At 38.6% G+C, this 72089-nt stretch overlaps 4 protein-coding genes across 4 annotated transcripts; 3 read left to right on the forward strand and 1 right to left on the reverse strand.

Annotated features, from left to right (window-relative positions):
- The first annotated feature begins 7835 nt into the window (after positions 1 to 7835).
- Positions 7836 to 11180, forward strand: lbx1b (ladybird homeobox 1b). Its single transcript, XM_084715966.1, has 2 exons — positions 7836 to 9197; positions 9709 to 11180. The coding sequence occupies exons 1-2, from the start codon at positions 8870 to 8872 to the stop codon at positions 10194 to 10196; spliced, it is 816 nt and encodes a 271-aa protein (XP_084572092.1). The 5' UTR covers positions 7836 to 8869; the 3' UTR covers positions 10197 to 11180.
- Positions 11181 to 19512: 8332 nt separating this feature from the next.
- Positions 19513 to 29397, forward strand: cenpk (centromere protein K). Its single transcript, XM_084713943.1, has 10 exons — positions 19513 to 19609; positions 21792 to 21887; positions 21989 to 22045; positions 24232 to 24295; positions 24616 to 24662; positions 24775 to 24857; positions 25960 to 26058; positions 26243 to 26372; positions 26485 to 26538; positions 28986 to 29397. The coding sequence occupies exons 1-10, from the start codon at positions 19607 to 19609 to the stop codon at positions 29136 to 29138; spliced, it is 786 nt and encodes a 261-aa protein (XP_084570069.1). The 5' UTR covers positions 19513 to 19606; the 3' UTR covers positions 29139 to 29397.
- Positions 29398 to 30980: 1583 nt separating this feature from the next.
- LOC146330425 (stromal membrane-associated protein 1-like) lies at positions 30981 to 42165 on the forward strand. The gene is made up of 10 exons (XM_084715967.1): positions 30981 to 31267; positions 31736 to 31869; positions 33485 to 33570; positions 33690 to 33765; positions 33907 to 33969; positions 34102 to 34177; positions 37385 to 37512; positions 38491 to 38707; positions 39629 to 39966; positions 41496 to 42165. Exons 1-10 carry the CDS (start codon positions 31150 to 31152, stop codon positions 41628 to 41630), a joined length of 1371 nt encoding a protein of 456 aa, XP_084572093.1. The 5' UTR covers positions 30981 to 31149; the 3' UTR covers positions 41631 to 42165.
- Positions 42166 to 49678: 7513 nt separating this feature from the next.
- On the reverse strand, positions 49679 to 53275 carry LOC146330426 (keratin, type I cytoskeletal 19-like). The gene is made up of 8 exons (XM_084715968.1): positions 52767 to 53275; positions 52269 to 52351; positions 52013 to 52169; positions 51689 to 51850; positions 51398 to 51523; positions 50226 to 50446; positions 50082 to 50095; positions 49679 to 49979 (listed from the first exon to the last, which is right to left on the reverse strand). The coding sequence occupies exons 1-8, from the start codon at positions 53181 to 53183 to the stop codon at positions 49930 to 49932; spliced, it is 1230 nt and encodes a 409-aa protein (XP_084572094.1). The 5' UTR covers positions 53184 to 53275; the 3' UTR covers positions 49679 to 49929.
- Positions 53276 to 72089: the final 18814 nt, after the last annotated feature.

Consider the following 72089-nt stretch of genomic DNA (forward strand, 5'->3'; position numbering starts at 1 on the left):
ACAGTATCTTTTATTAGACCTTTATCAGATATTTTTAGAGGGTAATTAGGGACACGTTACATCAAAACTGTACTGTAAACTACAGTGAAATCACATATCTGATACTTTTCCATTTAAAAACAATATATGAACCAAATTTACCAAGAAAAGGACAAAGTTATGTAGGTAGAGGAATATTTTGCCTATGGGCGATAGCACAGATTTATTGTAATATTATAGGCAGATAATGTGATTTGATCAAAGAAAATGGTTGTCGGTTCTTGGCTGCTTCAATTGCCCCTAATTACCCTCTAATAGAGTCTAATAAGGGCTTATAAGTGGAAAATAATACACTTTAGTTTACAGTACAGTTCTGTTGTACTGAATTCCTAATTACACTCTAATAAAGTGTAATATAGGTCTACTTGAGCGTCAACTTCCATCTAATAAAGAACATATTATTTCTAGTTTTCATCTAATTTGACCCAAAGTTTGGCTCGTTACATCTTATTACTACTGTGAGGTGCATAATGTCTAATTAGGGTCTAAATATTGTCCAGTAAAGAGCATATTATTTCTGTCTAATTTAATACTAAGTACAGATTGTTACATCTTATTAGTGTACTGTAAAATAAAGTGCAATCAATTCCAGTCTAATCTATAATTTTACATGTAAGTAATCAAAAGAAGTCAGTATTTACATTTCTGAATGTGACTAATTGAATTTTCTGTTGTTTTTCACCTCAAGGTCTCTTTATCCTCCTTTGCAAGTCTTTGCATCAAGTAAGAAAAATGAAAAATAAAAAACAGCCTCTGCAAATGAAAACTAAAGGATTGCTGTCATAATTCTCCACAGTTCTCCTCTGGCAGTTTTTATTACCGAAGGCGGTGAATAATCTTTTCCACCCCGGCCATCCCAAATAACACAATCCTTCAGCATCACTGCTTACTGTGTTTTATGGTGAAGTGGAGATGAGAAAGGAAGAACATTCAAATGAAGCACTATCTAGTGCTGCGCTCCAGCATCCATCGCACCGAGGAGGGATTCATCAGCAGCCTGTGAATATACAGAGGAGCAAAGATAAAGTGGACACTGAGAGCAGGCAGGACACCAAGGTCATGTCCTCAGTGTTGTCTCTAGGAAGTCAGGGGATTTTAAAGCCTAAATAATTGTGTATATCGTACAATTACACACAAACTATAGATAGTGTCTTTTAAAGGCTCATTCTGGTGTTTATTTTAGACTCACTATCATTCAATTTGACATTCTTACACTGCAAAAAATATATATTTCTATTGAGTCATTTTTGTTTTGAGTCCTGTTTCCTTAAAACATGAAAAACTATTAGTTTAATAGGAATATTCAAGCCTGTTTCCAATAAAAATCAACTAGTTTCAAGTATTTTTCTTGAGTCTAGCACAACTTGTTTTATTCTCTCTTTCTTTAAGATGACGACACAAATTTTGGGAAAATTCTTGAGAAACGTTTATTTCTACAGGAAACAGGAAAAAAATTACAACCAAGAGTAATTTTTTTGCTTTTCTTCCAAGAAAAAGTTGCTTTTACAGCTCAAATTAGAAATGTATTTTTGCAGTGTAAACAAAAATAGAATTTTTAAACAAGAGATCAAAATAAAAACAAGTATTTTAATTAGTTTTTTTGTTTGTTTGTTTTTTACAGAAAATATAACTAAAAGACAGTTAATTTAGTTAATAAATATGAAAGAATTCATAATGAACAGAAATAGAAAGTTTTGATTCTTTTTTGATTAAAAAAATGTGAATTTGGGATTCTGACCTCAGTATATCTAAAATCTTGGCTACAGCCCTGAAAGCATGTGGAAGTAGCTGTTGCATAATGGTTAAGCTGGTTGCTTTTTAAATGAAGAGAGCAGATTGTGAAACAAAAAACGAGGTGAAACATGTTTTCAGAGAAGGGCTAATGGTCAAAATTGGCGTGGCGCGGGCTCATATCTGATGGCCACATATGCGCCGTTTCAAAGTGTGCTTTCTGTAAATTAGGAATGCTTATGTTCAAGCTGCGCCAACAACAAGTGTACAGGCCCCAAACCACACCAGTATGATCAGGGGCGTGCAGCCAGTCTGTTACTGGCTGGCAGGAGAGTGTGAGAGGAGCAACTGCTCCACCAGGTAAGACAGAAAACACATCTGACAGGGCTCAGGTTCAGTTTTTATTGACATCATAAGGAAAAAATACAATGTTGGCACACTCTTAGCATTAAAACAGTGGTGTCAAACTATTTATTGAGTGAATGATTCTGCGCAGAGTCCACAGCAGTCAGTGTGTTTTATATTACTTCAGCCAGAGACCCATGAAAAGGTTTCTTTAAGGAGAGAGTGGCTCTGTATTATACACTCCCCATGGGGTAACTTCAGCACTTCTTGTGTTTCTTGGGAGACGGTGCACCTGTTTTTGCTTCTCCTTGCATGAGGATAAAGTCATGACTGGTTAATTTATTGACGGTTGTGTTCGACTCCATTTTTATGTTTCTTTTTATTTATTTTGCAGTTTTATGAAGAGGGTTCAGAAGCACTGAGCAGTGCTTTTTATTTTATTTTATTTTATTTTATTTATGAAAAACAGCCATTTCTTTTTAGTTTGCTGACAGGTAGAGTGGAGATAATCTTTCATTTTGTATTTATTTTTTTTTTGAAATGACAAAAACTAAGTACATTTAGTCATTCTTAAGTACACTTTTGAGGTACTTATTACTTCAATACATTTATCTTACAGCTATAGTTACCAGTTACTTTGTAGATTAAGATAACAAAAAACATATTATATAAAATATAAAGCTTTTAAGGAAAAACTGCCCAACAAAATAGTTAAAATCAGCTCCACTTCATCTTGCTACAAAATTAAAATGCTCCTTTCATTTTAATGAAGTACAGAGTAGTTTTAACACTTAAAAGGACCAGTATGTAGGATTTAGAATCATATAAACATTATAAACCTTATACCTTATAAACATCCATTCTAAGGTGAGAAAAACTCAACAATTCTTATTTTCAGGTGATTATACACTAATGAAAACATACTTATGAATATTATATTGAATTTCTGACATATTCTGCCCATAAATCCCCCTAAAACTTACACACCATACCTTGAAGTATATGTTTTGATAATACTATTTCAGTTAAGTAAAATTTGAACTGCAAGACTTAAGCTTGTAGTAGATTACATTATGGCTTTAATACTTGCACTTAAGTAATAGAAGTGAACACTTCCAGCACTCATATTTTCATACACACACAGCAGATAGTTTGAGTTTATCCTTTGAGATGGTCTCAGAAATTTCTGCTTCTTACTCAGTACAGTGGATATGAATTTAATTTTGTTTGTGGTGCTCAAAAATTGAGTGTATATTATTGTGTATAATATTGTGAGTATTTCTTTGGTAGAAAGCTGATCCACAATAATAGACAGATGTCTTAGCCAAAAGTACTATTCAAACTTTCATCTTTCAGCTAATTTAACTCAAAAATCATGTTCTGCCTTTGTTAAAGTGAGTGTAACTTTTAATAAACAGTGACCACGGGTACATGTTATGTTAAAGATACATGTTAAAATGTTGTGTAACAGCAGCACAAGATGAGAAAAGTCTGCAAACTGACTTTGTGATATCACTGCTGATCAGGCCAGACCACATGAGGCTTCAGCAGCAAAACCCTCAAGTGTACTGAACTGATCAGGGCTGAACCGCTTTTGAGTTAAATCGGTGGTGTCAAACAGACGTTCCTGAGGACAGAACCGACCCACCAAAAGGTCCAATCCGGCCCACAGGATGACTTGAACATAAGTGTAAAAATATTGCAGAGCAGTCATTATTTCCAGACCAATATCGAACATTATGTAAAACATTGTCAATCGACAGATTCAGTACAAAACAATCTGTCAGAAGATAACTTCACCTTCTTCCTTCTCCTTCCAGCATTATTACGCAGGAGTGAAAATGTGTGTAAAATTAATTTCTAGATCAAGAACAAGTATTTTCAATCATAAAGAATTAAAATACTTTATTGTTGTTCCTTTTCAAAACACAAACACTGTTTTGTGCTTTTGTAGATCGACTGGGGCGTCTCAGGCTGCTCACCATTTATTTTGTGAATAGATGGTTCATTAATTGTAAACATTTTCAGAATGCACTTCTTTACACTAAAAAGTAAATATTTGGAGCTGATATTATTATTGATCCGTTATTATGCAGTGGTTTTACTGGTCTGACCCACTTGAGATTTAACTGGGCTGTTTGTCGCCCATGAACTAAAATGAGTTTGACATCTCTGAGTCAAACTTCTCATTGGTAAGACTAAGAATGGGTTATTTCTCCTTTCAAAAGTGGCATAGTCTTGCTTTAAAGTATTTTTTGCTGCATTTAATTTTTTCTGGGTGCCATTATTTTGTCATTATTGTAGTCTGACTGATTGCATGGATGGATATCGCTGGATTTAAATGCGAGACTTGTTTTTTTTGTGATTTGGTTGAACTAACCCTTTAACAGGACCCTTGTTGAAGTCAACCCTGCAGAGAACAGTGTGCTGAGCGCAGTGCTCAGTGCAGTCCACGTGGATCGCAGTGATAATGGTGCTGCTTATGATCCTCTGCTCCAGCAGCACTGGCACTGCACTGCAAGGCAGGAGAAGCCGGGCCGTCAGGGATTTGTCAGAGGCCTGTTATTACATCTCTAGTCACATAAAATATGGCCGCCTCTCCAGAGATCCAACTGCTAGATAAATCCACTCTCCTCCAACCAGACTGGCCCCCGCGAAGAAAACCATCCAATGGTGTAGCTCAGCCAGTGACCTCTGGTAATGACGTGTGATTTATACAGTACATGTTTTAAACTGAGGGACACATCCGAGACATTTCCCCCCTCTCTTCCTCTATCTCTGTGTGTATCTATATCTGGTGTCATGTGAGATAACAGGGAGGCCTTTGGGAGAGGGGAGACATGACACCCATCTTTGGGGTCTCACAAAATGGCTACAGTGTGGATAGTTTCCCCTGCAGCTGTCTAATCGCGGTCTAAGCCTGCAGTGAGCGCCGTGTCTCCTCCTGCATGAGGTCACTAACACACATATTGCAGGATGGCACTTTAAGCTAACAGACCGCAGTGTGGAAGGCCTAAATCAACACCTGGTTGGGAAGAAAAAAAAAAGGTGCTCAAGTGGCAGATTACAGCAATATTGTAAACTAACACTACACTGTAAAAAATGTTTTAGAGCTACTACCGGGGGTTTTAACTGCTCGTGAACTAGAGTCAATTTATTACTGATGCCTCTACATGACCTATGTAAGCAAACCACACCATCCATGAAAAGACTGCCACCGGGTCAGATCCTCCTTGAAATCAGATCATTTTTCCAGAAACAGTTACACTGAAAATTAAAGTAGCAAACTCAAAAAGATGAGATTTTTAATTTGATAATTTTGTTCTTTATATTACTTTACATTTTGTGGTTGTAGCTGGTGAAACACTACCACGTTTGTCCACAGGAGCCTCCAAAATCATCATATTAAAGTTCCTTGTAGTAGCTTTAACTTCAAAAAGTCAAGTGTCTGGGCTGCCTTAAAATTTGAGGTTGATTGAATTTGAACAGAAAAGTAGAGGTAATTTTGCAATGATTCAAAGCAAATAAACTTTGCTTATTAATTAAACTTGATATTAATTTAGTTGCACTTGAGAAAACATGCTCAGTAAGCTTAACAGCTAATATGCCACTCTTGTTCCTTTAAAAACTTAATTTAACGAGTTGATTGAACCCTGTACAGTACATTCATTCAATTCATCATTTTAAGTGAAAATCTTAAAGTTAGACTAATTTGTGTTTATAAGTTCTTAAAAATTCTGAAAATAAATACCAGAAATTTAAAGTTAAATTAGCCCAAATAAATTTAACTTTTCTATTTGTGTTAAATGAATGACAAAAGATTAGTTGATTCCACTAAAGTCCTGTATTATTATTATTATTATTATTATTATTATTATTATTATTATTATTATCGTTTTACAGTGTACTTAATTATGATTAATTGGAGCTTTTGGGCGTTTGTTACAAATATAAATCCAACACCAGTCCATCAAAATGACAAAATGAGCATACCAAAAACAAACTAGATACCATTAGTAAGTGAGTGAATAGAGTGTGAGAGGGAGTCCTTTTCCAGCAGACAGTCAGTGATGTGGTCTGTACTGTCCCCTGCCAGGGAACGTCCCCTGCACAGTCTAGTAGCTTAAGAGATTAAGTTGTGTGGCTAAAGGAGAGCTGAGAGGCAGGCCGTGTCGTTGACCTTGGCAAGCGAGACACAGAGATGATGACACACCACTACAAATATCTGTCTTTAATAAACAGGCACTGAACACCATGACCCAACGCAGCCCCGCTGGCTGCAAACACACACGTTTAATACACAAGTTAAAACATTTAGAATTTTTATAATATTTTTTTTCACCATATATCAACTTGCGCGCCATATAATGCATTTTAGAATATTTTCCATATTATAATGTAATGTTATATAATGATCTGTCGTTTGTTTTAATTGTGTTATAAATGTGTTAAGTAGTGGATGATGAAACATACTGCCTGTTTAGACGCCTATTGAGTTAGGTGGTCTTCAATACTAGTTATTTAATACAATAATTGTTTTTAATAATTTCATCGTTTTTGTTTTTCATTTAGCTAAATTTTGTTTGCCTTCATAAATCTTGCTGCATGCATTCATTAAACTCTTTTTTTCAAAGGATCTACATTATTTCTATTGTTGTTTTTCTCTGTCTGTCTTTTTTATATTTAAACCCTGCTGTCTTTTTAAAGACTGGTGTTGTGAAAATAATTGGGAAGCTAAAAGAAACTCTTGGCTAATGTGAGAGAAACGTGTTCAAAAGTTGGTCACATTTCAACATAACGTCCAAAGAGCAGTTACCTCTGAAATCAGATCTGACTCCCCACCAGCAGCAAATATAAACCGCTTGGCTTTGTCCCCCGCTTCATAACCTAATAAACTTCAAATGGACCTTTTACAAACTGACAGCCAAAGATCTCTTTCCTCTCCTTTTTCATGTAAAAACGAAACGGAAAAAATGTGTTATTTGGGGTGAAATCAAGGCGTCAATCTGCCTGTTTTAACAGGAATGTGATATAAAATATAAAGTATTAGATAAATATTAAATAAAAATAAAATGTTCCTCTTTTTTCGTTGCTTTCAGTCCTGTCTCATATAAGACACTTAATTCTACACAGTGTAACGTGACATCAATAGACTTTGCTTGATTAAATATAGTCATCTGATTTTTAATAAAAGAATAAAAGAAATCAATAGAATAGAATAGAATAGAATAGAATGGGAAACATTTAAACTTAACTAGGCTAAATACAAATAGTAAATACCATGCATCATCATGTTCATCATCATCGTCATCATCATCGTCATCTTCATCACTCTGTTGATGTTTTATTTTTACTGATGCGTCCATCAGTGTCGTGAAGCTAATCTTTACAATACTGACTTAAAGCATGCTGGACATTCATTCATTCTTAAGGTAAACAGACAATATAAGATAACAGCATTTTTATATCAACATCGAAAACAACAAAAAACATCAATGTGCAAATACTAATAATCATAATCATAAATTGTTGGTAGTAAAAATTTCCCCTTTCCGCCGTAAAATTATGAGTAACTCAGTTAATACAAGGATACAATTAAAACTTCAATGTTGTGAAATTAAAAAATTACAATTTCCTTTCTTTTGGTCGGCATTTAAAAAAATACATATATTTTTTCATAAAATAATCATGATTTGGGGGTAAAAAAAAAAAAAATCTGATATTTTGTCGTAAATTCGTTTTCCCTAGTCAAATACCCTGTCGCCAATAATTTTCCCTACCTGCACCAAAATAAACTTATCATGTCAAACCTGCAGGACGCGGGTAAATTTGAGAGGAGATGAAATATTTCTCGGATGATATAAAAGGAGCCCTTTCGTCTGAGTTATGGCCCGGATTTGGCGTTGCTGAGAGGGACGCATGCTGCTCCTTCTCTCCCGCCCCAGAGGAGGTATCATCAGAGCTGATATATGGCTCAGCTCTACATTACCTTTACAAAACAAAGGATCATCCACGCTTTGGGTCGAGGAAAATATCCTTCTGACTATCTGCGACATCTTAAGACAACACCTGAGTCGACTTGTCTTTTTACGGCACCATCCGGATAATCCAAATACTTTTAAATACAAGAACTCCTGCTGAACTAAAACTAAAAGTTTGACGCATAAAAACGCTTAAATAGGCTACGGATTGTGATCTCTCTCCCCCTCATCTCCCTCTCTCCCTCTCTGCTTCCCCTCATTTACCCCATATACCTATTCTGGTATCTCACCACACGACTAAATTAGACCAAAGATGATAAGAGCACAAAGCATTATAATTCCGCCGGGCTCCTCCTCCTTCCAGCCATGCGTCCTAATTAATGGGACACCCCCAGTCGCAAAAAGCCCCGCACTGGACTGCAACATAGTCAAAGAGTGAAAGGGAAGAGGGCGAAAGTGCCACTGGAGATAATTGATTACCTACCAATCAATGATAACTTGTTAGTAATCGTCAACTCTTTGGACCTCGCCATTTTCAGGGAGGCATCTCACTCCTGCGGACTTGCTGCTCCCGAGGATCGACACTTTGAAGACAGACATCCCATTTTGGAATAAGATTTTTCTTTTCTTCAATCTTCTCTCCTCCGTGTCTTTTTAATCTCTTAACTGTTATGTGACTTTTTTTTTTTTTCTCCCCAAAAGCCTCGCTCGTTTTTTTTTTAACCGCTGAATATTTCAAACATAAACTCGCATAAACTCTCTGCGCACAACCAATGATGACATCCAAAGAAGTGGCCAAATGTGATGCAGTGGAAACCAGGAGGCGAAGTCCGCTGGACCACTTGCCGCCTCCTGCCAACTCAAACAAGCCGCTGACCCCCTTCAGCATCGAGGACATCCTCAACAAACCGTCCGTGAAACGAAGTTACACAATTTGCGGCACCGCTCATCTAATTTCGTCCTCCGAGAAGCACCGTCCGTCCAGCATCCCTCTATCCAGCCGGGCTCTCCTCACCCAGACCTCCCCGCTCTGCGCGCTGGAGGAGCTGGCCAGCAAAACCTTCAAGGGGCTGGAAGTCAGCGTTTTACAGGCTGCGGAAGGTACGTGTCCAACATAAAAAATACAATCTAACACAAACATTTTTAGCTGTTATTATAGGCGTTTTCTCAGATTTTTTCTTTTCTTATTCAGTGGCCTGCACCAGACAGAAAACGACCCTTTAGTTGCACCTTGTATTTTGCACAATAGATGAAATAAATGTGCTTGTTTAATAGTCAGAGAAAACACTTCTTCTCTGTGCATTAATGCATATTTTTCGTCTAAAAATGTCTCATCGAACAAAGACGTCTCAATATTCTGGGCTCTTCTCCAACCAAATAATAAATCGCCAAAGCTTTTCTTTAATATTAGAGTCCCGTGTGTGTGGTGCTCAGTATTTCCCAGTGGTGTCTGGGTAATATCCTTGTAATTACCTGCTCCCTCACAAGCTGAAGGTTTCACATAGGGTCATTTTGATTGTTATTTTTGCGTTAGGAACACTTTTATGCGCAGCAGAAGCGCTGCACCTGCAGGATTCACTGATTCTCACTCGGCCTCTGTCTCTCCTCACAGGCCGGGACGGGATGACTCTGTTCGGCCAAAGAAGCACTCCGAAGAAGCGTCGGAAGTCTCGGACGGCGTTCACCAACCACCAGATCTACGAGCTGGAGAAGCGCTTCCTCTACCAGAAGTACCTGTCCCCGGCCGACCGGGACCAGATCGCGCAGCAGCTGGGCCTGACGAACGCGCAGGTCATCACGTGGTTTCAGAACCGGAGGGCCAAGCTAAAACGGGACCTGGAGGAGATGAAGGCTGACGTGGAGTCGGCCAAGGCCATCGGCCAGGTCCCCTTGGACAAGCTCGCCAAGCTGGCGGACCTGGAGAAATGCGCCAACGGCACGCTGGGCCACCCGCGAGGCGAGTCCCCCGCGCGGGGCGGCCAGCAGGAACACGAGCTCGCGCAGAAAGTGCGGATGTCGCCGCTGTCTCCGTTCTCAGACCACACAACGAGTAAAGAGTGCTCGGAGGACGAGGACGTGGAGATTGATGTGGATGACTGATGGCGCAGCGTGCGGCTGGACGGTCGACAAACACACAAAAAAGACGATTTAAGAGAAAAATCCCTCCGAGGACTTGTAACTTACTGCTTATATTGTATACCATATCTCAGAACATGTACCAAAATGTATGACTTCTTTTATATCGGCACAGATAGACCTATTCATAGTGAAGCATGAACACAGAACAAGAAATATGCAGTGGTATTTTACAATGTATTCATTAGCAAACTCTTACTTCTTGCAATCAAAGCAATATGGTCTAAAATGACATGAGTAACTTATTATTTTTTTACACTATAGGTCAACACACACACACACACACACACACACACACACACACACACACACACCTGTTTCATCGCTGTAAGACCTACCCTCACACACACGCGCACACACACACATACACACACACACACACACACACCACGATGAAAGTGCTCCAGTTTTTCGCATTTTTTGCATGTAAATGCATGATTTTGATTTGTGATCATTATCTATTTATTTCTACTTTTTTTTTTATTTAATTGTTTTTGTGTTTTGTTTTTTCTGCGAGCCAAATCGCCATGAGTCACTTTGTCACTGCCGGCTCTTCTTCTTCTTCTCCTCCTCCTCTTCATCTGACTGTGACCCTTGACTTCAGTTCATATATTCGGCGTCCCGATGCTGCAGTGCATGATGATGATGATGATGATGATGATGATGATGATGATCGGAAAGGCAAATTCGGACATTCACTGTTAGTTATGCGTTTTATGGGAATGCTCAAAATCGATGGCGAGGAACAAAAGTGAATATTGCGGTGATTTTGACGAGCTATATGCTACTTTTTAGATTTATTGTTTGGATACAATAGATTTACAGTTATAAATTTGTTATGTTTTGTACACCTGTAAGTGCCTTTCTAAAATCAGGACATTATTTGAAAACCAATGCACAGACTGTAATGTATATAGGCTACTATGGGAATAAAATGGCTTTTCTGAATATATCTTTTATGTTGTAATTCTTGAATTAATGTGGAGGTTTTTATTACGTACAATAGCCTGGGATTTTCTTTCTCTGGTGAGGACAAAAAAAATCATTTTAGAAACACGCTGTCGTTGCCAAAATCTGGGCGTGTGAGCCTATCAAAAGCGGCCTATTTAGAGTTATTATTCTGAACCATTTTGTCCCTTTGTGTCCTTTTCTACTAAACATTTTGTGGCCCGGAATCTCACATCTCCTTTCACGTCCTAAATGCGTATCATGGCTTCTTGACCCTTAGACGTGTTTCTCCATTCGTGGCAAAAATTTATGTGAGAAACACAAATCTGGTGCCGGGGGGAAAAAAAGGCGAGGATGCCACAAAAACACAAAGTTTTGGGCCAGTTTCTCCGGGCCTTTATAGACCTTTTTTGTTCTGCGGGACTGGGCCGTAATTTTGAGCGTAAAGCATGAAAAGTGGGGACAAATGAGCAGCGTTCCCTGATGGGACGAGCCACAAAGGAGCAGGGCCGGTCCCCCGCAGGCAGCAATACTGAGACAAGTGTGTCCCACCGCACAAAAAGGACGCAAACGTTTGGAGGCCATATGGTTTTTGAAATTTCCTCACAATTTCAGACAATTTGATGGATTGAGTTAACCCTCCTTTTAAACAGTTTAACTGGGTGCGAACAAAGGCCATAATGCCTACATAGGCTCTCCCTTCATGAGGGCATCTGCGGCTATTAATGTCTGGCCCTTTTCTTCGCCTGGCGTTTTGAACAAGTCAATGAATTACAATGAAACTGCCCCTTTTTTGTGAGCCGCTTGTCTCTCTCCGCTTTTTAGCTCCGGAATAATATGTTTGACTTCTGTCCAAGAACGTTTTCTAAGCAAGAAATGGATTTTGTTGAAAGTGTTTTTAATGTTAAGTAGGCAGCCATAAAGAGTTGCGACTGTGACATTTATGCCAAAGTCTGGTTAGGGAGTCTTTTGTTTGTTTTGTTTTCTTCTCATCTTTTTTTCCCCCTTCTTCGTCTTCTTCTTCTGCCTCTTTATTTCTTTTGTCTTTAAAGAGTTTAATGAAGCTGAAAACATGGTGATGTGAGAAAGAGAGAGAGTGTCCAGAAGAGGAACTCAAAAGGCTACCTCCCGTTTAACTCTCTTTGTTCAAAGAAATGATAAGTAGGCCTGTCTCTTTCTGACTTGTTTTATAGTGTTGGCTTGTTTTTTTTTTATTTTCTACTTTTTTTTTTAATCCACGACAACCTGAATAAGTTTAAAGGCCTGTGAGCACTTAATATGCCTGAAGCTATTGTTAATTCTCTGTAGGAAAATTAGTCCTAGTAAAATGCGAAATTTGTTAACACTTGACTTTAACCCCCATCTAGAATTTATAAAGCAGCATAACATTTAATAAATGGTTTATAACACATTATAATGCCTCTAAAAGTGGACAAAAGTGTTTATTAATGAATTTGTTAACAATTATATCTCCTCCTGTGAGCACAGAAGTGGGTGCTGATGTATAACCAGATAATGAATGACAATACAGTGAAAACAGTTGTAATAATTAACTGACTGATGCTGGATTTTTAGGGCCAGTGCTGACAGTGATGTTAGGGAGTTAATAAATTCCGATATATATTTGTCAATGTAGCAATGATCCCTCAAATGTGATTATCAACACTTGTGACAAAGAGATGTAAATGAAGCCAGAATATTTCACAGTTTAACAATAAACTTTGTTGTCCAAAAATGACATCAGTGCACTGAAACAGTAAACTATCACTGATATTTTTAATAGATATTTGAACTATAAAAAACTATAAACTATAAACTATAAAAAAAAAAAAAAATAGATCCAAAAGTATATATTTATTAAACTTGAATTGTGATAAAGGATAACATATACATAAAAACACTGACTATGAAACTAAAACCATAAAAACAATCTGCATTATGTTTTGTCCCAAAAAAAAAAAAAAGTGTTAGGCCAATATCAGGCTGATGATATTGGCTGACTGATATATCGGTCTGCCTCTTGTAATGATATAAATATCTTCATAGGATAAGTTGTAATCATTGACAAATAGTTCATTAATAAACACTTTTAAATTCCATTATATCCTCTTATAAATGAGTATATTGTGTTATGTGTTATAAACCATTTATTACATTTTTATATAATACCTACAAATGTAACATGACGGGAGGGGGTAAAGTGTTTCCTTTAATTCATATTTATTCAGAATCGAAGGTAACCCTTGATTTGTTTAAGGTACCTCTGACGAAAATTTCGATTCAATTCAGTTATTTTGCAAATTGACTTGCAAATATGAATATGTCGATTTAAAACATATTTTTAAGAAACGGATCCTTTGTGTGTGTGTGTGTGTGTGTGTGTGTGTGTGTGTGTGTGTGTGTGTGTGTGTGTGTGTCCTCTGCAGCCAGCCTATTCCGAACCGAGCATATTTATGAAGGGAGAGAGTGTTAAGGCAGGATAAGTTTATGGATTTCACTTGCTTATTTTATGAGCGCTTGTCAGGCGGCCCGGCGATAAGTAATACTACAGTCTGTGGGACCACTTCGTGGTAATTAATCTGGAGGTCTTAAGTGTATTTCAGTATTTCACTTCAAGATGGAAAAAAATCACTACTTCAATCGTCCGGAAAATTGAAGTTTGATGCATGAGTCCCTACTGAAACAATAGTACAGCCCTCTCTCTCTCTTCATCTCCTCTCCACCCCTCCCTCCTCTTCTTTATACTCTCTGTGTCTCTCTCTCCTTTTTTATTATTTGCACCTTGTTGTGGAAAACTGCAAAAAATATTTGAGACACTGGTCGAGTGACAGACGTTTAAGCTGTGTAAAATGGATTAATTCGTTGAATGCTTCCAGTTCGTCTTCTCAAAAATAAAAATTATTATTATTATATTATCATCATTATTATTATGAATGAATAAGTAAAGAAAGGAGATCAGTAAATGACTTTATATTTGCCTGGGTTGCCTGAATTGTAGAGTTTTAATCATAGCCTTCCTGTGGAGCCAGTTAATACTTCAAACTTCAATTTTACGGGCGATTGAACTAAGCATGTTCCTGACAGAATTGATGTATGTATTAATTTCCTTTAACTGTTGATTAATTAGGCTGCGCTGAAGGCTCAAATGGAACAGTTCGGAAATTTGCATATTAATCAAATTCTAGTTGATCATTCAAATAATCCAGGCTATGTGATTTTTGGGGATGTAGCTTGAAAACATATATCAGGGGAATCAGTAAACATGTGCAAATATTCTCTAATGCTGCTGCTGCATGTGCACAATACTGAAATTAAAAAGAATCAGAGTCACCATTTGCACTGAATTGTTCATTCGGTTTTGCTGCAACCTGATAGATAAAGATCATTACAACCAAACAACAGCAAACCTGTACTATTCTATCTTATGAATAAACCATTGTGTGAGGGAGGGGAAAGAGAAGCAGGTTAGTTACTGTATTTTGAACGATTTTGTTCTCATAATTATGTTTTTTAAAAATAAAAAAACAAAGCATATTCACAGACTGCCCTCTAGTTGATGTGGAAGTTAATCTGCCTCACTGCTACAGTCTCAGTGGCATCAGAAAGCTTCACATCACAGACAGATGAAGTTTGCAGGGTGATACATATTACAGACAAACATTAATGAATGAAATGAATTGCAAATACAAAATGAATTATTTAAGATTTATTAAATGTTTTATTAAATATATATTGCAAACCTGGTAGACTATATGCATCATTCTTTGCTGGTTAAGGTCTAAAATGAACATAGCCATGGCAATATATCAAATTTAAATCGATATTGTGATATGACACTATGTCGTTATATCGTGATAAGACATAAGTGTTGTCTTTTCCTGGTTTTAAAGGCTGCATTACAGTAATGTGAAGTAATTTTCTGAACTTACCAGATTGTTCTAGCTGTTCTGTTACTTGCTTTTACCCACTTAGTCATTATATCAACATTACTGATGATTATTCATCAAAATTTCATGGTATTTGTATTTTGTGAAAGCACCAATAGTCATTACAACAATATTGGTGCAATATCAGTATTGAGGAATTTTCTAAATATTGTGATATTTTATATTCTGACATTTTATTTTGTTCATATTGCCCACTCCTAATATAGATACATAGAATAAAGAGAATCCAAATAATCCTACAAATCATTAGCAGTCCATATGACTTCAGATAGAAAATATTGTAGATGAATATGGGTGCAGAGTGTAGACAAGAGATAAACAAGGCTAACTGTTATATTTATAAGATAAAGTTATTAGATCTAAGTGATGTGAAAATAGTTGCACTGAGTAAAAAAAGCAGCACAATAAACAGATAAATGGGTGAATAAAGTGAAAAGTACTAAGTAATGGATTCATCATTTAAGTCAGAACCAAACATACTAGTTAAGACAAACTGGTCATGTTCAGACTGTGACATGAAGTCTGAACTACATTTAAAAAAAAAGATAAACAGGAAGGAGGCAGAAAAGGAAAAAGGAAGTGCAGTTGTTGATGAGCCAGTCAGCTGCTTGGTCACAGAGGAGAGAGATGAGAGACACCTGCTGGTGATCACAGGACAGGACAGTGGACTCCACTACAATGAGCACTTAACCAGCCATGGTGTGTGTGTGTGTGTGTGTGTGTGTGTGTGTGTGTGTGTGTGTGTGTGTGTGTGTGTGTGTGTGTGTGTGTGTGAAGGAAATAAGTTCAAATATTCAAATAAAATGTATATTTCAATAAAATGAATTCTAATAAACCCACTATCAATTTATTTCAATTCATCTCAGTTGGCTTTATTAACATTATATAACACAATGATGCCAAAGCATTTTACATATGAGCAGATAATAATAAACATACATTAACAAAATCCACAACAATAGAGGGCATGGAGACCAAGATGGGTTATGGAATGTATGGTAAGATAAATGTATGAGATAAACCTACAAATGAATCATTAATAAACAAAACTAATTATTAGACGTGTGAATCAGGGCGCTTATGGAGTTGTAGGACTCATGGAAGGCTGCAACATATTGTGCTGCCAGTCTACAGCAGTCCTCCCTCTGTCTGGAAGTCTCTCAGAGTAATTTTGGTAGAGGATATCATGGAATATTTTTGTAAAATATTGGTATCTAATACTTTCATAGTGCTTGCACTGAGTTAGGAGGTGCAGCTCTGTCTCACTTGTTCTCTGGTCACAGTTGGACCACAAACTCTCCTCTCTGGGGAACCAGGTTTGTCTGTGTCGACCACTGGCTGACTCAGGGGGCACCAAGGGGGGCAATCAAAAAATGCTGCAAATGTGCCCTCTTGGATGCCCCTGTGGGTGATAAAACATGATAAGGTGCCCTCTGGGTGCCTTCTGGTGGACAAAACGTGAAAAAGTGACCTATAGGGTGCCCTTGAGCTGACAAAACATGATAAAGTGACCCCTAAGTTGCCCTCCCAGTGGACAAAACATGATCAAGTGACCCCTACGGTGCCCTCCCAGTGGACAAAATAGGATTAAGTGTCCTCAAGGTTTTTTTTTTTTTCTTTCATCATAATTTGGTTGCATCACATTTTCTGAGTGTACTCGTCCTGAGGCTGAGGTGGCTGTTGTGGAATGATGTGAGTGGCTGAAGGTTCACCTAGCTTCAGGATAAGCTGGCAGAGGGGACTCCTTTGTGGGTTCAACCAATGGCAGCATTTAATAGCAAAGAATATTGGTGTTATTCAGCTCTACATGCAGAATTCAGAGCTCTTCAGGTTCAGGTCAAAATATGCAAACCTGACTTGCACCTTCAGGCATTCTGCACTGATGATACTATAAATCTTTCTGCAAATTTTCAATCAATACTAAAAAACCAAAAATAAAAAAAGATTAAAGTTTTGAACTCTTACGTATTTAGTTATTCTATAAATGTTAAACAAAAGAAGAAAATTGTTCAAAACATATAATTTAACTATGAAAGAACAATTTAACCTCTGAATTGTTGAGAATGATGTTAACTTGTGATAAAATATTTTTGTAAAATAAATCAATGTGCAAAACTCTGACTGCAATGTGATTCAGAATTTTCCCCAATAACATGACAGTGTGGTTGTGGTTGTGTGTCAAACTGTATATAGCACACTATGAGTAATATGCCAAAGGTGCCTGATGCAGTTCTTGCCACAACTTTCATTTGAACAAATTCTGTTTAATTCCATGAACTTTATTTTGTTCCTATTAATGGTGTACTTGTCAATTATGTCAATTTACTTTATAAAAATGGCAAAAAATATTAATTATTGGAACTGATTTTATTAATTAATTAATTAATTTATTTATTTTGCACTGTAAGCTGATTGAAAATGGTGTGTTCAATAGACAGTGTTCAAACTGGTAATTTAACTGTGGAAGAACAACTTAATTTCTCTATGTTGAGAATGCTATTAAACTGTAATAAAAACCTGCTTCTTAAATAAACTAATGTTCAAAACTATGATTGCAATGTGGGATTTACACCCACAGGGGGCTCTGTATCCCCAGTTTTAACACAGTGTGGTTGAGTGGCCTTGAATACTGGTCCAAATCCACCAACACCACATACTAACTTAGTATTTGTAGGTCAGTGATTAGCTCGGTGAAGAAGATTTATCTTACAGGTCTCTGATCCAGTGTGTGTCTGTTAATGATAATGATGAGCTTAGCAATTGAAAATCACTTAACTTCTCAACACTTTCTAACAGGCTTTTTAAAAGTGCTCAGATTCATGACCAAAACAATTATTGCTATGACAACAGTGCAGAAGGTGGAAAGATCGTATAACTCATGTAATGTAAGGTTGGTTACTCTAAGCCTGAACTATAAACTTACTTGTTACTGAATTAAACTACCTTAGGGCTGTGGGTAAAGCGAGTAGAGGGAGAGTGCACTTGCTGTTACAGTGCTCCATCTGTGTGACTTGATTCACTTTGATATGAAGGCCAGTCGCCCTGCAGAGGCTTCAAAGCCATCATGAAGACGAGGACTAGGAGGTCTCCAGTGTTGCCCTGGACTTCTATAGAACTGTCCATAGAACTGTGATGTTAACTTGCATTTTGCCTTCTGTTGCCAACAAAATGACATTATTGCACATCTTTTTGATTTCTTTGCTCAAATCACCATCTGGCGATTTAAAATCAGCCATAATATTGGCCCTGACATCCACCAGGGTCAAGAAACAATCTGATAAGATTTCAAATAGAAGGTAATCTTGTCTACAATGGGACGTCCACATTATGAGTAGATGGGTAGATATATCCTCATACTCCTCCTGAGTAAAGACGTCACTTCCAACAAAGCCAACAGACATCTCTTCCAACAAGGTGAATCTTATGCCCATGCTTGCCAATCTTAGAGGTGGACATATCAACGATCACACAGGGATGTCCTGTCAGCATGACACATTAATCCGTTTCCAATGCAGAGCACTGCTTGAAGTATGATGGACAGTCCCAGGAGTTAGCTGCCACAATGGGCCACAGACTTGTGTCTTACTCACACCAAAGAGAAAAAGTAACTTTGCATGCACGTGTAGAGCATTTGTACAGGAGGAGCAGAGATGGAGGGTACAGGCTCTGATGACAGGGTGCAGCAGGGCTGGGCTCGCTCATAGAAATCTTCAGATGGTGTCTGGATGGGACATCTATACCATCCCATAGTTTTTTTTTCTTTATTGTAAACTGGAAATTTATAAACTGTAAGGTGATTATAAAACTTGTAAAACTTCAATAATGTATAAAGAAGAGACACTACATAAGAGACATTTACACAGACACAGTAGAATAGGTACAAAAACAACAATATAACACTACAAAAGATTAAACTAAATAGATCGAAAATTAATAAAAGTCAAAAATACTACAGATTAAGGCATTTTATAAGTGGAGTCATTTTCAAGTAATAGCTAGAGCTATTTGGCACGTTTAGATTTCATTCATTTCAGGGACTTAGTTTTGGTAGATGTGTCCAGAGGGGAACCACAGACACGTTTCTCAAATCTTGGGTTCCCTTCTAAACCGTTCATCCAATACAACCATGTTCTCGATGGCTTGTCTAATAGGGAACCCCAGACCGGCGAAAGATCTCGAAAGTTTTCATTTAACGCCAAACCATGATCTTTCCCTAACCCTTACGAAGCGTTTTCTGTCCCTAAACCTTCCCAGTTCTTCACCACAGCGATGTCACCTTATAAAACATGATTAGTTTGTATAGGGAGCTCAGTGAAGAAATAACGCAAACAAAATCTCGCGAGAGTTTCTCAACTCTTGGGTTCATTCCCCCTTTGTCGCGGGTATTACGTCATCAATGTTGGCGGTATTTTGAAAAAAGTAAAGCTTCTGGTTGTTGTGGTCCGTGTCGTGGAGAAAAAAGTGAAAAATAAAAAAAATATGGTAAGACTGCACGTAATCTGACTAACCCTTGTAGTGGAGATATACACACAATAATAGAGAATGTGATGCTTTCACGTTCATGACAGAGATTATCGACCCTGCTACTGTAAACTAGCTAACGCTAATGTCAATTCATATGCTCATTTCTCCGTTACTAACGACGAGACTAACGACGTCCCGGTGTTGGGACGAACAGAGATTTTCCCAGGGACTGTATGTAATTGTCGCTCAGCAAAGACAAACTGAACTGAGTTCTCACGGTGTCACTTTGATAAATGTCTCTGGCTGGATACTCAGAATGTAAACATCGTTGTGTGAAATAGTTTTACTGCCGCTGTTTTAAAGTAATAATTCTCTGAATCATGATGCATCATGTAAAGACGAGAAAACTACATGCTTTGTTTTTCTCTCTCTGTATAAGTGTTGTCTTTACCTGGTTTTAAAGGCTGCATTGCAGTCAAGTGACGTAATTTTCTGAATTTATCAGATTGTTGTAGCTTTTCCAACTCAAGTCATCGTATCCACATCACTGATGATTATCAAAAATCTTCTTGTGTCAATATTTTGTGATAGCAGCATTAGTAGTCATCCTTAGAACACTGTCACGATATTAGGAGGTAAATATTAGGAGTGTCACAATACTCCACATCCACAGTTTTACTTTAGATTTTCAGGTCACAACAATTATGTCATTGTCAGACTATCCAGTCTTAATTTGTAAAGATGAACAGATCGTTGATATGTACATTTTCAAATTCTTTGAAACAACAGTTTACATGGTATCAGGTGTGATGTAACTGATGTCAGTAAACTACGCTGTGTCGTCTTTTAAGTGTTGTTTTTTTCTTTGGACACCACAAGCAGGCAGGGGACAGAAAAAAAAAAAATCTCCCTTTGATTTCAATTATTGAAATTGAAAGCTCATTACGGTTGATTTTTTATTTGATATTGAAATTGTGACACCCCTAATTAATATCGATATATCCAGGTATTTGGTCAAAAATATCATGATATATGATTTTGTCCATATCATCCAGCCCTAGCTGACAGGGTGTGACTCCTGATGTGTAACCAGATAGTACTGTGTTCGGGAAAGGCCCCCGTGTAATATTAACATTATGGATGTATTAAGGGTATCCTATAATACAATATAGTAGGCTTGGGTGGTATCTATTTTTTCATTCCTTCATACCTCCTTGATATTTCACCAGGGTATATGATACAGTATTTGTGTGAAAAAATAATAATTGAAACCTGGTGATAGCAGTCGTTGTTGCATGCATGACACTGTCCAGCTTACAATGCTTTATGTCTAATATTAGCTTTCTTAGACAAGTCTTGCTTTTGAATACTTATGGCCCATAGTTAATTAATACATGGGAAATTGGCACCTTTATTCCATAGACTTTTGCTCGCTTGTTGCAGCAGATACCAACACATCATTTGGCTATTTTCCAGATGTATCATGTGGCTAATAGACTGCTTTTATAGTTGGAAGAAGTCATGTCAAAATAAAGTTATATGTGGCAATATTTTCATGATTCTATATCTAGTTATATTTAATTAGGAGACCTAGCCTATAGAGCAGAAATAACTATTCAACTATTAATTTTCTACCTCCAAATAATTCTTCTGTTGAGTAAGTTCCCTATTGTAATGAATTAATTTCATTTTGTATTTTTATTGTCCATCAATAAAACAGCAACTTCTAGGTTTCAGATAACTTTATTCACTGTGACGGTATTGGAAATCTGACCTTTAGGATTTCTAAATACGCTGGCGCACCATTATACCTTGATACTGCCCAAGTCAACAGTATAATACCAGTGTTACACTTTTTTTTTTATTTATAAATCAATTTAACCCTATCCTTCTGTTGCAGTCCTAGTAGTTCTTGATTACAAAGTGCTTGACATAAACTAAATATTAAGCACTAACAAACAGCAGTTAGCTCAATATTGATAAATAAATAAATGTAATTATCTCCTCAACATTTTAATGGTGTTTTTATTATGCCACTAACAAGTAACATATATAGATGATAAGTTAACAAACAACACTTTGATCTTGGGAATCTTGGGATCTTGGGTTTGTATTCACATCAAAACATTTAAAATAGTTTTTTAGAATGTTTCCAGAAAAAAAGTTGGCAGCTTTTGACCTTTTATGTGTCTGTGTTCAGGCTGAGGTGAAGCCCGATGTCCAGGCAGAGCTGTCAGAGGCCGCTCGGAGTGAGCTGATGGGCCTGTGTGAGGATCAGTATGCTCAGCTGGAAAAGGTAAAGTCATCTTTGAACCTGACGAGCCAGACTGTCCTTTCTAAAGAGTCCCTGAATCTGCAGACATGATATAAACTGTAGACTGTGTGTCTGTGTTGCAGCTTCAGAATGAGATTATACTGAGTGAACCAGATTTCTGTGAGAATCCACAAGAGCAGGTGAGATGATGAAGATTTTTCATTTTCTGTGCAGAATCCTCCCCAAGTTACTACTAGCACATTAAAAAACTTGAAAGGGAATATTGCAAAAAAAAAAGTTTAAATGTTTCTTGTTACACTTTTTAGGGTAGTATGGTTTAGCAACAAATATGTATATATATTTTAAAAAGTACATTTGAACAAAATGATTTCAATAAATGGCAGACTCACTAACATTATCTTCAAACAACAAGTTATTTTATTTATGTAGCTCTTAGCACAATGTGTAGCAAAGGTCTTCACACAGTCAAGCAACCCTAACTATTTATCTGACTAATCAACAAACAATATCAACAATAAACACAACAAAATGATGGAATACAGGACACAATACAGAGGGGCAGTTCTGACAGCCCTAAAAAGCTCATCGAGTCATCTCTTCTAGCACCAACTTTAACGCCCTCCATGCATTAAGGAAAAACTCTGTCAAACAAAACGGGAGAAAGGTGTCAAGGAGGCAACCCTCAGTGATGCTGCAAATGCCAGAATAAGCCAGAAATGTGTTAGAAATGTTAATAATGCAGCATTTCAGGTTTGCTTCATCCAGTATTTTTTGCATCACACACACTGCTCATCAGTCAAATGCATCCCTATGGGTATGACATGACAGCACACAAAAAAACCAAAACAAATACTATTGCACATACGACAGTGCCTCACTGTGACACATACCACATATCCACTGAACAGAGTTTAGCTGAACCAGTCCTCAAACCAACCTAACCAGCTTCCACAAACTACAATCTCCTCATCCTCCCCTGCTGGGGCCAAATGCAAATGTAATACATTCCAATTAAGATTTCAAGTTTTGTTTGTGAGTTTGGTGCATGTTTTCCCACACCACACTAAAAAGACTTTTATTAACTCCAGCACACCATTTTATTGCCAACATGTCTTTTTGTTTTATTATTATGATTTGGGATGCACAATATGGATTTTTTTCAGCTGATATGGATAATACCCTGCTTCTCTTGGCCAATACAGATAAAAGGCTCCAATGTAGTAGGCAAATATAGATAATTTAATATTCCACAGCTCTGACTGAACCAAATCTGCTTGACATCACTGTGACAACAAAGAACAGCTGTTCTTTTAGTTTTCCTAGAAAAGTTTAATTAAAAAAAAACTTCACAAACATACTTTGGCTTTTATACAGCACATTCATTAGAATTGAGATTAGATGCATTGATATAATCCATCAAATCAAATATTAGTCTAGCTGATATTTATTGACTAATACGTGTCAATACAGATATAGACCGCTATTGGCCAATGTCAGCTGATAATTTATCGGCCTCGATGTTCAACGTCAGTCCTTAATTACTATTTATCTTTACATATTTATTTATTTGCTTTTTTATTCCATTCTTTACTCTTGTATTGTTTTAACTGTCTGATTTTACGTGCCCCACTTGCCCCTCACTTTGTAGCTTTGTTAATACAAGCACTGTAATAATAATAATAATAATAATAATAATAATAATAATAATAATAATAATAATAGTAATAGTAATAATAATAATAATAATAGTAATAGTAATAGTAATAGTAATAATAATAATAATAATAATAATAATAATGCTATAATCATCATTATTATTATTATTATTATTATTATTGTTGTTGTTCTTCTTCTTCTTCTTCTTTTGTTTTGAATGAACTTTATATTACTTAATAAAAACAGGGTAGTGATTTTAAGGGAGCAGCCATGCATTAGTTAGAATAGAGAGGAGAGGAGCCCATGTATCTTTAAGTTCCAGAAGGTCAAGGTCAGATTTTCCCCAGAAACTGTTTTGATCAGACATTACATTAAAGCTGAGGCATGCTGGGGGAAATACTCTATAATCCTCTTCACAGTCTTTACAGTCAGATAAAAGAACAAAAACACACAGGGATGCGTTTAGGATCAAGTGTTGTAAAATCATTCTGAAAAATAATAGATTCATTTCCCCCCCCCAATAATTGAAAATTTGTCCATAAAAGCATCTTTGCTCTTTGTTTTTCCATTTATAAAATGTGATATTTGTATCTGTAAATAACTTTATTCAATAAGTAATCAGTAACTTAAATATGTGTCCCAAGTGTGATCTGTTTAAATGTTGTGAGCATTATGTGTGTGTCCGTGTGTGTGTGTTAATCTCCAATAGTCAGTAAATCGGCTGATGGCAACAGAAGTTGAACTGAAGCAGTGGCTGACAGCGGAGCCAAAATGTAAGTCCTCCATTCACACTGTGACAGAAGCTGTAACCATAATGCAATATAAGTGTTTACAGCTGAAATATGAATGTCACAAATCAGCACCACAGCTTTATTCCACAGTTTCAGTTCAGTGTTCTTCCACATTTTAAAAGAAACATTTTAAACTGGTGTGAAATTGGCACCACAAACATGAACGTTTAATCACAATTTAATTTTTAATTTTTAATTTTTGAGACTATGAATTGTGATTCCAGGCATTCAAATCAAATCAATATTTTGTCTGCTGTGTTTAATGTTTGGTATTAAAAATGCATTTTTTTTTCTCCATCCAGTGCTGGCAGCAAATTCAGAAATTTTACTTCAAGCTGGGAAAGAGGAGGTATTGTTTGGACTGTGTGTAAAATGCAACATTGAAGAATGTCTCTTATTGAAATTCTTTATTTAACTGCTTTGCTCCAGTTCAATCCATTTTCACACTTTGTTTTCCACAGATGCTCAAGCTGTGCTCTGAACTTGAGATGGTTCTCTCTTGCTGCGAAGCCAAGAGGGACAAACTGAGAGAAATTAAAGAATTGTACGTAACCTTTTAGTGTTGGTCAGGGCTATTCAACTAGCCAATTTTTACTTTCCCCTGCACAAATTGTTTTATTTATTAGCGGTTTTCAAATAACAACAGAGGCGAAGTTAATTGTCATGTTCAATCCAGAGCTACACTATCTATAAAACTGCAAAAAAAATAGTGAAGAATGTCCATCTCAGTTTCTCTGTAAATGACTTGTTTTGTCAGTCTAGATATTCAAATATATTCGGTTTAATATGATAATAAACAAAGAAAACCAGGAAGTCTCCATATTTGAGAGCCATTCTTGCATGAAACTTTACTTTAAAGATTAAGCAGTTATCAAAATAGCTTGACTCTTTTTCTTTTACCACTTGCCCGACTGGGCAAATGGGTTGCTAGATTTATGAGCCCAGTGTGGCATTTTACCTACCCCAGGCAAGTGGGCAAACCTTATTGTTGAGCCCTGTGGTACATATCTCTGATCTACTTCAAGACATCTGAACCATAGACTCTGTGATCTTAATATTTATGGTATTCATTACATTTTTAAAAGCACCAGTGTGCTGTGATTGGCTGCAGTAGGATTACACTCGCTCCATACCTGCCATTGGCTCAGTCAAGCCTCATGTTGCACGCTGGGCTGCTGGGCCACAGAGAAACTCACGTTAGCTGAGTTAACTAGCTTTAAAATGTTTCTCTCAAAGCTAAAGAGACGTTAAGTTGATTGTGAAAATCGCCGGTCCCAGAGTGAATGGAGTATTTGCATCAAGTAGTAAACTGGTGTATTTGTTTGCTGTGGTAAGCTGGGATAAAAAAAAAAACAATGTTAAGAGGCAGTAAAAGTCAAATCATTGCTGTTGTTTTGTCAGTTTTCCCGAGCACTTGAAGGGAATTTATCTAACATTACACTGTAAGAGTCATATGGAGCCATAAGTAAGTTTTCTGTGTAGCCCATGGCACCCCAGTGATTTTCCTATTTGAGCGACTTGCTGCTGAAGTTGAATAGCCCTGACTTACTGTCCTTCCTCACAGCATCCAATAGTGAATGGAAGACACTTTTCTTTCTTTTTGTTTCTCTCTATATATTTTTCTAAAAGTTTATGGTTTTTTTTAGTGAAGAGAAGTGCTTGGAGGAGAAGAAACAAATGCTGATGGCTGCCAAAGATCACGTTGAAAGACTCAAAATGGAAAAGGAGAAAATATCAGAGCTCAGGTGAGTGTGAAGGCAAAGTCGCACTAAACCAGAGGAGTTCAAGTTTTGAGGTGTATCTCCACTTGAGGGCAGCAGAGCATGTAAAGAGTAAAAGATGTTCTCCACAAAATATCACATGTGAATATACTAAAAGTCAAAAATGTGTGTAAGGTCTTAAATGTGTGTATGTGTGTGTATTCCACAGCCTATTGCAGGACACCAAGGCAAAAATCCAGAAAATGAAGCTCTATGAGGAGAGGTTGATGGAGTCTCTGGGGGAAATACTGGAGACAAACGTCCCTCCCCCGCAGAATGAATCTGCAAACAAGAGGAAGGTGCAGTGACCTTTTTCATGTTTGATTATTGTGCTTTTGCAGCCTGTGTACATTAGAAATGGGTGTTTTTACGACTCCAGCGCAGCTTACCATCGTCTCTTTTCATTTTCAGAACATTACCCAGGACACAGAGCAAGAACTGATGTCACTAAATGAAATTCTTGAGGTGGGTTTTGATGCTCAACATAATCAGCTTCGACATCCAATGACTTTTCTTTGCCTTAAGTGAAACCAGCCACCATCGGAAATCAGATTGGATTTGCCTTTGGTGTTGTGGTGCCTAATGGTCAAAACATACAAAGTGCCCAAGTTGAGAATCATAAATATAAAATTAAAATTTACAATAAAAACATTTAAACATATATATATGATGGAAAGAACTGTAAGAATATAGCCAACATGCAAAAATAGTAATCCAAAGATTTCTGTTAATGTAACACTTAGTGTCTGTGAAATAAGATCAATATTTAACCTTGTACAACCTCGCAGGTGCTATCTGTCTGCCAGTTAGGATTGCTTTTGATGAGGGATTCTGATGAGACATTTTCAAGGAGCAAATATGATTTCCAACAAATCAAGAAATCCATTTTCTCACGCTGATACTTTAAAGGGACAGTGCACCCCAAAATCAAGGATACATTTTTTTCCTCTGGCCTGTAGTGCTTTTTACAGTGCAAAATAGTTTTGGTGTGAGTTGTTGAATTTCTGAGATAAATAAGCCGTAGAGATGTCAGCCTTCTCGTCAGTATAATGGGACTAAATGGCACTCAGCTTGTGATGCTCAAAGCACCAAAAAATACATTTGAAACACTCAGTAGCAGTGTCCAGAAATCACGACCTGGTTACTCACGATAATCCACAGACGTTGTGAGCAGTTTCATATAGGAACTACTGTCTTTCCAGTAGAAAGCCTTTCTTATTACTAGAAAGAGAGTACTAGTACTAGTGTAGATAAAAGGTTTCATTACATTGGAGAGAAAGCAGCCCTCTCTATGGTTGATATCTCCAAAGCTCAGCAGCTCATACCAACAATGTCTAGATGGATAAACATCAGTACAGATTAGAGGGAAGATATTTACTTTTGATTTGGAGGTGGAGATTTTTGTTTTCCTCCCAGGTCAAGGCCAAATGCTTAACAGCCCAGTAGTATAAATTGTAATTCTATTTCTCTGTAATTTAACACGACTTATCACAGCCGTCCTTAACTGTGACACTTGTATTGTCACTTTTCCCATTAATTATGTTGGGGTGTTTCCTGTTTCCAATGAAAAATGAGCCACACATCTTGGTTAGTTGAAGAAACTGGCTGCACGCACCGCAATGCATTACATCACAAATTTTCGTTGTCCATTTCATTTTTTTCGAAGTCCGTCTTTTGTGTTTCTGGTTTGTCTGTAGGGATCACCTTAGCAGTTTGAGTTGACTTGGTAAGACCAGACTTCAGTAGCCCTGACATCTCAGTAGCTTGGCAGCAATAATGAGTGTACTGTTAGCTGTTTTCGTAGAATTTTGAACTTACAGGTTAAAGGTGATGACGCATTGTATTGGTGAAGGCTTGCAGTACGGGTGGTGGTCACAGCGGGCCACCCACATGAAATATTTGGTGTCAACAGGCCATTGGGCCATAGTTAATGTCAAAGCCTGGGACCCATCTGCCTACATTTTTTTTGTGCACATTTTATCACGGTATGCTCAAGGACCTTTGTGGTTGCAGTGATTCACAGTTTTTGAAAAACCTTTTTAAAATCTATATATAACCTACACCGATCGCTGACTCCTCATTCCCTGTGATCTGCCAGTAGCAGTCACATTATCAACAATTGCCAGGTTAAAATGAAGCTTACCTATTAGCAATGTAGGGAAGTAACTAGTTACATGAAGAGCTTGAGATCTGTACCGACGGGACCAAACGGGTTTGGGTCAGGTCGATTCGGGTCTTATTTCTCACATATTTCACATGCTCAAGTTGAGTTCAGGCTGTACTATATTTAATTATTTATTCATGTATTTTCATTTTTCTCCCCAATTTAGTTGTTGCTAGTTCCACTTCCCTGCATGTATTGTCCCTGTCACTGAAAATTCCTACCGTTTGGTGCAGAGAGGGAAGCTTGTTAAGAAAACTGTCTGGCTGTAATCAGGTTTGGGCTGAAATGTGCTAGAGAGGGTTGGGTTCGGGTCAGTTTACAGCACAATTAAAATGCTAGTAACATGTAAGTTAATTATGAAATAAATATTATTGTAATCCATTGCAGTTACTGACCAAAAAAATGTATCAAATCATTATGTAATCAAATGATTGGTGACTATAGAGGGGTTACATCCACTGAATGCACTCCTCTAATTGTTATTTCTTTGTTCTCAAACTCAGATCCTTTTGAGTTTGTCTCTATGCTTTAGTATCCTGGTAGCCACAAAAACATCCAGTAGTCGAGTGTGGGTCTTGTCACATCCCCTCATAGCATTTCTTTCCAGTGTGTGTCATCAGATAGTGACTGAAATACCAACCCAAATCCATTAAACGGTCTCTGTGTAAGTGCCTGCATACTTTATAACTTGTATCATCGTACACCATTACTTAACTCCAGTCTCCCTGTGTCTTCTGTAATCCCACAGCTTCTCATGAACAAGGTCCTGAACACCCCACACGATCCCTACGTGACGATAGACAACACGTTCTGGCCACCATACATCGAGATGCTGCTCCGTTATGGTATTGCAGTGAGGCATAATGAGAATAACTTCAAGATCCGCCTGGAAACCTTTTAATAAGGCAGTGGTGCATTAGGCCTCTCGAGCACCACTTATCTGCAAGTGTTTCTAATTTGAGTCTGCTTGTATAGTGCTATCATTATGTATATTTATGTAAGCTGATAGGAAGGCTGACTGTGCTGGGAAAGCAAGTAGGCTAGTTACTGTACCTATATATGTCTATCACATTTATTCTTAACGTAAGTATTTTATAGGTTAAGAGCTGTTTTGAATGTACAGATTTGTCATGAGTCCTTTAAAAAGTCTGAGCACCTGAATTAAATATTCAAGTGTATCAGAAATGTTTTTGCACCTTTTTAGACAAAGTGATGTCATGTCATGTAAAGTCATATTAATACTCATTAGAGTTGAAGGTCTTTATTTGCCACATATTTGCTTTGATTCTATTTTTATTGGCAAGATTCAATCAGCAATGAATAATGTATGTTAGTATTCATCTGTGTTCTTTAACCTCCTCTCAAAGGACCAGTGTGTCTGATTTAGTGGCATCTAGCAGTGAGTTTGCATATTGCGAACACCTTGTCTCACTCTCCCCTTCCAAGCATGTAAGAGAATCTATGGTGGCAGCGAAACTCTTCCAAAACGTGAAAGGTTGTACCTGGAGCAAGTGTTTGGTTTGTCCGTTTTGGATTACTGTAGAAACAAGGCAACATATGTGGAAGACGACCTCTATAGACGTAAAGTAATGAAAACTATTTTCCGGTGATTATACGCAAATGAAAACCAGGACTTCAACAAACGATTATTTTCATTATCAATTAATCTGATTATTTTCTCCTTTAAACATTTTGTGCATGAAATGTCAAAAATTGCCATCACAGTTTCCCAGAGCCCAAAGTTATGTCTTCATATTGCTTTTTTTTTTCGTCCAATCACTTAATAAAAAGAGGCATCAGTATTAAATTGAATTTGTTTCATAATCAGTAAAAAACATCTTGTAGTAGCTTTAAGAACCTGGAACCAGCAAATGTTTGATTTTTTCTCCTTTCTTAAAAAGTAACTGAAATGATTAATCAGTTGGGGATTCATTTTTATTGACTAATTGTTGCAGCTCCAATGAAAACATACTTTTGAAAATTGTAATCCATTGCCTGTAAATCTTGCACACTGGACCTTTAAACATTGCCTTCACATACCCCAAAGGAGTACTGTATATATGTACATTTGAATTCTTTGTAAATATTTTTCTTGTTCATTTTCAATAAACTTGGAAACTTCAGAGATGGTTTTGTGTTCTGAAAAAAATGCATGTGAACAATGATCACTGGTTACGTAGGCCAGGGATTCCCAAAGTTTGTCATGACAAAGCCCCCCAAATAGTATGCTCTCGTTTTCTTTTTCAAAATGTCTTTGAAAACCCAAAGTCCTGGGGTACTTGTAGTCATTCTTATTTGCAGCAGGAAATCTATACTTGATGTCCGCAGTATCATACTTTTTTGCAAGCTGGCACTAAATTTCAGGAGCAAAGCTTTGTGGCTGCCTGGTGGCGGTCCAGGTCAACACTGACTGCTTATGGAGTGATATATGATATTTTTGACTGGCAGGCAATTAAAAAGATCTGCCGGTAAATAATATTTCATAATAGCACACATTATTGTAAATTATATTTTATAATAATTCACATAATGATAATTCATTATGTGACATATTGTGATATATAATTTATAATAATCTAAGTAGTAGGCATATTTCCAGTGAAATATAAACAATGCGAAGTGGTGGACAAACCTGTGGTACAAATAATGCATTTTTTATGAAAATAAACAAAATTCATAAGAAACTTTTTGCGTCAGACGACGTCAGACCTGTTGTCCAATCCGGTGCGGCCGCCGCGTCAGCGTTAGAATTCCTGTGGGCGGAGAGGGGATTCCGGTTCCGGGTGTTTTCATATCCCTCTCGGAGGCGTTCATCCCTCTGATTATGGTCTTTTATCAGAAACTTCTCTCGATTGACGACTGATTAAAGTATAGTTCTTTTTTATTAAGGAAGTCCAGCTAAAGCCGTGAATATGACGACCCGCTCGGAGAGAGAGAAGGCCCAGAAACTCAACGAGCAGCACCAGGCCATCCTGTCCAAAATGCTGAGAGAGGAAGACAACAAGTACTGCGCCGACTGCGAGGCGAAAGGTGCGACATTCACACTGTCGAGAATTATTTATTTTACTACACAAAGTTCACATTTTCACCCAGAATCCGCCGCTAACGCTCACTGACAGTGTAACATCTGCGTTGGTTAGCTTAGCTACGCTAACTCGCTAGTGTGTAGCTGGCTCAGGCTAGTCAGCTGACATCTCTTCCCCTTAAGCTAAACTAAGTGGCTAACTAGCAAGCTAACTTCTCTAAACCTACATAAGCTGCCACAGTGCCTCTCCCTCAGCGCCGCCTCCAGCCCAGCTGCCGGGTGTTAACAAGCCTTTAACAAACTGTGGCAGGTCCTCCACACACACTTCACTCGTATTTTCATGTTAGGTCATTGGTAAAGAATGCAGAGCTTGCTTTTGGCACTTTAAATAAAAGCAAGATCGTGCACGTTTATGTTTGTCAAGTAACATCTCTCCATGTTCAAGCTGAAGTCTGTTTTTCTTACTTCATCAGGTCCTAGATGGGCATCCTGGAATCTGGGAGTATTTATCTGCATCCGGTGTGCTGGCATCCACAGGAACCTGGGAGTACACATATCCAGAGTTAAATCAGTCAACCTGGACCAATGGACCTCAGAACAAATCCAGGTACTCTTCTTCTTTATGTAATTTTGTGAAATCACAGACGAAGATGCCTTTTATCGCCTGAATATTAGATCAGTAATTTTGCTGACACATTATAGAGAACTGGTACTAAAGTGGTACAGGTTCCTGACTGGTCAGTACAGAAATATTGATAAACCTCTGGACAGAAGACAGTGTTTTCTGTATTTATTAAGGCTCTCATGATTTTCCAAATTGATGACTCAGTTTGGCTTTTGATTTTATGGTCGCAATTCAGTTCAATTTTCTTAAGACTTTTTTCTTTGTCAGCAGTGACAACTATGCCATTGTAAGACTATTGAGTTCTCACAAGCTGGTCATATGGACCCCAAGTGTGAGTCTGTGTTGTAAATGAGAACTGGATTTCAATAGACTTATCTTGGTGAATAAAAGTAAAATAAAATAAAAATATGTGATGTAGGTTAGCAGGTTTGTTGTGAGAGCGAAAGGGGCTTCATGCTGTAAGTGTTAGTTAAGTTACTTTACAGCAGTAATGTGGCTGATAAGCATATTTGTCACTAAAAGGCTGAGTATTGTGTTCAAAAGAACTGGATACAACTCCGTCTCTGGCTGCAGGCTACGAGTAAACTATGCTGGGGGAATAGTCGATCTTGCTTTCTGTTTCAGTTATTGAAATTGAAAGCTTGTCTCATTCGATTTTTAACTCAGGTTTGATTTAACTTGTCACTTCTGCAAAAAACTTAATAAGAAAATAACTGTTGAATCTTTCACATCTTTTCATTGCATGCCTTTATTTTTTGCACCAAATTCTGGTGTGTTAGAACAATAAGCCTATCGTAGTATTTTGACAGCCAGCCTGTCTACTTCAGTGCTTCAGAACTGTGTCAATACTGCAAATTTACATTCTAAAGGGTTTCTCCCGATATTTTAGAATTGCACCTCAATAAATTTGGCAGACTTGACAAATTACAAACAAACAAAACAAATTAAACATACAATGCTTTAATTCTGTGTAAATGTTTGCGAGAGATCCTACCTTTTAGTCCCCAGGGTTGGTCAAACATAAAACGTAGTGGATCCTGCACTTCCCATAATGCAAATTTATAGTGGCTGTCAGCATGCAGTGTTCATGTCATTAACCATTACTATAATTACCAGTTTACAACTTGCAAATTAATGTAAATGTGAATATCCAAGTCATAATTACAACTGGAAACATTTTCCTTAAAGCTCCAACATGGAGCTTGGCCCTTTATGACTTTGCAGTTCTTGATTAAAAGGTGTCTAAAGTCATATTATTTCATGTCATACTATTTCCCATATGTACCCCACAGCCTTCCACTCATGCCTGACTGGTATACGCCCCCTTGTCACACACTCCATGCTCCCAGTTTGTAACATGCTTTCTATTTAAGGTTTGAGCTCCTAAACCCAAGTCAAGATAACCCTGATGGCATCTCATGTGGGTTATTTTTTCATTTGTGAGAGAAAGCTCCACTACAGCCCCAGAAGACATCTACCACTGAGATGAGCAAACAAATCTTGGTGTAAATTCAACGGAGTGCCCCTTGAAATATTTCAGCATGCTTTTAAGAACAGCCTCTGTCTTCTGTTTACCCCTCTGTCCTCCCTTTTTCAGAGTATACAGGATATGGGTAACACCAAGGCCCGGCAGCTTTATGAGGCCAACCTTCCAGAAAGCTTCAGAAGACCTCAAACAGACCAGTATCCTTCACTATCAGCAGACACGCATAAGAGAACCTAAACTTAACATAATTTATAGGCTGAAGTTATTCGTTTTGGCCTGTTTGTTGCCTCTTTTTTCCCCTTAATTCTGACCAAAGAGCTGTGGAATTCTTCATCAGGGATAAATATGAGAAGAAGAAATACTACAGCAAGAATGTGACCAATGGGAGCAGTGTATGTATAATTTTATTTTTCTTGTACTTCATAATTCTGAAGTTTGTGCCTTTTAAACCAATCTACACGCTTTTACAGCTGAGTGGTTTAAGCTGGCATCAGTTTTCTCTTGTACATTTTGAGTTGCTTTTGTTTTTTCAGCCAAAAGATGGTAAGAAAGAGAGAGAGCCTGACAGAGGGAGCAAGGTTTCATCTTACACCAAGGTAAAGTATCACACACACAGACATTCATTCAGTCATGAATAGAGCTGTATAAACATGCTCCTCAGCGTTGTGTTTGACCTACATGGAGTTTTTCCTCATTTTGCTTATTTTCACCTCTTTATATTTGTAAAGAGTGAAGAGTCCAGGCCAGTTCCCAAAATTAGCCCTGCTAAGACTTCAGAACCGTCTGTGAACCTACTAGGCCTCGGTGAGTATCTTTGCGCTTCTTGTGTTACTCGAAAATGAAAACATGCCACATAAACATGCTAACTGTGAAACATGAATGTTCGTAACTGAGACTGAGGTATTAATGGAATGAAGCTAAATAAGGGTTCAGCTTGTGATCATTTTAATGCCAGTTACCGCAAATCTAATAAATGACTTGATGACTATAAACTGGTTGAGCTGGGTGTTTTGAGTTTTTATGGGCTTACAGCGCTGTGTAATTCTTGATTACAGATATTCACACTGATATTTGGTGTGTATATGACATTTAGGAGCCACATTATATTGGATTTTTACTGTATAATAAGTCCTGGTTGCTGTGGCATGTTATGGCTGTGATTGTATAGGCTTACCTCTTCAAAGTGACCTCACAGCAAGAGTTCACGTCACTGTACCAAAATATTGGGATCCAGCGTTGGCATAGGGCAAAACCTTGACTGTCTCAGGGCAGGAACTGTACCACGACCAAATGGCCAGTGCTGTGGATACCCTTGAGTTTGACTGTAATGCGCCTTCTACTAGGGCTGGGTATCGAACTTTGATACTTTTATGGCATCGACTCAATTGCGTAATACTGTTAAATAAAATGCCTTGTCTTTTGATACTTAAAGCGATAGTTCACCCAAAAAATGAAATTTCACTCAATATCTACTCACCCCTGTGCTGATGTGATGATGGGTGGAGATCTCCAGTTCACAAAACACTCCCGGAGCTTCAACGGAAAACAGCATTGCGGCCAAATCCAGTACAATTGAAGTGAACGGTGACCAGTTTTGAAATGTAAAAAAAAAACACAAAATGTCTCCATACTGCTCATGTGGTGTAATCCAAGTGTCTGTAAGCCACAACATAAAATTTGACTCAAAAAGACGCCATTTACACTGTGTTTTTAGCCTAAATGTCAACTGTAGCCTCTCAGACTGGATCTGCGTGCAGCCTGAAGCAGGTACACAGGCTCTCGCCCCAAGCAGCGCGGCTGCAGCAAAGAAATGATGTTCCTCTACTATGTCGAAGTCCTCGGACATTTTCTTCTTTGTTGAAAGTTTGCAAAGTCAACTGTGCCCGTAAGAAGTGACTATTTCTGAGCAGATCTCTCTCTGTTGTCTGAGTCGCTTCCATGTAGCATGTAAACACAAGTGTGAAGGTATCGCGAGATCTTGTATATCTTGCTTCAGGCGTGTGCACGCAGATCCAGTCTGAGAGGCTACAGTTTATATATATATATATGTATTAGAGATGCACCGATCGACCGGCCAGAGACCGGAACCGGCTGGTTTTCAGTGTGACCGGCCCTGACCGGCCGGTCAGCGTCACATATCCGATTCTGTGCCCGTCATTGTCACACCCATGTTCTGCACGATGGTCACGTCATGCGTGCAGCAGACAAACTGTTTCTTAGTTTGGGTGTAGTAGGGAGCTTTAGTTTAATTTCAATTTGCATTGCTGCCAATGTGAGGGGAAAAAAAAGATAATTTGTGTGTTAAAATAATGAGAAACTTTCTCAAAATAATAACTTATTTATTTTGAGAATTGGCAGAAATGGGCTTTCATGTTATTCCAGCTGCTAATACTGTAAGTTAATGTTTTGTCACGGCTACAGAAACACTCAGTAACTGCTTAAGTACTGGTCTGACATTGACTACTGTTATTAGTTTGATTAATGGTTTATAGTCCCATGTTTGTTGTTGATGATGTCTGATCAGGCTAATTATTCACCAATTCTCCTAATACTGTTTTCTCTTCATACGATGTAATTATCAGATATTGTTATTGCATCATTAGTTCTGGCCTTTGAATTCTACATTTTGTCCACAGTGCTGCAATATTTGTATTTATCAAAGGTCAAAATGGCCTGGCCTAAAAATAACTTAATTCCAGGGCTGCAGCCTTCATCTTCAGCTCGTGTTGTCACTGTAAACCTGTTGTCTAAATATGTACTAAACAAGCAGCGGGATTGAGTGAAAGCTTGATCTATAAAAGGTTCATTGTGTTCCTCTTTTTCAGTTAGTTTCGAACACCTGTGTAGGAGTCAGTGTAACTCTACATTCCTGTTACTTTCATCTAACAGGCAGCGGACTCACCATTCTCACTTCTGCTGTGTTGTCTGTATCAGACGTAATGAAGTCTGTTATTCTTTAAAGTTGCTGTTAATGCAAACTATAAAATTCTCCTGCTGCTCTACAATTAAAAACCTGCCAGTGAACCACTGCGAGGCTTTTTTTTGTGAGGCAGTTAGAGGAAGTGCTAAAGCTGCTGACTCAGCCATCGGGGTTAGAGACTCGCGAGTAACTTCTTGTTTTTGCATCTAGATTTTGGCTTTTGTTTTGCGGAGGATCGGTGTTAAACATTACAAGGGACAAACAGTAAAATGTGTAGTTAACTGTGTAGATGAAGGGGGGGCAGTTTGATGCATCATTAAAAGAGGCAGCACTTGATCACAGTCAAGTGAGATCTGTGAGGCAATTTAGGTTTTCAAAACGCATCAAGTCTTAGTGTAAAGAAGTGGTGCTTATGTGGATAATTCTTTCGTGATGTATAGACAGTTGTGCCTCTATTGTAATTTGTTGTTTCTCGTGGTTAAAAGGTGGCGTAAAACTACAGGTTATTGTGTGTCTGTTCATTTGTGTGCATGTCCTTATATGTTTTCAACAGATAGATAGCTCTATCAGACATAGAGTTGACATGATGATTAAAAGTTGTAGGAATAATGTGTGTTATCACTTCATTACAGCTATTTCATTTACAGTTTAAAAGAAAATGACATCTTATTGCTACTGATTGGCTTGGAGGGGCATTGCATTATTTGGATTTACTGTTATTTTTGTTTTGTGGCCAATGAGCTAATAAGAGTAAGGTGATTAATTTTTTATCGTACTAACTGTTATGCTTGCTGTGTGGGCAGTTCTGCAGCTGTGGGAGGGCACTGCAGTTAAATAAATACAAAGACAACACATATTCTCACATTAACAAACACGAGCTCTGCTTGTTTTACACTACTTTTCACAGCAATTGCATATTGTATTAGGATTTTATTCATGATCTTTCATAAGTTCTTAGTGGAATTCAGGTAGAATATCAAATGAGTTAAGCTGCGTTCTGTGAAAATGGTCCCACAGTGTTGTTGGTTTTTTCTTACTGTGTCAGCATATCTTCCACCTGTACAACCAGTTTTTTCACCTTTCTGTCACAGATGCACCGACAGCTGCATCAACTAACAATGGTAGCACGAGCACAAGCCAGAACAACGACCTGGATATATTCGGCCCCATGGTGTCCAACCCCCTCCCCGCGTCCACATCCGCAGCTCAGTTTTCTCAGGTAAAACCAAATCCCTCGTCCAGATTTCCTATTATTGCTGAGACGAGGCTTCACAGTAATGGTTGTGTGCAGTGAAAAATATGAAGTGAAATGATAACCTTCAGCAGCAATAGCACACAAGGCATCAACACTGAGAGAACGTGAAGAGCACCTAACAGAAAATTAATGCAGCTAATGAGGCAATCATTTTAAATAGAGTTGCCACCAATGATTGTATTCATTAGTGTTTCATTTGTTATTCATTTGATTAATCATTCAATTTAAAAATGGTGATAAATGTCCATCGTCAGGGTCTTTAAAAACCTCCAGAGATAACTTGTAAGTGTTTGGTTTATCTGACCAACATCAACCAAAATATATTTTAGTGTTAATGATGAGTGTTTTTTTGTTTTTATTGGTAATAATTTATCTTTTGATAACTGACTATTCTGTAGTTCAGTAGCTTGAATAGTATGAAAACATGTCTTGATCACTTGTTATTTTATATTTACTAATTAATGAAGCCTAATCTCTAGAAAAGGTACCCTTGGAAAAAATAAATGAATAGATTAATAAAAATAAGTTGTTGTTAGTTCTATGGAATACAATCCATCAAGCCATATGGCTAGTATCAGCCTGCCAACAGGCCACAACTGAAATATGGGGCATTGTTATGTAGGACAGGCTATTATCACTCCATTTATATATGAATAAAATATGAGATCCATTCTGTCAAATCTGGCAAACTACAGTGGGTGGCTGTTTGCCAGAATGCTAATCAGGTCGTAAACCTCCTCTCACACCCTGTTCAGGCTGATAGCAGTGTGAGAAGTATCAGAATGTATCACATATTTAATTACAGAAGCTTAGTTGACCCAGGGAGTGAACCTAAATTGTCAAAGACTGTTTTCCAAGTAACACTGCAGAAACTGCATCTTAAACAAGTGGAGTGTTCTTGTTTCATATTTCACAAAGTATGGATTTATTTCCTCGTTTCAGGTGAGCTCCAGTAACGTGGCGAGCACTCCGACACAAGCTCCAGCAGCAGGAGCAGTGGGAGGAGGAGCCAGCTCAGGGTCAGCGCAGGGAGACCTGGACTTGTTCAGTGACAGCAGTAGCACCACTAAAACCGAGGACACGACCAAGAAGCCCCTGTCCAAGGACTCCATCCTGTCCCTGTATGGAACCAACAGCATGTCCCAACAGGCCCCTGCTGGTGAGGACGCAAAGCCTTGTAACAATCCGTCTTAATAATCCGAAACACACTTAAGTCACTTTTGCATTGCAATATCTAATTTAAAAGACATAATAATTCCCCTTTTGTGATGTCACTTGACTCATTTCAAGAATTATGTGATCAAAGAATAAGCAAGAGAACATAAGAGCAAACCCAAACTCCATCACAAATAAATATGGATAAATCTGGTTAGAAATCATAGAAAAAATAACTTAGAACTCCAGAACTTGCCATAGAGTATTTTATTAAAGAAATAAATGATCAATTATAATAATACTAAACAAATAAACAGGTACATATAAATAGTTACCTGTTCTCAGAATATTGCTGGTTCTGCGGTGCTGGTATTTCAAAGTGCGTTAGTGCGTTTGGGGCTTGGATGATCCAACTTAAGCAGTCGCAGCATCCAGACTGAGACAAATTTATAGAAATCAATTTGCAGTTGCATTTAAACCCACTATTTAAAACCACTTCCAGATGTGGCCCCAATTAGCAAAAAATGCATTTCATGTGGTTTTTCACTCTGCAGACTCTGTAAAATCAATCTGCAAACAGTGTTGATATGCAAAAAAAACAGATTTGGTCTGTGTGTGAAGAAGGCTTAATCACAACCAGTGGCTGTTTGAGTGTGAGGGCAGGGTTTTAGGGAATTAATTACAAAATTTGAATGTGAAATCAATGAGTTATGCTCTCAAACTGAAAGATCACACTGTTCAATAACAACTGGGAAAAAAGCCTCACATCCTCTCATCCTGCTTAACAAACAGGCTCCTTAAACACACAACTAAATATTTCACTAGTTTTGGAAATCCTCCTGCACTTCACACATTAAAGTACTTAAAGTCCTTTTTGTATCCATAACAATTTTTCCTTTTTCTCTCTGTCTTCTTTCTCCCTCAGCTGGCATGTTCATGGGCCCCTCCCAGATGCAGTTTCCTGTCCAGGCCCCTGCTGGTTATCAGGCCTTCCCTGGTATGGGCACGGCCATGCCGCCTACAACCGTCATGGGTGCCATGATGGCTCAGAGCGGGGCAGCCATGATGGGGCCCAATCCAGGCATGATGGTTGGGATGACAATGGCTAATGGCTTCATGGGGAATGCGCCAGCCGCCGGTGTGATGGGCATGGCGCCGAGGATGATGGGACCGCAGGCTGGTGCGATGCCTGCGGGCATGGTGCCTGCTCAGGGCATGTACGCCATCCAGCCTGGGCAGCAGGCGCAGTGGAACATGGGTCAGGTACGTTAATTAGGGTATTTAAAAAGCACCTTTGCTTGTTTTGTGACATTGTGTGTTGTGTTGAAGTCTGTAGCACATCTGTCAGATGTGATTTGTTTCACAAGTGACCACACCCAGATGTGATGATGTGTTGCACAATAGTGCTTTGTGAAGTGCTTCAGGGTGTAGACAGAGCAGCCACGGCCACCAGATGGCAGCACAAACACAACAGTGGTTTTTCCTATCTTTATTCAAGAGTGTGGTCTTTCAATTTGAGAGCATGACTCATTGATTTCACGTAATTTTGTAATGCTCCCTCAAAGCACTGCTCTTACACTCAAATATGCTTGCTTTGGTTTGCTCTGCTTCTGTTCAAATTGTATGCTTGCACTCAGATGTATTGTTGCTTGTACAGATTTCCTGCGATGCAGCTTCAGCCCCTCTCCTCACACTCAGGCTGCTTCTGTGCATTTGTGAGGGAAGTACAATAAAACTTTGGTGGGTGGGAGTGGATCAACCTGGTTAAAGAGTTACTGCTCATAAGGGACGCACTAAGAAGAAAGGATGAGCAATATGTCATCTGAAATTAAATAAAATCCTGAAGTTATGGATGTTCCGGTACAATTCTTTTTTCCTCCTGATACTGATTCCAGAACAACCCTACCTGAAATCAATGAGTCTATTTTTGAAGGATGTCACGTCAATGTGCACAGAGCAGAGCGAGCAGGCAGGAAGTCAGACACAGAAAGAGCACAGAGAATCAGGTCAATTTTCAAAATAAACACTCTGCGCAGACTCACAATCACAGAAACAGACAAAATAAGATTTAACTACGTAGCCTACTTATCCATGGTAGTAGCAAAAAACCAACGAAAGACGACCAAATCAACAAAACCTGAATAAGTAAACATAATCAGGCGGGCAAAATGCTCCACTACTGAAATGCTTCTGAAACACTGCTGGGTTGACGTGCAGCCATGTGGAGGACGGATGAAAACCGTGATGTAGACATGCTGTTCCCAGAGGAGTCAGGAGGTTATTTTGCCCAGTGAATGTGTACAGTTTGACAAGCATTATATTTTTTGTCTTCATCTGTTAGTGGCCCACCACGATAAGAGCAGGCGTAATGATATGTTAATTCTACTACAGGAGAGACTTGATGTTCTCTGCACTTAAGTGGAAAAAATATGTGCATATTGTGCATCCCTACTAAGATAAAAAGCGAACATGCCTGCAACAAGGCACGGATCATTTCATTGGTCAACGCTATTAGTTCTGGAAATCTGTGCAAATGACAATATATCAGAGTGCAGTCACACAGTTTGAGCAGAAGCAGAGCAAATCTAAGTACAAGCAGGGGTTATTGAGTGCAAGGACAGAGGATTGAGAGAAAGTATTACAAAATTAAAATGTGAAATCATTGAGTCATACTCTGAAATTGAAAGACCACAGTCTTTAATGACAATAGAGAAGTGTGACACTGGAAAAAGGTTATGTTGATATTAGATGTCCATGTCCAAGTGTTGATTCTGTCCCTCTGACGTCCTCAGGTGAATCAGCAGATGTCAGGGTTGACTCTGAATGGAGCAGGGGGTCAGATGGCCTTCGGTCAGCCTCCGTCAGCTATGGGTGGATGGGCTGCCGCTGGATCTGGCCAGACTCTGAGCACACAGCTATGGAAGTGAGCCTTCGAGTTGGTTGATGGTCGGGCAGAGTAAGAGTCGAGGCTGCAGAAAGTGCAAAATATACCTTGTGCTTGTCTGCGCCTCACTATGAACTGATGCCCATTTCCATCACGGACCAGCCTTCAGAACATGAAAATTGTATCTCTTTTTTTCCTCCTCCCTTTCTCTGTCTCTCTTTCTCTCTATTGTGTGAGTGAATTGGGAGTCATACAGGATTACAGCCTGGCAGTTTCTGCCTGTCGTATGGTTTTTGATCATAACTTTTATTTTCCTTTTTTGGAAAAAAAATGACAAGGAAATAACAGTCCCAACAAAAATGATATCGACATATCAGAAGAGCTGCAGGACCAGTTACACAAGCTTTTATTGTATCACTGTATCATTATAAGATTATAGAACATTTAAATGAATAGTATTTAACGGGAGAAGATAAGACTACCAAGTCTGTCAGTACTACTCCCAAATGTACAGCGCTGTATAACCTTCTTTTAAAGTACTTGTGGTTCCCCTATAAAATTAAAGTGGTAATAAATGACTTGCTTTGATGTGTCTTCTATGATTCAAGTGCAGTGCAGCTTTTTAAGACTCATGACAGCGGGGAAAATTTGTGTTGGAAGTTTGATTTTAAACTGTGTCAGTGACATGAGCCAGCCTTACATCTTACAACTTGCTTCTTAAACTTGTTTGTAGTAAAGATAAAGTTATTTGCATGTTTCTGCAACAAGCGAACAAACTGAACTGAGGGGATGACCAGTATGTCTTTATGCCTCCATGCTGGGGACAGCTGGGACTGGAGGTTGTCCATCCTTCCCATTCCTGTGAATGTGATAACTCAGGAACACCAAGAGGCAATGTCTTCAAATTTTACACAAACATGTCTTTGGCCATTCATATGCTAATTATGCCAGAATCTCAAATCTTAATCCTTAAAAGGATAAAATGATGAAGCAATGACATTTTATGTCCAGAAGGTCAAAGGTCAACTTCACTGTGACATCATAACATACAGCAGAAATACGTTTCTTCGGTGCCATAACTTGAGAACAGAAGAAGAGATTGTGACATTGTCACATTTTTTGGGATCCTGAATCGGTGCCACTAATCTTGAGCGCCCGTCGTGAAACTGTCTGTGATCTTCTGTGCTGCCAGGTTGAAAATGTCTGTGAAGCATCCAGATTTTAGAATTTGAAGCTTCTTTACAGCACCGTCTGTATATGAAGCATCGTAATCCACCACCAGCTCAATGGTTTTACTGATATTGAGCTGAAAGTGATGTTAAGATCTCTTCATGTGAAGACAGTTTGTTTCTGACTGGAAATTATTCACTGGAATCAAACATGTTTATATAGTGATGAAAAATACACTTAACTTTTTAAAAATTCCCTTTAAGTCTTCGCTACATGAGTCTGGACAGAAATGGATGTACCTTGACTGATGACTGCAGAGGCATATGACCATGAGACAGTCATTCTAGATTTTATTTCATTGCAATGCTTATTTAGACAACAAATTCTCCCAGCAATTTGCAATCAGGTTGTTGGTGGACAATTTAGCTTAAACCATTGTAGGAGGAAGAACTGTGTTTGTATCGTTGTATTAATGCTCACACTTTAGTTAAAGCAATTTCCCCATAAGTGTGGATCAGCCTCACAAGTTGCAATATTATCAGCAGATTTTTTTTGTCCTATGTTCTGAATGAGAGAAAAAAAAAAGTCTTAAGGAATCGTATGAGGGTAATGCTTTGAAACTTGCCTAATTATCCTGAACCAAAAATGCCTTTTTATCATGAAGATGTTTCATGGGGAAAAAAAGCAATGAAAACACAAACTACAACAGAAACTGACAAATGTTTGATGATCAAAAGTCTGGCCATAACATATAAATGTTCTAAGAGAGTAAGTGGTGATTGAATGGTGGTTCTTAACCCAGGTACCACTTTTTACTTCTTAAAAGAACAATTTAATTCATCATCACTATATTTATATATTTGTATACAAGACAACATAAATCCATAAAATAAATAAATCCACTACTTCATATAATGATGACATTAACTAACTTAAAAGCACTGAACCCTTAGTGTGGACAGACCTATACATAACAAAATATACTTGTGAGCACTAACCTGAAAGTGAAAACACAATATAAACTCTACGTTTACTTTGATCGTTGCAAACTATCAGAAGATCCTCATTTGAAACTACAGAACAAAATTCTTCCATTTTGCTGTTTTGATGATGGAGACAGAAGAGTTTGTCCTTTTTTTTTCATTAATGCAGCCATGTCATACTGTGAGTTACAGTGATTTTTATTCAGATGATATTCTGTTACGGCTCTTGCCCTCTAGATGGCAGTATTCTCATATGGGAAAACTTTATCAGGACAGAAATGCTTCATATAATAAACATGATCACACAGAACTGATTTGAAGAACTTGCTCTCTTAAAGGTTAAATGGACCCAGACTACACACTGTAAAAAAAAAAAAAACATACAGGAATTTGGTGGGCTCAAATAATCTTTTCAAATTAACGTAAATATCCAGGTTTTATTTATTCAAGTTAATTATATTTAAAATGTATTTATTTTCAGGACACTTGAGAATGTATAAACATGTTCCATTAGCTTGAAGTCCTTTAAGTTGAAATGATGAGTTGAATAAATGTACTGTACAGAGTTCAATCAACTTTTTAAATTATGTTTCTAAAGAATTGAATTCAGTCCACATCCCCTTACACTTGAAATTAAAAAAAAAGTCTCTGGGAGCTGTTTCACATATTTTCTTTCTGCCAGTGCAGGAACAAAGTACCTCCTGTCTTTGCGGGACATGAAGAACTGTTGCTTGCTGCTCAGTGATGCTTATTTGTTTTTCTTCATGTACTCTTGCTGAGTTTAGTAGTCTACCATCATTGTTGTGCCTGTTAGTAATACCAAAACATTTAGCCATCTCTCACCTATGTCTGAAATTTTTGAGTGGCGTCCATTATTAAATTAAGACAATAGATCATCGTAAAGCAACATCCACATCATGTAACACCTCATAATACAGTTTGTACGCTAATATTAACACAAAACTCCATAGCTGATTCAGCCTGTGGTGTCATGGGAAGATTCACAAATACAAATACATGTTTTCAGCGCAGCGTTCTTGAACCAGCCAAGAAACGTCTTTGCTGGATGTTCTTATCAATATGACACATTAACCAAGTATGTGAGTTGCCAAATTATTGAGAAAGAGTCTACTGATTTATGACCTTCACCTCAGAAAGTGTCATCATAATGAGATCATTTCAGATGTGATAAATGGCTGTGCGGGTTTGGCTTTCACAAGATGTGGCAAATGTCATTGTATGGGCTTGAAAATGAGTCTAATGTGTTATAAAAAAAAATGTGTCACACGTGTGAGTTGCAGAGTTTGGGAGATATCAGTTAATACAGTGGAACAAAATGACACTTGGCTTGTGGTGTTAAAAGCACCAAAAAATACATTTGAAAAATTCAAAACCAGTTTTTCCTCCCCAAAATTATGACCACGTTACTCAAGATAAACCACAGACCTTATTGTGAGCAGTTTCATGTAGGGACTGCTTGCAATCTACTAGAACTATTTTCTTTTCTACTAGAAACAAAGGTCACGATTTTTAGAAGGAGACACTGCTTTGAGCACCACAGGACTGGTGCCATTTAATCCCATTATATTGGAGAGAAGGTGGACATCTTTACGGCAAATATCTCCAAAATTGCAACTCACACCAAAAACAAATCTAGATGGATAAATAGCATTAGATGCCAGGGAAAAAGTGTGTATTTTTGATTTTGAGGCGAACTGTCCCTTTAAATATATAGAAGACCAGCACATGGTGGCAGCATGGCATTAACTTTTTCAAGAAAAGGGGAACTGCCCAGTTCAGTGTGTTGCCAACTGACATAAATCTCAATATGCTATCTATGCTATATGAATACAGTACTTTTCTTTATTTATCTACATTTCACTTGTTGCTGAGATTTTTCCTCTCCCTGTGACGGTAATAAAGAGCAACATGCAGAACATTAAGTTAATTATTACTGCTGCTTTTTTATGGCCGCTGCGATGAATGCACTTTTGTTGAAGTTTATTGTGAGCCTCTGAGGCACATCCGCACAAACGTCCAGAATTCGGAAAATTCTGAGTCATACTACGTGTTTACAGTCAGTAGCAGTTTTGTGGGGAAAATGTGCCTCACTCTGCCACTGAGCAGTTCTGATCAGCCGTTCCTTCTCTGGGCAGTTTCTCTCTGGGTTTTGTGTATCTTACAAGGGATTTTTGACACATTCTATGTCTGGGTTTGGGTTTCTCCACCCAGTGCATGCTGGGATATGGTCCAGTGCACATCCACCCAGTTCATGGAAAGCTTTAATAGTCGATGAGGTTTGAAAACTCACTGCAGAAAAATGCAACAGGATCAAACCTATTCATTGTATCAGCACACTCGTTCATGATAACATGCATTGTATACAGACTGCTACTAAGCTGCTGTAAGCACTGTATGCCCTGCCCAGGCTGTAGGTCCATCCTGGACTACACACTCTTGGAGCTGTATGAAGGGTGTGGTTCCTCAAACCAGCCCTACCTGTTAAACTCCCACCTTTCAGCTCTCCTGTACTCCCCAGTCAGAGGCGCAGGCTTTCTTATCAAAACAGGAGACGATACTTGATGTCAGTGTGTGTGTTTTAGTGGTGGGAAGGGACACACAGCGCTCTTGTTGCACAGCAGGACCAAACTCACAGCCACACAAATGGAGGAAAAATCACATCTATCTCATGCTTGGCAGGGCCTGAGAGTCCCTGAAGTGTGTTTGGTCTTGTTCCACTCTCTACCTCTCAACTGTTCCTTCCTACGCCTCACTGCAGCTCGGGCACAGTTTGAAAAGTTTCACAGTAAGGTCTGATGCCATACAGCGTCTGAGACCTTTAGCAAAGAGGTTAGGCATTCCTCTCAGCTTGTGTGTCAAACCTAACACTGTTCCAGAATAGAGTCCACCAGTCTGGTGAAGAATGTTCCCTCTCTCTGCAGCTCCTTAATGGACTTTTTGACCCTGAGACATCAACATTCCCGCTGATACGGGCGTCAACCTCCTGTTTAACTGTTGCAGACGTAACTAATACTTACCTAAACATTTCACTGATATGAAAACTTAATGTGATGTGATAAACTTCCACACTGAAATAAAGCAGGCCCACATTCAAGTGGATTTTTCAGTGATATCTGTCATTGTTTGATTGGATCAATCAATACTTCGGGTTGGCTTTAAGTTATATGTAACATTTATGTATTAAAATGTCTAAAAACATGAGACTGTCATATATTTTGTTGTGTTGTGTACTTAGTATAAAGATAGCTTAGATTAGTTTAGGTTAGCTTAGCACAAAGACTGGAAACTGAGGGAAACAGTCTCGCTCTGTCAAGAGGTAACAAAATCCACCTACCATACTAATTAACATGAAATCTCTCATTTTAAAAATCCATACAAAAACTTACCTCTGTTTCAAGCTAAGCTAAAACCAGCTGCTGGTAGCTTCTTATACAGACATAAGCAATCTTCTCAAAAGCAAATAAAATTTTTCCCAAAATGTCAAAATATTCCTACAATCAAGCAGCTATTTTCTGTGTAATTCTTAGGTTTGCTGCACTTAATAAATTGTCAACATGCGGTGACTTACAGTTTACAGACTAGGGATTTATTTGTAGAAAAAAGGAAAGTGGGAAGTCCCTGTCGCTTCCACAGTATCCACACCAAGACCGACAGAATCCAAAGAATCCAAACAAAGTTCTCACCATGAACTTGTCATTAACTGAAGTGAACTCTCTATATGCCAAGTATTTCATGACATCATGTCAGTAACTTCTTCTTCTCTTTGATCTCACAAGCCTCAAGCTAGCCTTGGATGGCGAACAGCCATGACAGGGAGAAAATACAGGAATGACTGTAGGCAACTTGGCACAGCTTCCAACCATATTCCTTTGGGCGACCACATGCGTTCAGTCTGCCTATTTGTACTGCAATAATAATCTAACTGCTACTAACTGTTGGCTGCCTTGCCTTCACGTCAATCTCTTTGCCTATAATAAATTATTCATTAAGCAGCATTTCCAGTTTATAATTCTGAGATGACAGCTCATAATTAAGTCAATAAGCTCCCAACAAATTGAAGCAAATTATCCAATCACTCCTGCCTCCAGTTATATTTAGCATAAAACTGACTATAAATTTGACCACCATCACGTCAGTCGCATAAAAGGAATTAGGCAGTCCTGGTGCTTCTGAAATCCATCACTAGCTCCTTTAATTTGTCCATGTTACTCAACATACTTGTCTTTGGACAAATAGACAGATATAACGAAAAGGTATTAACCCCTCCAGTGTAACTGTGACAGTCTTTTGTCTTTTGTCTTCAGAGGGCTCTGGATTTTCAGTTTTTGAGTCTCTGTACTTAACTCCATAGACAGTCTTGGTACAAGTCCATCATCTGACTTAACTAATCTTTTGGAGGAGGTGGCAACAGTACACACATTCTGTACTCAAGTAGATGTACAGATACTTGTATTTAAAAAAAAAAAAAGACTGGTAAAATTAGAAATACTGATTCAACTTCTTTAAAAGGTCCCCCTCTGAATGACATTTCTACCAACCGCTTCTGTGCAAAGCTAACTGAACCTCACCTTTTCTCTGTTGTTACACTTTTTATATATTTATATATGCAATCACTTGACCCACTAGAAAAGTGAGGTGGAGGCTATATCTGCAGAGGCTCTGCCCTCTGCCTGTGTTTCTCTTTATTTTGCTGTGCTGCTTTATCAGCCCAAAATGAAAGTATCTGCTGTCCTGGGAATGAGACAAAACAATAAACTATCTTTCTGGTGTATTTTTGAACAGTTCCTACTGATTCTATCTTTAAAAACACAAAAAATGCACCACATACAAAGACATCTCAAATGTCAGTAAGTGACACATTTGAAGAACTCAGAAGGTTTTGTATTATTTATACAGTTTCCTCTCAACAGGCCCACTGGGTTAAACACTGAACTAGGGAAAGTAGCCTGCCACATCTTTTTATGAGCTTTGCTTTAGGCTTTCATGTCAAATTAGGGCCTAAGAGCCCAAGTGGAAGAGCTTTGTCATCAACTATCATTATATCAGTGTGGGGGGAGACGCTGATGTCCAGAAAGAAAATGGGTCCAAATATGGGTGAGTGAAGCTCCTCAGAGGGGGTTGGATTTTGCAATTTGATCCCCTGGCTAATACCTCTGCTCTCCAAAACCAACATTACACCATCATTTGAGAATTATGAACTCTTTACAGGATTTCACTGTAATTTCAGAGGCTGTGACTGCTGACCCGCTCAGAGTGCAAAGACACAAACATACACCACACGAACATAACAATTTCCTCCCTCTCATCATCGGCTGAGGTGTAGCCCCACCCTTCACAGCTCTTTATCATAACAGCTCACTGGTCATTTGCTATCACTCATACTACATAAGGAGGCCAAGGTGCAGTGCAGATAGCACCTGTTTCCACAATGACTCTCTTTGTTCAGTGAGTCAGTATTTGCATTCCCACTCAGTATTTCTGTCCTGAGCTGTGAGTGTTCCTGTTACTAGGTGACAGGAGTTAGACAGACTTCACGTAATGCTGTGTCGAACGCCTCCGGGGCAAAGATTAGTCAACCATTTGGGTGTGTCTTGTTTGAAAAACCTCTTCAGGCAAACCCCAGGGTGATTCCCTTTATTTGGTCAGACAACCTTCACTTTTCTCCAAGTTCTCTCGCTTTGTTTTGAGTTCTGAGATCATGAAGTTCTTTTCTCTAAACTTTAATGCTTTACACACTGGAGCTGTTAACCATTGTTCACCCTTTCCTGACAGCAGCCCAGTTACGTAACACAGATTTCCGCAACTCCACATCCCACCTCCCAGAATGTAATGCCGTTTCCATGACAACTGCGTAAACAGAGTGATGTTACTGAAAAAGACCTCGGAAAGACCAGTAAAGTCACACAACAACACGAACCTATGTTCACCAGCAGTTTTATTTTTCAGACAGGTCACACACGCACACAAACACACATACACAATGGGCATTTCTTCTTGTTTGCAAACAGTGTTTCGTACTTAAACTTTAACACGGGCTTCACTTTCAACAGTCTCCGCTTTCTTCAGTACACTTTCACTCATCTCGTGTAACAGCTTTTATTGGTCAAACTGTGTGTGCGTGTGTGCATGTGTGTGTCTGAGAACAGCTTGTCCTGCCAGCTGGATGTCTTAGCTGGAAGTGCGCACCGTGGTGGTTGTGACTGTGGTCTTTGAGCCCCCTGTTAAAATGAAGGGAAAAACGATGATGCCAGTGCTTCATGCTTATATTAACTGACTGCACTGTTGTTATGTAATGTCTTGTTGAGACAGACGTCACTTACCTGTACTGAGGGTTCTTCAGTGAGACAGAGGGAAGAGAAAAGTAGAGAGAAACAATTAGTGACATGAATGATTTTCTTATAAAAATGAGTACGTTTTGGTCTAAATGGTCTCATAAATCCATGCTCCTGTATCACTGTGTCTACCTGGCATCCTCTGTCTCCAGCAGGCTCCTGTAGGTTGCGATCTCATGCTCCAGCCTGGTCTTGATGTCCAACAACATCTTGTAGTCCTGGCCCTGCTGTTCGATGCTTGCGCGTACATTGGCGAGTTCTGCCTCGAGCATGTTGATTGTGTTCTGGAAGCCGGCTAGCATGGCGCTGTAACGAGCCTCTGTCTCCGCCAACGTGTTCTCTAGAGCCCCTTTCTGTTAGAGAGAAGAAAGAGACGAGGAGCTGAGTTTATGCACACAGGTTGCCACACATAGGCTGGGTTGCAAGGATTCATTTTTTTCATTTTATTTTTAACCTGATTAAATCACGGTTTAGGTTTAAACTGTGTTGCTCAAAACTTTTAAACTAGCTTAAAACAAAATTTTAAACTTCAGGTTAGTTTTTACTCTAAACTTTCAGATTAAATTTAATGCTGCTGCACCAAAACTTTAAACTCCATCTTAAACTGGGATACAGCATTGAATTTCAACATATCTGAGGAGTTTTACATTTTAAAGTGGCTGCAATTTCGGGATGGACTGAACAAAATATATAAGTTCCTTGAATAATATTAAAGGACAAACTCAACCCAGATGACATTTATGGTGAGTTTTCTTCCCTTCCCTTCACAGGTCATAATTTGGCCAACAAATTTTTCTCGAAGGAGAAATTACAGTGTACACAAAAGCATACCTGTGTCTGTGTAGCATTTTCCTTTCAGTGTAAAGGAGTAATTAGCTGAGCTGTATGTATAAAGTTTTGATTGCTCTAGCATTGTTACACAGACGCAATGTGCTGCTCTTGCAGGAGTGTTAAATGATACACTCCAGCTGGGCACCGATAATTCATGGGACTTTTGGGTCATCCAGTTCTGCATTCCTTCAGCTTTCTTCAAGCTCTTTTATGTCTTCCAGAATTTGAGCAGATGTCTGTGAAATGTTTTCTTCAGCAGGATCCCTCCCCTCCCTTCTTCCACTGCCTCCATCACACTTATCTTTCTCTCCCTCCCTTCCCTCTTTCAATAAAGCCCCAGTCTCCTACCCTCCCTTCTGCTCTTTCGCCCTCTATCACTGCCTGTTTCTCCATTTCCCCTGACAAGACAACGATCCGGGGATTTTGCTCATATAAGGCAAGATCAGTGAGATGTGAACAGATTTTTTTCTCACCATGCTGAGCTGAGACTGCAGCTCAATCTCCAGGCCCTGCAGTGTGCGCCGCAGGTCACTGATCTCTGTCTTGGACGTCTGGATTGACTCTGTGCTGACGGCCACTTCCTTGCTCAGGGTTGCCGACTAGAGCAAGAAACAAAGACACAGTTGTGAGACAGAAGCCTTCAAGATTACTCGTCTTAGTTTCACAGAAGATTATGTTTAATTACAGGTTAGACTCTTGAGGGAGTAAACCCAGTCATTTGCAACGTGTGGGATATGCCTTTGTTTATGGAAAAAACTTTTCACCTTTTCCGAAAACCAGGCCTCCTGGTCGCGACGATGTCTGTCAGTGATGGCTTCATACTGGGCGCGGATCTCCTCCAGGACTTTGTTGAGGTCTTGCTGGGGTGCGGCATCAACCTCCACGTTGACTGTGCCAGTGAGCTGAGAGCGCAGTGCTGCCAGCTCCTAGACAACCAAGGGGGGAAAAAAGTCAGCATTAAGATCTTTAAGAAGTCAGGATTAAGATCTAGTTGCAGAGTCTCTAACAGTTCTACAGGTGTGATGAAGCAAGCTTCCTGTCGCCATAACGAGCAGTTGTCATTGTAGCTAGAAGATGTGCATCATCACCTCTGCATGATTCTTCTTGAGGTAGGCCAGCTCATCCTGCAGGCCCTCAATCTGCATCTCCAGGTCAGCCTTCGTCAAGGTGGTCTGGTCCAGCAGGCGGCGAAGGTTGGCGATGTCAGCCTCAACTGACTGGCGCATCATCAGCTCATGCTCGAATCTAATCATTTGGATTGCAGAGAACACTGATATGAGACAACTGCAACCCTTAAGACTTAACAAGATACATTATATTAATAAAAGACAGTTAAATGCTTACTTGGTTTTGAAGTCATCTGCAGCCAGTTTGGAGTTATCAATCTGGAGGAGGATGTTGGCATTGCCGATGGTGGCGGCAGCGATCTTTAGAGAGGAACAACAATGGTTAGACAGACAAACAAACATTTAACAGTTAACAGTTAATTGAGCAGTTACATACAGTAGTATAGAATTTGATTTTGATCTTTTTGCTAAATTTACACATCAATTAACTTCCTATGCCAAGCTTCTCAGCTGAATTGCCCATGGAAGGCCCATCACCATGCACTGTATTCCCCTACACACCTGTCAGCCTTTTCACGTTTACTTTGAGCTTTTACAAATCAAACATCATCATTAACTGTCCATGAAAAGACCAAGGATCCAGGAGCACATCTGATCACGCTCACTCTAGTTACAGCTCTACCCTTTTAAAACCCCTCCCTTGGTAATCATTAACTGCACAGTAAACATTTGACTTGTCTGGTGTTTGATCTGTCATGGCTGGTGCATAATATACCTTGTCCTTCAGGTCATTGATAATGGCCCAGTAGTTGCTGTAGTCCCTCTCCGCTGCAGGGCCCTTCTTCTCGTAGTACTCTCTGATCTGAAGCTCCAGCTTGGCGTTGGCCGCCTCCAGAGAGCGGACCTTCTCCAGGTAGGAGGCCAGACGGTCGTTCAGGTTCTGCATGGTGGCCTTCTCGTTCAGGTGCAGACTGCTCTGGTCCAGGGCGCTGGACAGGTCGAACCCACCGCCGACACCCATGCCACCTCCATATCCAGAGGAGACAGTGCGCACGCTGCTAGAGGAGATGCGGGGGCTGGACCTGTAGCTGTATCCTGACACGCTGTGAGCCTTGTGAGGAGCAGCACTTGATGTGTAGCTGCGGCTCTGCCTGATCATGGTAGAACCACTCATCATGCTCGGGGTGAACATTATTGCTGACTGTCTGCTGGTCAAGAAGAGAGTACACGAGGAGAGAGGACGGCTACACAGCTGAAGACTGTAGCAGGACTGTGGGGTTTGATAGAGGGAGGCAGGCTCTTGATATAGTGCTGGACCTGGGCGGGCCTGGCTGGGAGGAGGGAGGTGGAGAGGGAAGGAAGGAGGGAGTTTTCCTTTACTGCTCAGCCACTGGCTTGGCAGAACCTCCATTTGTTTTCCTTTAAGCACCAGGGTTCGGTTTCTTTCCACTCCTGTGAGGAAACTGTTATGGAATGTGTGTGTGTGTATGTGTGTGTTTCTGCTTCTGTGAGGGGCCGGTTGGTCTGAGCGGATCTTTCTCTAGAGTTTGTGCGCATTTATGTATAACAGGTAATCCATATATGATTTCATGAATACCAGACAGTCTAGTCTTGATCTCACCAGTCATTCTGTTTCCTAATGTAAATAAAAAAGGCGTAGAGTTATTGCTTTAGTGTCACGCCAAAAGTCAACATTCACATTAAGCACTTTGCAAATAATATCTTTCATCAGTGCTCTTTTGTTAGAAATCACACATGTAGATAAGATCACATTAAAGTTGAGTTAGTCCAAACAAAACATTTAATTTCACACTACTGCCAAACTGGTTTCATGAACCACTTGTTTGCAAAATAATTATTTGTAGCATCATTAATTTATAGTGCCATGCAGTTACTGTATGAGCAATTAGGGTTTTTAGGCAGACGCAAAAGAGAATAGTAAGTGATAAAAGACAAGTTACACTACAACATTTAGTACTGAATTATATGCCAATTTTATCTACATGGCATTGTGGTAAACCAGATAAAATAAGCCTGTAATTAATAAAGTCATTACTGATTGACAGCCGCATAAAGACTTTGCAGCCTTGAGCCACAAACCTGCATTGTTTCCATATTTTCAGTCAAACCCATGTAAGGGAATTCGTCAGACCCCATTGTTCGGCATATCACACACATCCCCCCTCAGTCCTGTATCCTGTGTGTGTGTGTGTGTGTGTGTGTGTGTGTGTGTATGTGCAGTTCATTTTGTTGGTTTTGGCCTGTGTCACGGGCTGAGCGAGGGATGAGATGGACTGCCTCAAGAGATTCTGTGTGGTTTCTGTTTTCGTGTATGCGGGCAAATGTGTGGGTGGTTGGGTGTGTGCGCGCACATACACAAGCATGTGTTTGTGTGTGTGTGTGTGTGTGTGTGCGTGTGTGTGTGTGTGTCCTTCTTATCTCAGTGTTGGGCTCAGGCCAATTTCTGTGCTCTTATAATGTAACATCTGGTGTCAGCTCGGGGGAGGTTGAGGGAGGGACGAGGGGGTCACCTCCCAGTCAGAGGGAGAAATGAATCATGCTTCTTATGTTCTGTGAATAAACTTATCTGCATTACATAATCTACCCAAATAAATGGGGAGTTGGTTTAAAGATACTTTTAATCCAAACTGTATTCAAAGTATCTGGGCAAATTAGAAGACAGGCAAGATATGAAGTGTAAACCAACAAGCTATTTCACCTTTAAATTTTTGTCTGCAAACCAGAAACACATTTTCCCAACCTTAACTGAACCTTTAATCAGAACCTTGTGAGTCATAATCACAAATGTCTCTGAATACAATACTGAGCCCAGTCAGCCACTTGGAGGACTGTACTGCAGTTTTTAACTTTTAAGTTTGCAGAAAAATCTGCTTATTTAGTTCTTGCTGAGAGTTAAATGAGACTCTCAGACCACTACAGTCTGCAAGGCGAGGATCACAGGAGTAACCGAGCTAGTGCTGCTGCTAGCAAGCTAACCTATGAGCAAGTTTTCAGCCTACTGAACACTGACAGCTGTTACCTTTAACAATGTTATCTCACAGACCACACTCGCTGTTAGTTTGACAATGCTGTTTTATGAGTTTTTATTTTGAAAAAAAATCTATTTGATATATTACCATACAAAGTGACTTTTGAAAAAGATGTTGTAGGCCAGTGATTCTCAAAGTGTGGGCCACAACCCACTGGTGGGCCACAGAGGCTCTGCAGGTGGGCCCAGAAAGGTCATGAAAAATATATAAACAGAACATTTTAAAGTTCAAATCTTACATGTTTGAATTTATGAGAGATTTTCATACTGGATATGTTCAAAGGAGTTTACATTGTTGTAAGTCTTGTTTGTTTTTCTTTAAAATAATCATTTTAATATTTGGAAATAATTGCATCATCCAACTCAAAATTTATCAAAAGTAAATAAAGTCAAAAGAAATGCAGCAGATTAATTAACATGCCTTGCTGCATTTTTTTTTTTTTTTTTTTGTGCAGTTTTACTATCAATCCAAAGACAGTTACATTATAGGCCTCTAAAGTTACCTCCACAGTAGGCTACAACAAACTAGCAAGGCTACTGAAACCTAGCCTTCTGACACCTTCAGTTGTCTTTGGTCCCCTGACCTTATCTTTGTAGGTGGTCCTTTGAGAGTCTCCACACATTCAGCTTCACCCTTAAGATAGCTAGCATAGTTTAGCAGAGTATAAAGACTAGAAACAGGGGGAAACAGCTAAACTGGCTATGTTAAGAGTAAAAAACAAACAAACAAACAAACAAACAAACAAATCTACTTACCTACACCTCTAAAGCTTACAAAACATATCATATTAAAGGTCTTGGTGCCATATTATGGAAACTTCCTATCTTAAGTCTTTTGTTTGGATTGTGGAATGTGTGATGTCATCATGTGACATATTATCAGTCTGTTGATCGGCTGTTACATGAAACTAGTTTCTCAAAGTACAAAGAGTTTTGCAACTGTTGCTGCCAAGTTTCGAACATGTTTCAAGTGTGTTGCACAGGACTTTACACTGTGCAGTTCAACTCCAAATTAATTTCACCCAAGTTTCGACCAACTAAAGTTGCAAAGCCAGCCTTATGTTAAGAATATTTCAAATCTCCTATTAGTGCTTTGTTTCTGCTCTTTGTTATGTTTTATATTTTTTGTATTTTTATATGTCTGTATTTTTATATGTTTTTTGACAATAAAGATCTTTCTGATTCTGACGATAGGAAGAATCGAAGATATTTATCAATTTGGAATTATAGAAGCATTAGGAATCCTGTCTTATCTTTCTTCATCTTATCTCAGGTTAGGAAATCCTACATACTCAATGCAACATCGCTTGTCAACCTTTACATATGTTACCTAGCAACTGACACTATTTTTCTTATCTTGCCAAGCTAAACAACTTTGTTGGCACTGTTTTGTCTAATTACTGAAACACAAAAAATGGAGCAAAACAACAATGAACATTTGACCCGAAGACAGATGAAGTACAGGTGTTGGTAAAATCAGTAGGGAAATCAAAAGACTTTTTTTGGGGGGGGGGGGGGGGTTTACAGCAATGCTAACTTGGGACATAGGAAAAGAGTGCAGCAGACTCTATAGTCTCTGCTATATCAGACATAAAAACAATAAAAGAGCAGCCATACATAGTAAACAAGTTAGTTAACACTATTGTTAGCTACTGTTTGCAAAAACTACCTTGAGCTGTTGTTAGCGAGCGGTTTACATTAATATTGTTAGCTAACTTTACTGTTAGCTACTGTGAGGGAAAACTACAATTAGTAAACAAACACTATCATTAGTTACTATGATGGAAAACTACTATTGGCCATTCTTAGCAAATTCTACCATTAGTTTGGAAGTTAGCCAGCTACTGCAACAGGGGGGAAAAAATGATCATTAGGACAGCTTGATGGTTATCCAAAAGTTAGGAGAGTTTATTTAAGATTTTGGAAAGTTATAATGCTTGTGTAATGTATTATATTTCCTGACTTAAGTTAGGACAGGAACATTGTCTTAGGAGCTGTTCATCTCCCATGTCCTGACCCTAGTCACCATGGTGACACACAGTTAAGATAAGATATGCAAATTAGGCAGGTTTCTATAATACCGGTTTGGTCATCACTGTGAGGTTGCCAGGCAACTACTGAGAACGAGGTAGTCGCTGCACCAGGCCAAGACTGTTTCCACTCATTAAACTAAGTTGAGCTAACCGGTTACTGGCTATAGCTTCATACTTAGCATACAGTCAGAGAGTAAATTTGGAACTATTCCTTTAAATAGCCCACACAGCTCAAATAATTTGTGTGATCTGCAGCATCTTACGCCAAACTGACTTCTTTCTGGACTCTTTTGGCCTTTTGAACACGGCTTGCTCCACCAAATGTCTTTTTTAAGGGAAACTGTGAAGCAGTTTTTCCTTCTTTAGGTTAAAGGCAAAGGCTGAGCCACGACTCCTCTGTCTCCTAGGAGACGAAAGTCATACACAGATACAGTGCGCTCTGTGTCAGACTCAACAGACTGACATCGTCTGTGACCTGAGTGACACACAACTTGACCTAGGTTAACTTAGGCAGGAATAGTTTCTTGTTTAGAGTCTAATAGACTCTCTATACATGTGCCTATATACTGTAACTGGGTCAAGAAAAACCTCATTTGGACACATTGTGAATCCCATATGAGGATTTTTATACTCCCCTGTCAGGAAGTAACCTGCTTACATAGTGATTTGCAAGAGTATAGTTGACTTTGTGTTTTTTTTCTATTCTCCTTGATTGATCTTAAATAAATGTTTCTGTGCAGGATATCAAAGACTTCTGAAACTTCTTCATCACAAGTTAACCAACTCTCCAGATTTTCTTTACATAAATAATTTTATAAGAGGAAATAAATAATTACAGAAAGCTTTTGTGATTTGTGCAGTCAAATACTATATAAATATTAGACGGGTCAAAGACCAGAATGTTCCATATGTGAGTCCCAGGTTGTCCTTGCTTTGATGGGAGTTAAAAACAAGTCAAGTCAAGTTTATTTGTGTAGTCTTTAATCGCTGTTATCTACAGTCTCAGGGGGCCTGTCAGCACCCACATTATGAAAACAGTTACTGAAAAATGACTCCTGCAAACTCCAAACTAAGACCCTCAGTGAGAACAAGAAAAACTCCCACTATGAGCTCAGAGGGGAAAAATACACAAAACCCTGGGAGGTGCAGCTCGGTGTCTCATGGGTGCAGATGGGGACAAACACTGTTCAGACTCGTGCGATTTTTATTTAAATCTTTACATCCAGGTGAGTTTACTATATGTTGTCCACAGCAGAAGAGTGAGCACTCTGATCCTGTAAATGAAGTCATGACAGTTCTTACAAACCTTTTTGTGCTGAGACTTCCTCGTACCGCAGCTGAATCAGTGCCAGTCTTCACACCGGTGCTGAGAAACAGGCAAATACCTTGGTGGTTGGGTTGTCTGCTGAAGCTTAACTTTATGTACAGTAGGACAAAGACAAATGAGTGCTTCACATTAGTGACGTTTCAAAGCCAAGTGGATTTTCTACATGGTTTGGAGACCATAGATGGGTGTTTTCACTAAATCCAACCTTATGACTCATGCGCACGGTTGACTGAAATCCCCTCTTCAATCTTACAAGAAACTCCACCACTTTTTCTTTTTCATCTATTTTATTCGTAGTATCAATGCAACAATTTTCAGTTGTATTGTAATTACTATGGTGAATGAGTAAGACATGTAATGACTGTGTTTTTACTGCTTGGCATGAGAGTTTCAAACCCAGAATAAGCCACTTTTTGGTATCTAGCTCAGCAGACCTGAGAAATCTATGATACTGATTATTTAGTCAAACACACAGGGCTCGCAAGACTTCCAGTACCACTTAACCTTAAAATAAACACGTGTTGTAATATCTAAACACTGATTCAGACAGTTAAATCCCATAAATCTTTGAAAGCTCTCCTTATAAATCATGACATGATCACAATCATGTCTCCACATGTCCTGTGTGGGAGGTTTTTACAACCGCAATTCCAAAAAAAAGTCTGGACATTGTGTAAAACAAAAATAAACAAAATAAAGGATTTGCAAAAACTTTTCGACTTGTATTCAAAAACAATATATTTAATGTTCAAACTGATTATCTTTGTTTTTGGTAAATATACACTCATTATGAATTTGCCTGCAACACCTTCCAAAAAAGTTGTGACAGTGTTAACTGTGTTACCTCACCTTTCCTTTTAACGTCTGGGAACTGAGGACACTAATTGTTGAAGTTTTGAAAGCGAAATTCTTCCTCATTCTTGCTTGATGTACAAGTTCAGGTGCTCAACAGTCTGTGGTCTCTGTTGTTGTGTTTGTGCTTCATAATGCGCCACACATTTCCAATGAGAGACAGGTCTGGACTGCAGGCAGGTCAGTCTGCAACCTGAACTCTTTTACTACAAAGTTACACCTGCAGAATGTGTCTTGGCATCGTCTTTCTGAAATAAGCAGGGACGTCTCTGAGAAAGATGTCTGGATGGCAGCATAGTTTGCTCCAAAACCTCTTTCAGCATTAATGAGGCCTTCAGAGATGTTTTTCCCAAGATTTAGTGAGACCATATATTATCCTTTAAACAATAATGTGGATCAATGTTGTTTTGTTAGCTTTCCCCCTTATGTGCAGAGTTTTTTCTGGATTCTCTAATCTTTTAATGACATTATGGATTCTAGACAGTGAAATCCCTAAATTCCTTGCTGTTTGTGTTGATAAATGTTCATAAACTATTGGACTATTTGTACACACAGTTTTTCGCAAAGTAGTGAACCTCACCCCATACATACGTGTGACCAAGCCTTTTGAGGATGCTCCTTTAATACTCCTGTAGATACCATATCATGATACTGTCACCAGTTCTCTGTTTAGCTGTAAACCTGTTGAATGTTCCCAGCACGTCTTTTTTGAGAATTCCACAGTTTTCCCTAAAGCAAGAAAATTTATCAGTTTGAACATCAAATATTTTGTCTTTGTACTATATTCAAGCTTTAAATTACATTTTACACAATGTCTCAGCGATGGGGATTGTATTGTGAGTGATAAACAGTTTGAGAAATACTATTCTCCCCTTCAAATCTTCCTGCATGTTGAAAGATGTGGAGTTAAACTGGAGATAACATCTCTTGATAAACAGACCTCCACCTTTAGCAAAGGTGAAATTGTGCTCGACACTTTTTGCTCTGATTTTTTCTTTCATGGTGCGACTTGTTAATTATTATGTAATGTGTATCATGTAATGTAATGTTAATTACAGTTGACTCTACCGTAGCTAACAAGCTATGTAGCAAATATCTAAGTTAGAGGAAATGTGTCCAAAATAACTTTGAAAAACACTCACCAAATATGTTTAAAGCAGCCACAAGGGACTTATTGAGTTGATTTCGGAGGCCCCTGTGGACAAAGCCAGTAGTGTTTCCACCTCCATAACCACAAAATATAACCTAAAAAAATAAATCATCTGAAGAAACATGTCCTGCTTCTTTTTAACATGGTGACACATGACTTTACTTGAGAAAATGTTAGCATAGGCTCTTCTAATCTTTGTGCTGCATATCAGTTCATCTGATTTAAAGGAGAATCCCACCCAATGGCAGGCATTAAGAATAACTATATAGAAATAGCCAATCTGCTCGCTGATGGTCTTGTTTGCTTATGTAGGTCATATAGAAACATCAGCATTAAATTGAGAGTGTTTCATAGCCAGTTAAAAACTCCTTGTAGTAAATCAATCTATACCGAACCCATCCATCCATCCATTTTCTGTAACTGCTTGTTCCGGAAGGGTCGCAGGGGGCTGGAGCCTATACCAGCTGACATTGGGCGAGAGGCGGGGTTCACCCTGGACAAGTCGCCAGTTCATCGCAGGGCTGACACATAGAGACAGACAACCACTCACACTTACCACACATACCAAACCATCAGACTGATTCTTGGCAGCAGCAGGGAAGTATTCTCACAATGACCTGTAACAGGGAGCATCTGGTAATAACAGTGAAATAAAATAACAGCTGATTGTGAATATAATAACATCTCCTACTGCACCTATGCAGAGGACACACAACTCTACATACCAGTGTCAGCACGTGACTACAGCCCCTTACATTTGCTAATTTTCCACAACTGAATACAGAAAAAACTGAGATAGTTGTTTTTGGCCCCAAAGAGCCAAAATTAAAAGTCAGTGGTCACCTTGAATTCATGACACTAAAACCTACAAATCAAGCCAAACATTTTGGTGTAGTGATGGACAACCACATAAACACAATTACTAAATCAGCCTGTGACCACTTTTGAAAATACAAAGGACTTGTGTCTGAACAAGATACAGAAAAACTCGTCTGGAACAGGTTCACTCAGTGTTCCCAGGGTCAAAACCAAGGAAAGTGAAGAGGCTTTTAGTTTCACACCCAACCTGTGGAACAAAAGTCCTGAATACCTGAGATCTTAAAACATTGTTTACTGCACCTTTCCAATGAAGTAGATTCATAACTTGTTGTTAAAGGAATCTGATTGTGTTTATATTTGTTTTCTTTCGCTTTTGTTTTTAATGTCTTTCAAATGCACTTCCAATGATGTTTTAACCATTTATCAGCTAGCTTTTGTCTTTTGTTTTTCTGGTCTTTTAAATCTCAATTTTAATTTTCTCTTATTTATTTATTTTAATTTATTTCTATGCCCCTGCAAAGCACTTTGAATTGCCTTGTCTCTGAATAGTGCTATGTAAATAAACTTGCCTTGCTGTGATGTTCTGTTCTAAGTTTCCTTCTTTCCGTTGTAAAGAATAGAGGGATTGTTTCTATTCAACGCACAAACAATAGGAGACATGAAGGGAAGTTCACTGCTCTGTTTCTTCCGTTAGACATACCACCTTAAAGTTACCATAGTCTCAAAACAACATCAAAATAATCCACTATTTGTTTGCTGCATAGCAACTGGCAGAGTGTAGGTGTCACTATTCATGCTCGAATCTCGTCTATTGTCTTGAGGTCTGGATGGTCCGGATTCCAGCACCTGAGTGCAGACGATTTCAGTGTCCTCGCCATCAGTTTCGACACACAGTGGGAATGAGAGTTGGCCGGCGTTCCCATGTCTTTCACAAACTGGTCACTTCCTTCATGAAAAGCTGGCACATCATGTCGTGTCAAGATACGACATCAGCGCGTCTTTGTTTTGACACCTTGAGCTGCAGGCACATGTGGCGCTCAGACCAGTTTGTTTTTCTTCAAAAGAAACACTTTTATCAAAGCAGATCGAATGTAATATGAGATACGCCTGCACAAAGTTTTTATCATTACAACACAGTGTGAACGAACACCACTGTTTATGAGAGGAAACAACAAACACAAGCAGCAGTAGCAGCAGTTAAAATAATGACTGAAAGAATAACTCCACATCTTGCTTATTTTGGTGAAGAGTGCTACAGGGATCAAGCATTTTTGTTGCCAACTCAAAAGTTAGCATCACTCTGATTTGCTGCCCAAAAGGCCAGTAAGATGAAGTTTATGACAAACTTAATACCACTCTTATGATTTTGGAAGCATAAACATAATCACCAGAAGTAAAAAGGTTATCATTAGGCTATAAACAACTAAACCACTGTTGTGAGACTTACTGTTACCCCCACAAAGTAGCTAGTGTTCGACATGGTGATGTTTAATGTCTGCGACAACCTCTGTAGTCTCATTTAGCCACTTGTGTGCAACCACCTTTAATAAGACACATAAAGTCTTTGAAAATTCATGAGTGGGGTATTTACTGACGTGTTTTACATCATAGAATAAAATGTGAAACTCTTTTTAGCTTGTGTTAGCTGCAGACCTTATTGGTAAATAAGCAAAAACCAAAAACCCACTGACTTCAAGACGAAGGAACCTGAAGTGCTAATATGTGAAAGAATTTCTGGGTTATAAGACTCGTTCCTGCAACGCTCATCAAAGAACACATGCTTGAGGTTTAGGGATGGAAATGAAGGTCCATCTGTCAGAATTTTAATTTGTCTAATATTGACCAGTATATGACCAAACACCTGTAAAACTACTGACATTCCCAGTCTCATACCAGCTTCAGATGTGCTCTGTGTTTAGCACTTATTAGCAAATGTTAGTATGTTAAAACATTAAACAAAGACATGACAAACATGGGAAACGTGCCAGCTAAACTAAGGTGACCAGCTTTCTGAAGTGAAAACTAGGGACATTTTCAGTTTGGCAGTCATTATTGAATATATCTACAGCAGCCATTCCCAAACTTAAGAATGCCAAGGCCCAGTTTGAAATCTTAAAATCTTCTGCAGCCCACCCAAACCTTTAATCACAACTCTGATGAACACACAAGACTTAAAGTACTAAACGAGATGTAAGATTCATTCCAGTGTCAATGAGACAAGTCGCCAAATATAGTGTAACACCTGTTAAAATAGGCCACATAAATGAAGAAAAACATGGCTTTGTTGTATTAATTATGATTACTTAATGTTTTATGCTAACTTCAAAATTGCAACTTAACAACTTTTCTTCATTTTTCATGACCTTTCAAGGTCCACCTGCAGGCCCACCAGTGGGCCGCAGCCCACATTTTGGGAATCAATACTATATATCCAATATTATTATCTGTGAGATTTAAAAAAAGTGGACAGTCCAAGTGTCATGTATTTTGACCATGGTAGGTCCAACTCTACTGACATAACTGAACTGCAGACTAACTGAAAAATTGGATATCAATGAAGTAACATGTTAAAACCGTGTCTGAAAATTATAGTTCATGATAAGTGAAGATATGGTAAACTGTGGAACACCCAATAAAGGAAATGGACATCTCGCTCTTTTAGCACCAGCCAACAGCCAAGTCCTGGTAGAAAATGTAAGTTTGTGCTTCACTTGCCAGCTAAAACTACGATAATAAACTATTGAGTGTCTGGTAAAATTTGATCTTTCACTAGTAATTTGGCTGGTGGACATAAAAGCTAATTTTGTACCGTGTACTTTTCAGTACTCCGCCGTAGTTTTGCGCGAGGAATAACGAGCAGCCTCCTCTGTTGGTCAAACAAGCACAACATGATTGAGACGTTAACAGGCAGAGTCCGTTGTCTGGCTTTTCTTGTCATGTAAAATATTTTTGAGGTCTGTTTTTAATGCACAGTTAAAAAAGGGGACATGGAAATGGGGACAGCTCCAGCTGGGGACTTGAAAACAGGGACAACTGGTCATAATAAGACACTGTTTCCCAAACTTTTTTCTTGAGGACCAGCTTTTTAAAAATGACCCAAATCACAATAAGCTTTATCAATAAATTTTGGGAAGAGTTCATTTGTATATAAATTAACATGTTTAAGCATTTTTACTGCTATTTATAAGAGGTGTATTACCTGATGTTCAATGAACAACTTAAGATACACCCAGGCTGCCTGAGTGAGGGCTGGCCTGCCTTGGTCCATAAATGAAACACACCCACACTTTACTCAGTTCAGTTGTACCTCCAAGTAACAATTTGAGATTCCAGACTCAGATTGTGATAAATAAATAAGAAGTTTGTCAAGTTCATATTTTTAGAGTAATTAAAATTTTCATTGCGAAAGTATTTTGGTAAACTACACTTTCCCATGCAAAGCCATCTTTTTGCTTGACACTGATTCAGGAAAAACAAACAACAATACTGTGTTTATGCAGTAACCACTGAGCAGCCCATTGCACCACATTCTGCAAAAATTGGCACAGCCAACCAGGTCTGACCTCTGTGACCTTGTACATTTATCTGGGCCAATAATCAAGGGCTCGCCTCTCAGGGCGTTTGATAATGATCTGTCAATCAGTTCCAAAGTTATATGACTCCTGGTGAGAAGCTGCATCCACCCTTTGTGTTAAAAGTTAATCAGTTCTTTGTTGCTCAATAACCAATCGACAAAGTTTTAAGAAATCCTGTCTGCTGACCAGCAGATGTAGGTAATAGTGTAGAGTGGGAGCAGCTCTGTGCAGAGTTAGTAACTATGAATCACAGATGTGAGTCTGTTTGGAGCAACACACGGTCCTGGGAGCCTCCTGTTAATGCACCACACCCCTCCGCAGGCATTATCTCATCCTGCTCAACGATTCAGCACACAGTGTGCAATAACATCCCAGCATGCAACATATCTGACAAAGGCCCTGAACTGAATCGCTGACTGAACATCCACAGTGAGAAGTGTTGGGAGGTTTGACATATTGGTTGGTTCTATCTGAGTAGGACCAGTTTCTGTAGACAAAGTTAAACATTTACCTGCACACTGTACAGTAAATTATCAGCTGTGTATATTGACTCTTCCATATCAATTTATCCACAATATCTTTGGCAAACAAAGGTCTGTTATATCAGCAGCTCATTCAATAGTACAATTGACCAAGATGAATTAGAAGAAAGCTTCTTATGTATACTTTGTGTGCAAACTGTTGCTTTTGCAGAGGATAGATCAAGTAATAAGGCACAATCAGAAAGGGTGTATGTGCTAAAGAAAGGTGTCATAGTATGGTGTCACATTTATGGGACTGCACATAACCAGTAAAAAGTAAACCTTGTAAAAGTAGAAGTACTAATTCAACTTCTTCATGTTTCTACTGACTATTTCTGTGCAAAGCTAACCGACCCTCACCTTTTCTAAACAGTTTCTTCTTGTTAGATCTTTTAGGTGGTTTTCATCCTGTTACTGCTGTTGTGCATGATATACACTATTTGATACACAAAGGTATAATCTTTTCTATTTGTTATTGACCCACCCATTTAGGTTTAAATGGGTCTGAATGTTGGGAAGGTGGTGCAAAATAAAAAATAACAAATCACAAGTAGAAAGTGCAGATATTTGTGTATATATATAGGGGTTAAAAAGTTGTTTTTTTTTAAGTTGCCAGGAAAATACTCAAGTCCAGATGCCTGAAAACTCTACTTAAGTACAGTAATGAAATATTTGTACTTCATTATTCCCCACTTCTGCACACAGCACAAATAAATAGCATATTTTGAATAAAGCTTCCTCAAGTAAATGCTCTCAGTGTGCAACCTGAGCTCTTCTGCAGTTGGTCCATTTAATTTGCACATTAAACTGCTTATAAACTAGCAAAACAGTCATAACAGTTACTTAGAATACTTAACATTTCTGAAAACACGTTTGTTGCAACACACAAAGTTCACGAGTCAGACGAGAAAAAATGAGAATGTAACATAGTCTCTGGGGGTTATGTTCATCTCTCAGTCGACTCAACAAATGTATCAGGTTATAACACAGCCACACCCTTCCTGTGCAGCAGATTTGTGAGCTGTGGAGGTGAGATTCACAGCCAAAGTGCTCCATCTAGTGATGGTCACTGTGAAAACTGCTTACCGTGGAGACCAAGCACGTAGTCTGTGCAGGAGTCACAAGTGAATCACCATGCCACACCCAAGGGAGCCATGAAAGTTGTAAGACGTAGGAGTAAAACTGCTTCTTTATCAAAGTTTCTGTCCCTGACACAGAACTGGACACTAGTTTGTCCTGTGAAAACTGTAACATGTATAAATGCAACAATAATAAAAGAATGTGTTCAATTGTCAGTAGTGATGGAATGAAACTCGGAGGTGCTTTTAGTTTATTTGAATATTTCCATTTTTTGCAACTTTACACTTCTGCTCCACTACATCTCAGAGGCAAATATTGTGTTTTTATCTCCACTGCATTTGCCTGATGTCTTTAGTTACCAGTTGATTTTCACATTACAATTTTCCATGCCCTTCATGTCCAGAAAAAAACATGTATCTTGTAATTCTGAAGGTTTTTGATAAACAGAAAAACTAAGTGTTCCTTTATGGGTTGAGAAAGTTCTCTTACTTTAAAAACCTCCTTGGATTTGCTGTAAATGCATTGTCACTCAACTGAATGTTTTTTTCCTGAGCTCATGAAAAGTTGACTTTTTAGTGATATGTGGTTCTCACAGCAACAATACACACATATAATGACCTTACAGAAAATGGTGGTTTGCTGGATATTTAACTACCTAACAGTATATAGGCTAAAGTAATTAAATCTCAGCATTTATCTCAACCTTAAAATGCAAATGAATTGATCCAGAAACATAATAGCAAATAACTGACAGACTATTTTTTTTTAGTACTTTTGCTTTTGATACTTTAAGCACATTTTGCTGCTTCTGTTATTTTATTTGTAGTGGAGTATTTTTTCAATGTGGTGTTGATAAAGTAAATGATCTGATTACTTCTTCCACATTGTCAAGACATTTAAAACACATCTAAATGTGAACTGAACACACAAAGGCAGGACCAGATTTTCCCTCTCTTCCTCCCCCTCGTGTTACACACAGACGGACAAAAAGTATGCGACTGCTCAATGCGTGCGCACACACACGACAGCAAACAGCTGCAGAATGTGTCTGTGTGGATGACTGAAGGGATCTGAACTGATGGAGTGAAATGAAAAATAAAGAGAGAAAATGCGGCTCTTCTTTTTCTCAGTAGCAGATTTTTTGTGTCTACTTTGATCTCTGTTCTGACTGTTCCATGAGGAAAGTGAACAAAAGTGGGCGTGGGGAGCTGAGGGGAGGTGGTGAGTTTGTGCTTGGTCAGGATTGGTCAGAGTGTTCAAACTTTTTTGGGGTTATATATCATGGGGCTTTTTTCCCCTTCAGCTCACATAGCCTGCATTGTTTTATTCAATAACAGACCCCCGAAAACTGTCAGTCCCAAACCATATGACTGGAAGCTGTTAACTAAGGACCTTTTGCCTTGCACTGCCTGCACTATGACCTGCAAGGAAGGTCTCTTTCCTGGGATTTATCAGAACTGATAACATTGTGAACTAGAAGAGGTCACACAGTTGAGTGCAGCTCTCCACCAGACAACCTGTAAAGAATATTCAGCTGAAACCCCTTTGTAATGACCAACACATGATTAGATAACTGTAAATTATCACATATTTTTGCTCAGTAACTGTAATAGATTACAATCAGATTTATTATCCCTGCCAAGGGGATAATGCAGTTGTTTGCATGATCAACGGATTTTCAGTTTGTTTCAGCTTGAGACAACAACAACCAAAAACTCTTTATTCATCAAATTTGATATCCTATAACATTTTCTCAATTTGAAAAGTCAGTTCTCCTTTTTGTAAAAAAGGAGCCACTTTGTATATAAACTATAACAGAGCAGGTCTCAGTTGGGTTTTAACTCTAACAGTTCATGCTGAGAAGTCTTCTGGTATGATGATCATGTTTCTCTAGAGACTTAATTTAATGAGTTGATTGAACTCTGTGCAGCACATTAATTCAACTCATCATGTTTCTTATCATCATGTAATGATTATGTAACTTCATCAACTGATTTGATTGAACATTGCAAGTCAAAAGACTTGAAGTTAGAAGAATCAGTGTTTATAAGTTCTGTGGTGGTCCCCAAGTCTGGGGAGGAGTGACAGAGTTTGCTTCAACCATAGAGTGTATATATAATAGCATTCCCACCTATTTCATATACAGGCTATGGCTCCAGCTCACGATTTAGACGGCTGTACTTATTTCTGGACACACAATTGTTACATATTGGTTCTTTAATTAACTTGAGCAAATAAAACTTGTATATTTACGTTAAGTTAATAAGAAAAGATTTGTTGATTTCACTAAATTCCTGCAATTAACCATTTATAATAGTCACACCAACTTAACCATTTCACAATACTGTATAATGATACATGAAGGTGAGTTCAAACTCTAACACACAGAGTATTTAAGCAACAAGATAGATGAGAGAAGCACATGTGTTCTGGATGGGTGTGTCCATTGCAGTGTTGGCTCTTCAGTACTAACCAAGCCTATTCCCCAAGTAGGTAGTCAAACAAAAGAGACCACATTTCAGCTAAGGACCTTCAGAACTGAACTGACCTCTACTGTCTTCGATTCTGACTTTCTGTGGTTTAATTTGATTCAGCTGATCAATTCACCAAGCTACACAGTCGGCTCAGTTGCTGAACAGCTACTTTTTTGAATGGCCGCTGATAATATCTGCACTTAAAAACTTGCACTGTTTGCACAAGCATGAGTACATAAAGGAGTGTAACTACACCCGAAATTCCTCTTAGCAATGCAAACATGCCATCAACGTCCATTATCTTGAAGAATCTGTAGTAACACTGGAGGGTGTTGCTGTGGCAGGCAGAGCAACATTTTTGTTTCAGAGAACAATTGACCCTTTCTATAATGAGCTCAGGAAAGTGTTTAAAAGGTTTAAAGTAAAAGTTGTTTTACAGGCCTATCATGGCGACCAGTTTACTGCACTACTGCTGAGCCTACAAGCCTTTATAGAAAGACTGTGGAACTTCAAAACCATTAAAATGATGTTTAGCCCCATAAAAATATTACTTTGATGGGTTTTAAAATAAAATATCTTGTTCTGTAAGGATAGACATTTTTTTGAAACCAGCCTGCTACTTTTTTTTTCTTTCTTAATCCTGATTTAATCCTCACCATCGAGAGCCCGGTGCTTCTTTTAATGTAACTTCTATTGTGTTTATGAAAATGTGCGTTTAAGGGGTCCTGTCTGGATGGGATATATCAAAGCAATATCACACATGTGGGAGTGCTGTTGTACTGAATATCAGCACAGCTGTGATTCCATGATAGGCACAAGGCTGCAGTTTTATACAACAGCTCTACAAGCACCATTTATTAGTTAACAGTAATAGGCAACAAGAGATTATGATTTCTTTGTTTATTTACTCATTTATTTTTTGATCCATTGACACAAATAGTTCTGCCACTGGACTGGAAGCAACACAAACATTTTCCTGCACACTAATGTTAGCTTGCTTGCTACTTTGTGTAGGTTACTGTGGTAGAACTTTGCAGCTTAATTGTCCCAATGGATTGATAAAACTGTCTCAAGACTGTATTCAGCTTGGCCTTCTTAACAGACTGAATGTCCATTTTTAATATTTTGAGGCTCACTCTGGTGGGAACCAAACAACCGAAATGAGACTGCTTGAAAAGATGAGGCTTGATTCACTTCCTAACAGACTCTGGTGCGGTTAATTTGTGGTCTGAAAGCAAACGAACCAACTACAGAATATTTGGGTAACAGGTATGTTATTTTAGCCAATTTAAGAAGCTAAACTACCAATAAATCCATCTGCTGATTGTCCAGTTTTCAATCTCATATTTTATCTGTTTGAGTCATGTATAGACTGTATTTACGGAACTCATAGTATCATCATATAACACATATGTACAATAGTGCAGGTATTTTCCCTCATTAATAGGTCAAAAGCTGTTAAAACTGCTGTTCTTGTACTGCATGTACTTTGTCAGATTAAAAAGTGTGTGACAGTGATCCCACAGTAATAAGCCCTGAATCATTACTGTTCAAGACATCTCATTTTTGTCCTGTCTTTGGTCTCCTGTTAGTCATTGTAGTGTTATTGTAACAGTTATTAAAATACTTGTAGAGTGATATATATACAGTTTAAAGCTGTACTCTCTATCAGCACTCATGGAATGCCTCTTGTCCAATCAAATTACCTGGTCAGAACAAACTGCTGTATAATGTGTTTAATGTACAACTTTTTAAATAATGCACAGTCTGCCCCAGAAAACAAGGTCACCATCTGGATTTAACCAAGCAAACAGGTAAGAGCCTTTCATTGGATAATTACTGCAGTGATTAATATGTTTTGACTGGAAACAAGTTATTTAAACCTAACTGATGCAGTGAGCAGATTCTCATTTCTTAAACAACCATGTCAGAAGACATATCCTGTGGTCGTGGACAGGATGTTTCAGAAGGGTCAAATTATTATATCACTGTCCAGGAAGAAATGTGATCAGAAAAAAACTCTTGAATGATCGTGATCAGAGATCACTTAAACGTTTGGTGAAATCAAATCGTAAAAAAAATCAACAGCAGAACTCATGGCTATGTTATAGTGAAAGTGAGAGCATTTCTACACACACAATGTGAAGAGAACTCAAGGGATTGGGACTAAACAGCTGTGTAGCCTTAAAAAAACACTTACCAGTGAGGATAATCAGGAAAAAAAGGCTTCAATTTGCAAGGGAGCATAAAGATTGGACTCAGCGATGGAAAAAGGTCATGTGGTCTGCCGAGTGACTGATGGGGACATCAGGGTAAGAAGAGAGTTGGATGAAGTGATTTACCCATCATGCCTAGTGCCTACCGTACAAGCCTGTGAGGGCAGTGTTATGATCTGGGGTTGCTTCAGTTGCTCAGGTCGAGGTTCAGCAACATTATGTGTCCAAAAACTGAGGTGAATGAACAGTTTTTCCATCAGTGGATTTTTTTCTTCCCTGATGACACAGACATATTCCAAGATGACAACGCCAGGATTCATCGAGCTCAAACTGTGAAAGAGTGGTTCAGGAAGCATGAGACATCATTTTCACACATGGATTGGACACCACAGAGTCCAGACCTGAACCCCACTGAGAATCTTTGAGATGTGCTGGAGAAGACTTTACACAGAGGTCTGACTCTCCCATCATCAATACAAGATCTTGGTGAAAATTTAATGCAACTCTGGACAGAAATAGATTTTAAGATATAGCGAAAGCTTATCAAAACGATGCCATGGTGAATGTGAGCTGCAATCAAAGCTAAAGGCGGTTGAATGAAATGTGACATTTTTTTTTTTTTTTGGCCAGGCAGTGTATACTTCTGCACATGCAAGACTAGATCAATTTCTGTCTTTTGCATGGAAAAGGTAGACAATAAAGCATTTTTTCTTTGTCTTTACATTTATGCAGTGTTATAAACATACAGCCACACGTAGCAATGGGTGATCTAAACCTTCTAACAGGAAAGAACGTGTGATGAGCATAGTGACACGATAATTACATCAGGTCTTTTTCACGGCAGACATCTTGACAAGGTAAAGCAAGAAATCAAGTGGTTGTACTAATAACATAATAGCATGCTGTCTAACTGGGACACTTAAATGGAACTGAGCCATCATTTATGTGTCATAATTTCTTACAGTTACAGTACAAGCATCTCACTGTCCAATTTTACTCTTT

This window comes from Lutjanus erythropterus, chromosome 3 (genome assembly GCF_056507025.1).
Source record: "Lutjanus erythropterus isolate fLutEry1 chromosome 3, fLutEry1.hap2, whole genome shotgun sequence".
NCBI lineage: Eukaryota > Metazoa > Chordata > Actinopteri > Lutjaniformes > Lutjanidae > Lutjanus > Lutjanus erythropterus.

Coding starts and splice junctions, on each gene's coding strand:
- LOC146330426 (XM_084715968.1), bottom strand. CDS start 53,183: ATGTTCACCCCGAGCATGATGAGTGGTTCTACCATGATCAGGCAGAGC. Junction 52,352..52,766: donor TCAATGACCTGAAGGACAAG/GTATATTATGCA, acceptor TCCTCTCTAAAG/ATCGCTGCCGCCACCATCGG. Junction 50,447..51,397: donor TGCAGTCTCAGCTCAGCATG/GTGAGAAAAAAA, acceptor TCTCTCTAACAG/AAAGGGGCTCTAGAGAACAC.
- LOC146330425 (XM_084715967.1), top strand. CDS start 31,150: ATGACGACCCGCTCGGAGAGAGAGAAGGCCCAGAAACTCAACGAGCAG. Junction 34,178..37,384: donor TGTGAACCTACTAGGCCTCG/GTGAGTATCTTT, acceptor TTTCTGTCACAG/ATGCACCGACAGCTGCATCA. Junction 37,513..38,490: donor CCGCAGCTCAGTTTTCTCAG/GTAAAACCAAAT, acceptor TCCTCGTTTCAG/GTGAGCTCCAGTAACGTGGC.
- lbx1b (XM_084715966.1), top strand. CDS start 8,870: ATGATGACATCCAAAGAAGTGGCCAAATGTGATGCAGTGGAAACCAGG. Junction 9,198..9,708: donor CGTTTTACAGGCTGCGGAAG/GTACGTGTCCAA, acceptor CTCTCCTCACAG/GCCGGGACGGGATGACTCTG.
- cenpk (XM_084713943.1), top strand. Junction 24,663..24,774: donor TTCAAGCTGGGAAAGAGGAG/GTATTGTTTGGA, acceptor TGTTTTCCACAG/ATGCTCAAGCTGTGCTCTGA. Junction 24,858..25,959: donor CTGAGAGAAATTAAAGAATT/GTACGTAACCTT, acceptor GGTTTTTTTTAG/TGAAGAGAAGTGCTTGGAGG.